This window comes from Triticum aestivum, chromosome 5B (genome assembly GCF_018294505.1).
Source record: "Triticum aestivum cultivar Chinese Spring chromosome 5B, IWGSC CS RefSeq v2.1, whole genome shotgun sequence".
NCBI classification, from domain to species: Eukaryota; Viridiplantae; Streptophyta; class Magnoliopsida; order Poales; family Poaceae; genus Triticum; species Triticum aestivum.
Window position 1 is genome coordinate 163,108,352 of NC_057807.1, and position 72,089 is coordinate 163,180,440.

Genomic DNA, 72,089 nt, shown 5'->3' on the forward strand with positions numbered 1-72,089 from the left:
CCATCGTCCTAAGTAAACAAGATGCATAAACATAATAAACATCACATGCAATTATATAGTTGTGACATGATATGGCCAATATCATATAGCTCCACTGATCTTCATCTTCGGGGCTCCATGATCATCTTGTCACCGGCTTGACACCGTGATCTCCATCATCATGATCTCCATCATCGTGTCTTCATGAAGTTGTCATGCCAACGACTACTTCTACTTCTATGACTAACGTTTAGCAATAAAGTAAAGTAGTTTACATGGCGTTATTTAATGACACGCAGGTCATACAAAAAATAAAGACAACTCCTATGGCTCCTGTCGGTTGTCATACTCATCGACATGCAAGTCGTGAATCCTATTACAAAGAACATGATCTCATACATCACAATTCATCATTCATCACAACTTCTGGCCATATCACATCACATGATCAATCGCTGCAAAAACAAGTTAGACGTCCTCTAATTGTTGTTGCATCTTTTACGTGGCTGCAATTGGGTTCTAGCAAGAACGTTTTCTTACCTACGAATCACCACAACGTGATTTTGTCAACTTCTATTTACCCTTCATAAGGGCCCTGTTCATCGATTCCGCTCCAACTAAAGTGGGAGAGACAGACACCCGCCAGCCACCTTATGCAACTAGTGCATGTCAGTCGGTGGAACCGGTCTCACGTAAGCGTACGTGTAAGGTTGGTTCGGGCTGCTTCATCCCACAATACTGTTGAGCAAGAAAAGACTAGTAGAGGCAAGTAAGATGACAAAATCCACGCCCACAACAAAATTGTGTTCTACTCGTGCAAAGAGAACTACGCATAGACCTAACTCATGATGCCACTGTTGGGGAACGTTGCAGAAAATTAAAATTTTTCCTACGGTTTCACCAAGATCCATCTATGAGTTCATCTAAGCAACGAGTCAAGGGAGAGAGTTTGCATCTACATACCACTTGTAGATCACGAGCGGAAGCTTGCAAGGTGATGATGTAGTCGTACTCGACGTGATTCGAATCACCGATGACCAAGTGCTGAACGGACAGCACCTCCGCGTTCAACAAACGTACGGGACGGGAGACGTCTCCTCCTTCTTGATCCAGCAAGGGGGAAGGAGAGGTTGAGGAAGACAGCTCCACCGGCAGCACGACGGCGTGGTGATGGTGGAGAGGCAGTACTCCGACAGGGCTTCGCCAAGCACACAATGGAGGAGGAGAGGTGTTGGGGAGGGGAGGGCTGCGCCTTGGAGGGTGGTCCGGCTGCCCTCCCCTCACCCCTCTATTTATAGGGGGGAGGGAGAAGGGGGCCGGCCCCCTAGAACCCATCTAGGGGGGGTGCGGCGGCCAAGGGGAGAGGGGGAGAGGGTGGCTTGCCCCCCAAGCCAAGGGGGGCGCCCCCTCTAGGGTTCCCCCCTCAACCCTAGGCGCATCGGCCCAAGGGAGGGGGTGCGGCCAGCCCACCAGGGGCTGGCTCCCTGCCCTACGCAGCCCATGTGCCCCCCGGGAGGGGTGGCCCCTCCCGGTGGACCCCCGGAACCCTTCCGGTGGCCCCGGTACAATACCGGTGTGACCCCGAAACTTCCCGGTGTCCGTTTGACAACTTCCCATATATAAATCTTTACCTCCGGATCCTTCCGGAGCTCCTCGTGACGTCCAGGATCCCATCCGGGACTCCGAACAACATTCGGTAGTCACATACTAGTCTTCCTAATAACCCTAGCGTCACCGAACCTTAAGTGTGTAGACCCTATGGGTTCGGGAGACATGCAGACATGACCGAGACGCTCTTAGGTCAATAACCAACAGCGAGATATGGATACCCATGATGGCTCCCACATGCTCCTCGATGTTGTCAACGGATGAACCACGATGTCGAGGATTCGATCAAACCCTGTATACAATTCCCTTTGTCAATCAGTACGTTACTTGCCCGAGACTTGATTGTCGGTATCCCAATACCTTGTTTAGTCTCGTTACCGGCAAGTCACTTTACTCGTACCGTAATGCATGATCCCGTGTCCAACACCTTGGTCACATTGAGCTCATTATGATGATACATTACCGAGTGGGTCCAGAGATACCTGTCCGTCATACGGAGTGACAAATCCCAGTCTCGATCCGTGTCAACCCAACAGCTACTTTCGGAGATACCTGTAATGCACCTTTATAGTCACCCAGTTACGTTGTGACGTTTGATACACCCAAGGCACTCCTACGGTATCCGGGAGTTACACGATCTCATGGTCTAAGGAAGAGATACTTGACATTGGCAAAGCTCTAGCAAACGAACTAAACGACCTTTGTGCTATGCTTAGGATTGGGTCTTGTCCATCACATCATTCTCCTAATGATGTGATCCCGTTATCAACGACATCTAATGTCCATAGCCAGGAAATCATGACTATCTGTTGATCACAACGAGCTAGTCAACTAGAGGCTCACTAGGGACATATTGAGGTCTATTTATTCACACGTGTATTACGATTTCCGGATAACACAGTTATAGCATGAATAAAAGACAATTATCATGAACAATGAAATATAATAATACTTTTATTATTGCCTCTAGGGCATATTTCCAACATGGCGGACGTGGCGAGCGATGTCGGGCCTGTGGGGGCTTATGAGGATATGGAGAGTTGGGTCACGGTGCCACTGGAGAAGGCCGGGAAACAGTACTTATAGGCGGAAGGTAGCGCGACGGTCATCGGAATTCAATGAATAAGCAGGCATGGCTTAGCGCGCTAGCTTGCTGTGGAAAACTAGAGAAACTGAAATTATGACTGTGTCGTCCCGTCCCGTCTGGGTCGCACGCCGGCATGACGGTCAAACGAATGTACTCGAATCATCTCCCTCCTTGTCAATAATGATTCCACGGATTTAAAAAGCCCGCAATAATTAAGGCACATCTTTTTTCGCATCAGTTAGCTGCCTTAATTACGGCCGGCTGCATGCAGGCACTCAGAATCGCTCGCAGCTAGTACGCGGAGCAGCATGCAACGAGTCGCGGCCGAGGGCACGCATGCAGCCACTTAAATTGCTGGAATTAATTAGGCTTAAACTTCTGCATGCTGTTAATTATTGCCATGCCTTGGTCTTGCTGCTTTGGTCACATGACTAATAAACCCGGACGGAGGGAGTACCTTGGTTGGTGAGAGGTTTGAATTAAGCCCTGCAAACCGGAAAGGAGGTACTAGTACGTGTGTGATCCGCTATTTATTTGTGTAGGATTGAGTAGGTCGTTTCTTGAATTGAGCCCTGCAAATCGGAAAGGAGGTAGTACGTGCGTGATCCGCTATTTATCCGTGTAGGATCGAGTAGGTAGGATAGTGTAGCTTGTCAGTTTCTTCAGAGGTGGGCATTTTTATTCAAAAAACTGCCACTTTGGATCTTGCGTCGCAAATAAAACTGCCAGGAGCGCATTAGTAGGCTAGCTAGTGATCGATCAGTAACTTGTAAACACTGAGCGAACAGAAATAAGTAACTGTTATTGCATCTCAATGATTCACAGATCAAATACAAATATGTAGCTCCAAAAGCAAAGACCAGCCATTTCGGATCTTGCGTCGCAACTAAAACCAACTAGTACGATTCCCATACATAAGATCAACATGTTAATGCATCTCAATGATTCACAGATCATATACAAATATGTAGCTCCAAAAGCAAAGATCTAGAAAAAAATCTGTTCTTCCTACTAACATGGATGCTTCTCTTGGCCAACATTCAGTACAGACTGAAAGACAAATTTGTTTGTGAAGTCTACAATTCCTCTTACAAACGATGTCGGATTTCGGGTTCCGGCAGACCCTTGAGGTTCGAACAATGGGGTGCGCACAGAGATTCAACCCTCTACCGGCTCGCTCCTCGCCGAATCGCTAGGACCTAAACTACCAAACTGAACATCACAAGAGACACAAGATTTATACTGGTTCAGGCCACCATTGTGGTGCAATACCCTACTCCAGTGTGTGTGTGGTGGATTGCCTCTTGGGCTTGATGATGAACAATACAAGGTAGGATAGCCTCGCGAGGGTCTGTTCTTGGCTGGTGCGACGAACTGCTGGGAGGAGTTCAATCGCCCTATCTACTGGTTTCTCGGTCAGGATCAAGATGCCTGGTCAGGTCCAGATTCAGGTGCCTCTACCCTGGGGGTGGCTAGTCCTACTTATAGGCGAAGGCCCTGGGCCTCTCCCCAAATATTGAGCGGGAAGGGCGCCAACAACTGGCCATTTTGAAGGGAACAACGGGTACACTTATCCTGACTAAAGTTGGTCCTCGCCTGTCAAAGGATCTGGTGGTGACACCGGCTTGGGCTCCACAATGACTTCCTTCCGGCCGTTGGGCTGGTCTTGGTCTTGTTGCACCGAAATGGACGCCTTTGCTTGATGCTCTCGCCTGCGCTTGCCCCCTTTGCACCAAAGAGGAAAGGAGGACACTGCACGGGCTGGTGCCCGACTGGCGCCCTTGGTCGTCATGGCTTGCGTCATGGGCTCCTCGCAAGGTACCCCGCCTTGAACTCTCCGCCTCCTCATGAGCCAGCCTGACGAGGCCGTGCCTGAGGAAGCTCCTTGTCGTCCGCCCCGCGAGGCTTGGCCCCTCGCGAGGGTCTTGAGCTTGCGTTGATGAAGATGGGCTGTGCTGGGCCTCCTTTGAGCCACGCCGCAGGCCGCAGGCAGGCAAGTCTGGGGACCCCCGTTCCCAGAACACCGACAGTAGCCCCCGGGCCCACGGCGCGCCCGAACTTGGCCAAGCAGAGAGGCGAAAGGGCAAGTGCGAAGCGTCTTGGGCCCTAACAGCCTACGGCCTTGGGCGCCGCGTGGCGGTTGATTGGACGTGGGTGGCACTGTTCTCCCACGCCTCCTTATTTTGTGCCTTGCTAGGCGGACTCGCTGCCGCACACAGCCACTCCCCTTTCTGCTGCTTGAGCGCTCCCTGTCCTTTCTCCTCTCGAAGTCTAGCTTTCGTATCCAATCCAATCTCGGACCTTGCCCCATCCCTTCCTGTCGTCATGGCTCCGCCGAGGAAGGGAAAAGGGAAGAAGCCCGTGCCGCCGCCTCGCTCGTCGTCGACGGTGGCCCCCGCTGTCGATTGGCCGGTCATAATCAATCAAGAAGGCCTAGGCAAGGTCCGCTCAGCCCTGGCCACCATCTTCAACAAGTGCGGGAGGACGACGGCCTGGCCAGCGTCTCGCTTCTCTGTTGACAGGATTCCCACCGAGGTCCAGTATTTCGCCGACGCCCTGTGGGCGGGACTAGTTCCCCCCTTCTCTGATTTCTTCAAGGCCGTGCTTTCCCATTATCAGATCCATATGATGCACCTGGGTCCTGAATCCATCACCCTTCTCGCGGTATTTGCCTTCGTTTGTGAGGCAATGATGGGCATCCTTCCTTCGGTTGCCTTGCTGCGCCACTTCTTCTCTCTGTGCCTTGTCGACCCCACCCAATGCTCGGGGTGCGTGAGCTTCATTGCTGTGCCTGAGACAGCGGCTTCTGGAATCGACTTCAGTCTTCCTCCGCCCGCGCCTGGGTTTCGCGAGCGGTGGCTGTATGTGGATGTAGGGGTGCACAACCCCCTGCTAACGGATCCATCTTCGCCTGCTGTCCCTAACTCGGGTTGGGGCCAGGAGACTCTTGCGAGCCCCCGGCTCGCCTTCGTCTGGCACCGCTTCAAGTTCCTGAGGAAGCTTGGCGTGACGGCACCCAAGGTGGTGAAGGAGTTCTTGCTGTGCCACGTCGCCCCTCTCCAGCGCCACTCTCATCGAATGTGGGCCTTCAGCGGTCATGGGGACCGTATGCGGCTCCAGGAAGAGGACCTGATGCCTGAAGCTCTGAGGAAGGTGCTCTTGGTCTTGACTGGGGATCCTTCCCCCGGCGACATTCGTCAAGGGGGGGCCTTGCTGTACCTCTGCTTGAACAGAGGCGACTTTGTGAGCCAGATGCCCATCTTCGACGAATGGGGGCCGCGCCCTGCTGGCCTAGAGGGGCCTCGCGAGAACCCAGTGGTGGTGGTCGCCCTCGCAGCCGCCCGGGGCGACTCTTCCTCAAGTGGTAGGGCTGGGAGGCATGAGCCTCTAGAGGCCGAGGGTGCCCTCGCCGAGGCGACAACACTGGGCGGCGCTCATGAGGGAGTGGCTCCCGAGGCCCGTGCTACCGCAGTTGAGGGTGGCGAGCGGCCGCTCGCAGTGCCTGCGGCTGAGGCCCCCGAGGCCCCAGCCGCTCTTCTTGGTGAGGCAACCGGCATCGTGCATCAGGCGGACGCCCCCGACGCAAGTCGCCTCGATGCTTCCTCCTCGTCGCAAGCTGACCCCTGCGCTCAACTCTTGGGTCGTTTCCGCGTGGACTTTAAGGCCCTACGGAAGAGGAGGGAGGCCCTGGGCGATGACTACCCTTGTCGCCTGCTGAAGCGTAGGAAGTACTACGCCATCGATGAGTAAGCCTTCCCCCTTCCTTGTTCCTGACTCTTTCATTGCTTGTTCTGATCCTTGCCCTGCAGGGCCCTTCCTTCCGAGCTCACGGGGGTGGATGAGGAGCCATCCCCCTTGCCTCCACCTCCTCCATCATCTTCGATCATCCTGAGCAGCCGGGCCCTTGTGGTGAGGCCGGTTGGTGAGGAGAACCTTCCCGAGGCGCAGCGCGGCCCTGTGCTCCCCGCGGCCTTCCCTCGCAGGCTTCCTCGTGGCATAGCTAGCCTGCTGTGGGCTTCTTGTCTGGCCGTGGACCGTGATTGGCTGGGGTACTCCCGGTGCTCTTCACTTGGAGATGGACTGGCTTTAGGTCGGGCCTTTGGCAGGGTGCGCCCGGTCATCTCGAGGGCGCCAGCCCCCAGCTCCCTGCCCGAGAGGGGAGTGCTGATCCGAGCCCCACGGCGCTCGCTTGGGGTGGATGATTGTGTGGAGGACGTACTTGAGCGCGCCCGGGAGCGTCGTGCTCTTCGCCAAGGGTTCCTCCGGAGGGCGGCTGACGCGGTGAGCCTGCTTGGTGAGGAACTCGCTGATGAGGACGCGCGCCTCGAGGCCGATGGCCTTTGGCTGGTTGCGGAGAGGCGCGAGCTGGAGGTGGCTGCCGCCCTCACGCACCGTCGGTGCGATCTTGATGATGAGGAGGCCAAGGCGTCGTTGGCGGCCTCTCGGGAGGCCCGTTCCCAGGCCATCGAAGAAGCCCGGGAAGCTGACCGGCGGCGAGAGGCCACGGAGGAGTGGGCACAGGAACTCTTGGCCCGGTGCCACTCACTGGAGGAGTAGGTGGAGCTGCGCGAGGTGGCCCTTGTGTCGATGAAGGTGGCCTCCGGCGACCCAGCGGAGCTCGAGAAGCGTGAGGAGGCGTTGACGCCGGAGGCCACCGAACGCGCGCGTGAGCACGAGCGCCTGGAGACGAGGGAGCACTGGGTGACACGGGCGGAGGACGATGTCGCTGCGCGGGAAGCCCGTGTCCCGGAGGAGGTCGGACGTCGGGTGGCGACGGCGTGCCTGAACCTCGAGCGCGAGCTCTCGAAGAGGCTGGAGTTGGTCCGGACCGAGGCCGAAGGTAGGACCACCGCCCTGAGGACCAAGCTGGAGGAAGCGACGCGGCGGGTTGATGCCTTACAAGCCGCACTCGAGGCGGCGCAGGGGGAGTTAACTACTTCCCGTGCCGAGGTGCTTCTTCTTCGCCAATAGGTGGTTGAGGCTGAGGCCGTCGCCCGTCAGAATGCGGACGAGATGCGTCAGCGGCGGCTCTTGGAACACGAGCACGCCCCCATGCTCACCATGCTTTGGGAGAGGGCCAACACGGCCTTAGGTAACATCTGCGAGGCGGCCGTCAGCGAGCCGCGTGCCATTAACTACGCCGGCAACCTTCAGTTCTTCACCGACATCGTGACGCAGCTGGAGGCATGGTCGGTTCGTGCCAACAGGTTGGTGGAGGAGAGGAGCCGAGCCCTGCTCGGGCGCGCCTTTTCCCGTGTCTTCAGCCATCTCCGGAATATGGATCCTCATTTTGACTTCGACGCTGCCATCGCCCCAGTCCCCCAGGCCGTCCGAGACGACCTGGCGTATTGGGTGGAAGACAACGTGGACGCCCTTGTCAGGGCCTTCGCTTCAGACAACGACGGCGTGATTGTGGCCGCCGATGAGGGCGGTGTGGTGAACGGCCCTGACGCCGCTGGCGGCAACGCGGAGGGCGATGGCGAGGCCAGCGACGCCAGCGACAGCTCGGTCGGCGCTCCTGAGGATGCATTGGGGGATTTATCTGACTGACAGCACGCCGTCCCTGTTTCCTTATCCTGCATGAATAGAACTCAGGCTTTTGTCCCAATGGTTGTGAGAGCATTTTGGGAGGGGGTGCCCCTCATGTAAAACCAATGTTTTAGCACACTAGTCAATGCTACATTGCTCATAGGCCCGTGCCAAGTGGTTAGCTAGGCGTCGAGCCGGCTGGTTAGTTTAATTTCGTCCTGCGCAGGTCCTGAGATAATTTGCGGGAGGCTGTGGTGCCTCGAACGCCTCCTGATCGAATCCGTAGGATCTGCAGTGAAAAAACCTCTCAAGGGGGTATGACGGCGGCAATCTAGGCTGCACGCAAGCTAGGCCAGACCCGGCTCGCGAGGGGCTCACGAGGGGAGGCAGCTGAGGCGAGATTGTAACCGAAACGCGAGAGATTGCTCGAACGAGACTAAGCACCCCTTCCCAAACACACGCAAATCTCAAATTCGATTTCAACTTAAATCCAACGGGGGAAAGCAGCAACCAAGGGAAAAGCAATGAAAGCAAACAAAGGCCACGTCCGGCACCTAGTCTAGTCTTGGACGTCTTCTCACCAGCGCGGAGCTAAGTGCTACCACTAGGCGTGGGAGGGAGCCCCAGGGCCTGAGGCCGGCACCCCTGAGACTCCGGGGCGTGTACATCCCCACTCATTATTCCGTGAGAGTGTCACGGGGCGGCGAGCTTCACAAGCACTGGGCCTTCTTCACAGGTACCGGCCTTGCTTCATATCGCCAGATGAGGGCCCCGCCTTGCGCCACACTCTAGTGCCATCAACGACGACCGGAAACCAGGACGCCGCCGATGGGGTAGATGTGGGGGCCCCGACTCATAAGTCGAGATCACCGAATGCACGTGTACAGTGATCCCAGAGATCAATGCTCACTGAACACACAGAAGCTGAATAACAAGAGTCTTACATCCATACATACCGTCTTACACAAATTGTGACCATTATGGTCAAGTCTTACATTGATAAAGCCTTAAGGGCTGAACTTCAAATGAAACACAAGCAGCGGAAATCTTCATCGATAAGTAGAACCCATGCCATCTGCCTTAACCCTACAGGCATTCTGACTGGGGAACGTCCTAGATCGCATGTTCGTCTCCAAAGAACACTTCTTCGAACTCCGGTTCTTCCATGCCTGGTCAATTAAATAACCAGTGGCAAGCCAATGAGTACTTTGAATGTACTCACAAGCAACCCATGTTTTGGTTCAAGATACAACAATGCATGGTATAGGTAAATTTTGGCAGAAAGCTAGTTTTGAGTGCAGTGACATGTTCAACAACTTTGCAAGGCATGCATCAAGAGAGCTCAGGTAACCATGAGGACAGGTTACAGATATCAACATAAATAGAGTGGGCACCAACCCAACTCAATCATGTCAAGTCCTTTGACTTGACCCAAGTAGTTTTTATCAGCTCACACACATGGTTGCAAAACTCTGGACATAGTTTAAGCAGCACCGCCCAACTGTCCTTGATCGTGGACACGGCTATTCGAATAGTTTTACACTCTGCAGAGGTTGCACACTGTACCCACAAGATCCGGGGAACTTCCGTGTTAGCCACGACCCGCGGTACCTCAAGTACCCGGGGTAAGCACCCGATCACTACCTTTCCCTAGACGACACTAACATGGAGTCCACTCGATTGGCAGTAACCCCCGTGCCCAACATTTCACATAACACTTTCTTGGAGCCTCGCTCCCATAATTATCACATACCACTGGCACGGGGTACCAACGGTGTGTCCGGTGCCCTGTGAAAACAGTCATGGCCGCCCTACCTGGCACGACCCCGTCCCGAGAGAGAGCACCAACTCTCCCCCGTCACTAGAAATGCGGGCTCCAAGCTAGTATCGGTCTAGGTAATCAATAATGCCCTTTCCCATATAAGGGTAGAGTGGTTGCGCATGTAAGGTTGGGACAGTCATCAAATCTTAAATCTATCCGTTTTCGAAAACAACACACCCACTTGCCTCGGTACACCACTTCGTCATCAAGTGGCTACCCATCTCATCATCTCCCTCGGGCATAAGTGGCACCCGATGAGGTTTTTGAAAAGTCTTTTGAAAATACTTTGTCTCGTTCACCATGCATAAACCCGTCCCTTTTTGCGTAGCCACTACTTTAGCATCCTATCTATTCCCACCGGCATAACCCTCATAAGAAGGTAGGGTCGTGCACAATGCAAGTATCAACGAGGAAGTAACGGAGGCAACCATCCCACGTGGGTCACCATCTCATCATGAATCCGATGCAACAATAATAAAGTGCTATATGACATGCATAAAAAGGGTTCCATAGACATGGTCAAAGGGCTGCTTGCCTTGGTTGGCTTGGTCTTCAAAGTCTTCAGGCCCTTCCGCTCCTTCTTCTCCAACTACTTCGTCAAACACAGGATCTAATCGTCGCAATAAAACAACGGATAAATGAGACAATAATAAAAATAGAAAAGTCAAAGTGCTCAAAAAATGTCAACTTATTTTTGTAAAATACTAGGAGGAAAACTAGGAAGGGGAAAATTCTTGGTTTTGGATTTGGAGCTAGGGAGACAGAGTTGTGGATTTTCAAACAGAGGTTTTATTGTTCAAATTTGAATTTAAATTTGAACAGAGCAGAAAGGTGTAATGGATGTGCATGAAAGTTATATCAATAAATAGGTGGTATTATTCTGGGATTTTAGGAGTTGGAAATATTTCATTTGGATAAATATTTTGCCCTGTGGAATTTTTGTAAAACAGGAAGACAATGAAAAAAAAGAAAAACGACACTGTGCTACTGGGCCAGAGAGGCCACGGGCAGCAGGCTCAGGGGGGAAACCAGCCCACGCAGGCTGCCACGTCGAAGGCGTAAAGGCGAAATACGCCTTTAGCCGACGGGCGAACCAGTGCGCGCGCGTGCGCGTTTAAACCTAACGGGTGGATCCCACCCGTCAGGGCGTGAGGCTGATGGGCTGGCCCCACGGCCGTCGTCGTCTACCTCCGTCCAGAGGCAACGACGAGCTCGCCGATGGCGATACAGAGCACGGGGAGGTGCGCGGGTGGTACCGTTGGACCCGGGGAGGTGTCGCCGTTCGGGTGGTGGTGGAGACGGTCGCTGGAGTAGCCTGGTTCGCCGGCGACGAGGTCACGTGGCGGAGGTGCTTCGGGCGTCGATGGTTCCGGCTGTTCCCGGCTGCAAAACGAGTGGGGAAGAGAGGGGAAAAGGTCAGCGACGCCGTGCGGTTCCAGATCGAGAGAGAACAGGGGCGAAGGAGGCCTGTACCGCATGGACGTCGACGACCCGAGGCGGCGGAGCTCGAGCTCGATTTCGAGCTCGGGCCTCTCTGGGGTTAAATGGATGGGTCGGGAGGTAGATTAGGAGTGTGGGGGAGCGACAGGGAGGGAGAGAGAAGCTCGGGGTCGCCTTATATAGGCTGGCCGAGGTCCATCGTGGGCGTGGCCTACGGGTGCCCGCGGGATCGGCTCGGGTGGCCATTAAAAAGGGAACGGAGGGCTCGGGGGTGTTCGTGGGAGTGGTGTAGGGTGCCAGGGAGAGAGAGGAGGGCGCGGGACGAGCTGCACGCGGGCCACAAGGTTGGCGCGGGCATTGGCCGAGCGGGGCGGCGCTCTGGCGCGAGCTGCAGGAGAGAGAGGAGGGCGCGGGAGCAAGTGGGTGGCCTGCTGGCGTGGAGCGGACGTCGAGGGGCATCGACTGGCGCGCGGGGGAAGCTCGAGGTGGTCGGGAGACGCGGTGTCAACGGTCGGGTGCCCTGCCAGGCGCTCCAGAGCGCGACTTTGGCCGGCATTCGCGGCTTTCCCGCGTCCGCGCGCGTCCACTAGTGTCTGGAGGCTGCAGGGGGTGTGGGCAAAAGTGGGGGTGAGCCTTGGATGCGCTGGAGGGCTGAGGGGAGAGAAGGAGGCTGAGAGAGAGGGGAGAAGCTGCTATCCAGAGAAGAAAAATGGGGTTTCCCCCTCCCTCATCATTGCTTCCTCGGGCAGAAAAGCATCCAAGTGACAGAGGGGAACGAGGAGGGGTTGTGGTAAAAAGATGGGCTCAAGGAGATTAGTGGAAGAGGCTGGAATTGGCATTTCAACATTCTGCCAGAAGGTGTTTGATGATGGTTTGGGCAAGTTAATGACTTCCACTTGCCACGAGACTCCATAGGGTGAGATGTCCCATATAATTAGGGCCTTCCACCCATTTTGAGCTTATTTGGGCAAAGTTGCCAATGCAACTTTTGTAAACCCTAAAAATTGGCAGGAATGGACTTGTGTAGATCCAGTTGAGTAGATCACTTCTCCTTGATGCACCACTTGGTGTGGTGGCCTCATTTAGTCATGTGATCAGGCTCACAAAAGTTGGGGTCATGGGGAGAAAGTTGGTAGTACAAAGTAGTTCAAATTTGATTCTGGTCAGAGAGGGTTTTGAGGCACTTTGATCAAGATATCTTTTTCTCCAACCTGTGCCATTTGGTCTAGATGCATTTTTAGACCATTGGAGCATGTGCACCAAGGTTGAGAACATTTGGACATGTTTGGCAATGTAAAGTTGCTCAAACTTCAAAATGGACAGAAATGGTTTTGAGGGGATTTCATGGGGTTATATTATTCTCCATGACATGATACTTGTCAAGATCATCAAGTATGTCATATGTGAGGTGATAGAATTTTCTTGGAATTTTTGGAGAATATTTCCTTTGTGAATATTTCAAAAGCTTGAAATATCCATAAAGGGTTTTTGGAGGGGTTTGACCAATATTTTGAACATGACCATGTGTTGAAACTCTTATATATGGAAAATATATGTCCACTGAGTTTCCCTAATTTTTGTCAAATATTTTTGAAACAATATAATAATTTTGCCCTATTAAAGACCATTTCTGGCCTTAAAGAAAAGCTTTTAAACGAAATAGGAAGATAGCTTTTAAAATTATATTTTTGTGGTTTATGGAAGTCCTATACATAATAGGTTTCAAATATACTCTTTGAGATAATTTTCATACCCCAAATCAAGTACTTGCAGTGCAAACCTCAATTCAGGGCTTTTTGAAAAACTAATTTTAGAAAATACTTCTTGGCCAAATTATTTTTGTAAGAAAATACTATATTGCTCTATACACATGGCATGATCATTGGGCAGAAGTTGGGGCAAGGAGATGAAGTACAGAAGGTGGAGTAGTTGACTTTAAAGAGCACTTGAAGACAATCACAGAGAGAAAACCAACTCCAAATAAAAGCCAAATAATGCAAAAGTTTTTGTTGGTCCCAATTTTCATGCTTTAATAATGCAAGTGAAATGTTACAAAATGCAGGGTGTGACAGTAGAGCGGTCGCCAGCGGTTCCCCCGACGACCACGGGTCCTCCGCCAGGGGCAGGCCCTGAGGCACGTCCCTAGCGGAGGGCCTACCTCCTGGGAACGCCTTGCTCCGAAAGCCGCAGTGGTGATGTCGGATCTCGGCCCCTCTCCTGCAGCCCCCGACGCCCTCCTCCTGAGGGGTAAGAGACTGCTGGAGCGGGGCAGCTGCTCGCTGTGGCGACCTGCACCTCCTGCGACCCATGATTAGTGTATGCCTGCTCCTGAGGGATTAGTGGTACCCGATAATCGTCGCTCCCAACGTGGCCGGCGGGGCTGTCCCGGGGTTCCTGGAAGAGCTCAGCTTTTGGCGCCTCGTCCCCCCAGCTTGGGCTGAGGAGCGAGCCTTGTTCGCCCTCGCGCGGGTGCCCTTGATCCATCACGTGGGGCACGTACTCTTCCGTGGCCATTATCCCGAAGGCTGCGCTGTAGGGCTCCGCGTGCCACGCATCTTTGCTTGACGTGCCAGCCTGGTGATGGTAACGCGGTGGCCCACGGGGGCCGTGGGTCGCGACGAGTCCTTCTTCGCTGGCGGGGAGCGGAGTCGGTGCTGCCGCCGACCCTGTGCTGACGGCTTCGCTGGTGTTGGAGTAGCTTTGGAGCCCGCGGTTGCACGCGTGGCCCCCGCGCAGGCCGCCCTGGGCCTGAGGCGAGAGCGGAGTGCAAAAGGGGTGAGCCCCCGAGGCGGCGAAGCCCAGGAGCTCCGCCACCCGCTCTAGCAGCACGTCACGGCCGCCTTCCATCAGTGTGCACTGCAGCAGCTCTCGGGCCACCGTGAGCACGACCCTTGAGTTCGCCTACTCCCGGCGGGTGTACGACGTCGTGGCCGTGGCGTGGTTGGAGGCCCTTGATACCGACCGCGTCTGCCGCGGTGTTAGAGCCGTCGAGGCCTGTCCGCGTCGCCCACGGCCCGCAGCGCCCTGCGGACCGCAAACTGCCTGGGGCATGGGGTCGCCCGGGGCGAGCGGCTCTGCGCGGGCGGGCCAAGCCGCCCAAGGATCAGGGTTGCCCGCCTGGTCGCCGGACATGGTGATGACGATGCGACGGGGCATGGAGCGGCGGAAGGTGGATCCCGACGCACCCCTACCTGGCGCGCCAAATGTTGGATTTCGGGTTCCAGCAGACCCTTGAGGTTCGAACACTGGGGTGCGCGCGGAGATTCAACCCTCTATCGGCTCGCTCCTCGCCGAATCACTAGGACCTAAACTACCAAACTTAACAGCACAAGAGACACAAGATTTATACTGGTTCAGGCCACCATTGTGGTGTAATACCCTATTCCAGTGTGTGTGTGTGGTGGATTGCCTCTTGGGCTTGATGATGAACAATACAAGGCAGAACAGCCTCGCGAGGGTCTGTTCTTGGCTGGTGCGACGAACTACTGGGAGGAGTTCAATCGCCCTATCTACTGGTTTCTCGGTCAGGATCAAGATGCCTGGTCAGGTCCAGATTCAGGTGCCTCTACCCTGGGGGTGGCTAGTCCTACTTATAGGCGAAGGCCCTGGGCCTCTCCCCAAATATTGAGCGGGAAGGGCGCCAACAACTGGCCATTTTGAAGGGGAACAACGGGTACACTTATCCTGACTAAAGTTGGTCCTCGCCTGTCAAAGGCTCTGGTGGTGACGCCGTCTTGGGCTCCACAATGACTTCCTTCCGGCCGTTGGGCTGGTCTTGGTCTTGTTGCACCAAAATGGACGCCTTTGCTTGATGCTCTCGCCTGCGCTTGCCCCCTTTGCACCAAAGAGGAAAGGAGGACACTGCGCGGGCTGGCGCCCGACTGGCGCCCGACTGGCGCCCTTGTACGTCATGGCTTGCGTCATGGGCACCTCGCGAGGTACCCCGCCTTGAACTCACTGCCTCCTCATGAGCCAGCCTGACGAGGCCGTGCCTGAGGAAGCTCCTTGTCGTCCGCCCCGCGAGGCTTGGCCCCTCGCGAGGGTCTTGAGCTTGCGTTGATGAAGATGGGCTGTGTTGGGCCTCCTTTGAGCCACGCCGTAGGCCACAGGCAGGCAAGTCTGGGGACCCCCGTTCCCAGAACACCGACAAACGTAAGTGATATACCAACAGAATGAACCACACATGATGGACCACACATGAGAATTTGTTTGTGAAGTCTACAATTCCTCTTACAATTCCTCTTGCAAACCATGAGAATGAACCACACATGATGGAGGAACATCCATTGCAATATGATTTGGTGTTCTCTCGATCACACGGCGAGACTATTTTCGGAATACAAACTTTAACTTAGGAAAAATGATGCCCATTGTATAATCACACCAATGCAATGAAGCACCTAGTGTTGGCCAATAAATAGTATAGTACTACTTTTCTGCAGTCCATGAAGTGACTATCCAATCTTTCTATGTCTATTTTCAAATGGCACTGCAAGCAGTGACTATACTATTCTCTTGTGCAGTTCAACCAAAATTGCGGTCACTTTGTTTGTTTGCCAAATAGCAATGGGCAGACATCTGTGTCTGCGCAAATATCAAGCAGCTAGTAAACATATACCACACCTTGTATTTTTGGTTTAAACATGTCTCTTCCGCTTAGCATCTGTCATGTTCTGGACTGGACAATTTGATACAGTTATGTTTTGCCCTGGACAATTTCGTACTGAATTGATTTGCTGGTTCAGAGCAGAAATATAGCGCCTATTCTTCATCAGACCAAGGATATCCATGTTCGCAGTGATGGAAGAGGTGAAATCGATACAACCGAAATTGAGCATCCAATCATTGAATCATGTCCTGCACCTCCAATGTAGGTCCACCCTGCCAATAAATTCACATGCAAACCACTAGTATTACTATCTAATGATAGTACAAAAAGAGTAGCAAGATAGTAGCAAACCATGTACCTTCGTAATGAACAGCTCATAGTGCCACCAATTGGATATAAAGGTTTGGAAGAAAACATGCTCCTAATGTTGAACTAGTTGGACTTTTTGTGCAGTTCCACTAAAATCGAGCATCCCTGTTTGCATAGATATTGAAAGTGTGATTACTGTAAAAACGACACTAGTTGAAGCATAGACTCACAAATATAAGCATTCCAATTTCTTAATGGAAAAGGTAGCAAGACTGTTTCTAACCACCTGTTTGAAGGAATAAATAAGGCAACAACGGCTGATGTCAGAAAGGCATATATAGTTCTTTTTGAAAGAATGATCGACTCCTGACCTTTCCTCTTCTTTTAAGCATAATTTGTGTAGTTCAACTAAAATAAAATGCCATCACCGCCTTGACAATTTAGTGACACTGTATGAAAGGAAATGACTTAACATTACATCATGATGCCAGGTATGTAGTCGACAGGCATTAGAGACAAACATACAGACCTCCTCCGATAACATAATGAACATTAATTTTAACAAAGGTGTGACTAGCTTTACCAGGATAATTTGAGTGAACTCTACACCCTTTGTTCCTTAATATTAGACGTTTTCGTGGTTCAATTTAAAGTACCCAAACATCTAGTATTTAGAAAAACAGGTAGTAGTTTCTTGAGCACATATCTGGGAAAGCTTGCCACACTTTATTTATGTCCATACGTTAATGCAACACCATTCGAATACTACAAATATACACTAATCCAGTGGCTAGGGCAGCAGCAGAGTAGTTAGTTTATTACAGGGTACAGTACAATGGTTTTATTGAACATATTTAAATAAACTCTAGCACTCGAAGACTTCTATAAGAATTAACAATACAAAATGTAAAGGTAACAAGTTTCAGCATTGGTATACTAGCTGTGCATGAGCATTAAACCAAATACAAAAGTCTGAAGGTAACTAGCATTATTAACTAATGACAGTATAAAAAATTTGCAAACCATGTACCTCCAAGGTAAATATCATTTCGAACTCATGGGGACCTTAAAAATTGCTATCCCAATCTTGATAATCGATCAAACATAAAAACTTGATCGAACGAATCAAGAGAACATCCGGAGGAGGAGGTGCCCACTCTTGACCTTTCCTCTTGTCTTCATAATTTTTTGTGCAGTTTAACCAAAATAAAATGACATCAGCGCCTTGGCATTTTGGTGACATTCTACAAAAGAATTAACTTATCTCATGAAAGTGAGGTATGTAATCCATAAGCATTAACAATGCAAAAATCCGAAGGTAGTAACAAGTTTCATCGTTGGTATACTGGCTGTGCAATAGCATCAGAATGCCTTAGTTGAAAAGTCTTTAATATATCCACAATCAATAGCTAACCCTGAAATAATCCAGTGACATTAAATGGCATTGCTTAAATTTATTGGTGGCATTAGACTGAGTGCGGCATTAGTTAAATGTGGCATCACTTTAGCAGTAGCATTGCTTGACTTGACTATTGGCGTAATACTAACAGCAAAAAGTGGCAATAAGAGCATGGGAGGCCCATTCGGACAGTGGGCGTACCAGTTCGATGTACCTCCATGGACGCAGAGTGGTGAGGGAGGTATGGTTGCCCAGAGCAACAAATATCCAGGCAGCATATGTCGATTACGTCCCATTTTTGTTCTCTTTAGCCACCTTTTTCCTATGTGAGGACAACAAACCGATCGACCTGGTCATTTTCTATTGCGTTGTCATGCCTTTCTACCCTTTTTCACCTTTTTCAACCAAGAGACACGAGACTCATTCTTTAGCTACTGATTTTCCCCTTTTCAACCTAGATGCGGGTTCAATGCCTAGTCTCTTGGACAGTACTTTCTCCCTTCCTTTCCTTATTCATCCCAAACATGGATTAGTCTACATGAAGTAGGGTTTCCTTTAATAGTGCAAATTAAGGTTTTCGACCTGGTCATTCTCTATTGCGTTGTCATGCCTTTCTACACTTCTTCAACCAAGAGACACAAGACTCGTTCCTTAGCTACTGATTTCCCCCTTTTCAACCTAGATGCGGGTTCGATGCCTACTCTCTTGGACATTATAGTCTCCCTTCCTTTCCTTATTCAACCCAGACATGGATTAGTCTGCATGAAGTAGGGTTTCCTTTAATAGTGAAAATTAAGGTTTTCGTCTACGTGGCCAGCAGAGCAGAGGATAGCAAATTGGGAAGATGGTGGAGTGGAAAAAGATCCACATGCAACGACGTGGCAGATGGGGCAATTGAACAAGGGTATGGTTCGAAAAGAGGTAGCATACCCGAGGGTCGGTGGGAAGTGGCTTCGCTCGTGGTCGTCGTCCTCCACACACACTACGACAGCGAGCTTGGGGACAGAGGCCATCCCGCGCGGGCGCTAGGTCTGAGAGGACGGCCTTGCCGTCAGTGCGTGACCTCGCTCGCTGACGACGAGTGTGTCAACGCTGCGCATCCTTTTCTTCCCCGGTGGATTTGTTACCACCGGTGAGGAGGGAGAGAGAGGCTGTCTTTTTAGATCTAGAGAGAGGGTGATAGTGTGAGAAGCAAGTGGGCAGCCCTTAGCAAGAAAGCGCTGAAGCTCCAGCCTATATATCTTTTTTATACTACTAGTACTGGAGGTGGAGTAGTGGTAGAGTAGTTTATATTTTCTCTGCGTACAGTACTAGCTAGTCGTGCTTCAAAACTGAACGGCATGCCATTAAAAAATAAAGGTCGATAACTAATGCGGCACCTCGGGCCAATGCGGCCAACTCGCATTTTGCACGAGAAACTAAAAACCATGTTTCGTTGACATGTGGTCCCGTTCCAACATATCAGTGAGACGACGGCGAGTCCTTTTCTACTAGTATTTCCGAACGGACGTGTAGGCCGGGGCACCTCTTTGTGTACCGTGGCAAACTGGCAACCGTCCACCGACTCTTCGCCTTTCCCTCTCGATTTGGAACTGCGGTCGCACGCACTTCCCCCCTCCTCCATTTGCCTTCAATCATCCTTCTTCCATTGTTTGATCGTCTTCTCCATGGAGGGAACAGGCCGGAAACGACCCCGTTATTCTTGCCCCGATCTGAAAGATGACGTGGTGGAGGAACTCATTGATCTGTGCGACGTCATCACCTTGGCTAGCATGGCAGGTTTGTTCAAGACCATTCTCGACTCAACTAATAACATCATTACAAGGAACCTAAGGGTCAAGGAGAGGTTTGATCTCCCCTATCTTCTTCACCGTGACCCTGATGACTGGTGCGGGGACGATGGAGGCCTTGCCTTGTGCAAGTTGATGCCACTTGATAATGATATGTATGATGTTAAGATGCCTTCGCTTGAGGGTAAGGCTTGGCAGGCGCAAATGGAGATTGGGTTGTTTATATTGGGTCCAACTGCGAGTGGGAACTTGTGAATGTGTACACTCGTCACCGGATTCCACTTCCAAAAATCTCAGCAGATTGCCCAGAGGTTGAACACACCGGTATTCTATGCACGTTCAAATACGATCATGGTGACTGTCTTCTACGGGAGATAGCAATTTGTTGAGTTCCCAACCGCTCTTGGAACTACAAGAACTATGTAGTTGTTGCTATCTTCACCAAGCTTGTTGCCGTCCTTCGTGGTTCGACTGGATGGATATTGCTCAAAAATCAGTTTCTGTACACGGATGAGTACTATGATGCAATTCAATACGAGGGCCTTGTGTTTGCTTCCACCACTCATTGTTTTTACAAGGGATCCTCGTAGTTTCGGTACGTTTGTCTTCCACCGTAATTATAGTTGTTTCAACCACATGCATGCGGGTTAGCAAATTTCCCTTTACTAATTAACCTTCTTATTGTGTTTCCAAGGTCCTGTGAACATTCCACCACCTATACTTGAAAATTTTTATAACCAAGGGGGAGATGACGATGGTGATGATCACGAGCATGAGGACGAGCAGCGCCCATATACTCTGTGGTGCCTGTCAACTAATTCCAATGGATCACCTCTTCTTTTATGTATACAACCCACTTCTGATGTTACTACTAAGGAAGCAGGTGTAGTCTCCCATGGTCGCACTCTTCGGACCTATTCCAACACCCGTTGCATGGTATTCAGGATGGATACTAGTGTGCTAGCGCCAACACCTTCTCCCTGGTACAGAATTGATAGTCTTGGAGAAAACTCGCTCTTCCTTGGACAAAACTATCCAATGATGGTGAAAGGCGATCCAACTACCGTTGACACAACGTTACTACCATTTATGAGAAGCAATTGTATCTATACCTCGGACATTTCGGTGGTTCCCTACCCTAGTACTGATATAGTGGGCCGCTTCAACCTGGATGATCAGTCCTGCATTGGTCTCGAGATCGACAATGGATGGCCCTTCCTAGAAAATCACTTGTGGTTCAAAGCAAGCATTTCCAACACCGAGGATTGGTTGAGTTGAAGTTCATTATTTGTTGTGTGATGAGAACTTTAGTATTTATAATGTATCCTTGTTGTCCATGTGGGTTGATGACCTGTTGTATGTAATAAAATGATATGCCTGTGATAATCTTACTAAATTTATGAATGGCTTTCGAGTCGCTTCTCTGAGTGAATGGTGCAACGAGGCAAATTTTTTTTTCCGAATACATAATTGTACGTGCATTGCAACAAGTTATCGGATGAGGCCAATCAACAATAGTAGTACACTATTTGTACTAGCTTCACATGCTTCGCGCATCGGGCGGGTGTTTTTACTGTAGCCATATGTTAATGTGTTCGCTGTATGTAGCCAGCACCTCGGATCCTCAATACTACTAGTACTATATAAGTAGTAGGAGTAGTACGGTGGCATGGGCCAGAACAAGCATTCACGTCCAGGAGTACGGCACACGCCACCAGCACTACATCCATCTGACACCATATTTCTTGGAGTCCGTGCTAGAGCAATCTCTTCAACCTCATCGTTTCTCTAACTCAGCCATCACGCGGCGGGCGAGGTGGGGGTTTGCCTATAGTCGGTTTCCTCAATTGCGGTCCCACTTGTAAGGCCAACTCCAACGCACGACCCCAAACGGACCTCCGTTTTGCACGAACTCCAATGATAATTTTGACTAGACAAGCAAGACCAAAGAAAACAAGAACCATAAGAATACATTTTAGAAGATATCCAACTTCCATAACTGCTCCTGTAAGTTGGATTAGTGCCTTGTCGATGCATTCGTTGTTGATCTGCGGAGGCTCGATCTTGCGTGCTTCTTTCTTCTTCGAGTGTAAAGAAGTAGACGTTGCTTCCTCGCATCTAGTCTCATGTCTAGCCTCTATTCTAGTAGGAGTATCAACAAGTGCACTAGTCTCATGTCTAGCCTCTATTCTAGTAGGAATATCAACAAGTGCACTAGTCTCATCTCTAGCCTCCATGCTAGCTAAAAGTGCTAGAACATCTACTAAATTGCGCTCTATCAATATATCGATGTACTCTTCTTCCCAATACCAAAACTTGCATCCATTCTACACAATAAAATTTTTAAGTTAGCACAACTAGTCTAATCCGAGATCACAACCAAAGATTTGGTCGGGTTCTTCCTCCTTTTGTCGACACATGGGACATCCAGCATCCAGGTCATGTCATGCAAGAAAATAGAGTGGTAGTTGAAGCCACGTGATGTGCATCTTGGGTTAAACTATAAATAGAATCTTACTACTCTTGAGTAACTCCAAAAGCGGCCACCGAAGATCTTTATTGGATTTGTTTTTCATCACCAGCATGTCGAGGTGAAAGATGTGCAGGTTCAGTGGGTCCTCTTGTGTTTTCACTGACATGTGGGCCCGCATATGAGAAAACAGAAGATGGGCTCCGCACGTCCGCTGGCTGGCTGAGAAGAGAGATAGAGGAGGGATGAGCACGGACTCCAGGAAATTTGTTCTACGTAACCAGCACCTTGATATAGGCTCGATATAGTGGGGTGGCATAGGCCATAACTAGCATTCACGTCTAGCAGTACGGCACACGCCACCCACATGAGTCCCATCCGACACCAATTTTCTTGGAGTCCATGCTACAACCATCTCTTCTCCCTCCTGTTTTCTCAGCCATCGGGCGGTGCGCGGGGTGGGGGTTTGCCTATAGTCGGTTTGCTCAACTGCGGTCCCACCTGTAAGTGAAAATGCAACACTGCACACATTCCCCCTTGAGCGGCATGCCGGACCAACCATGTGGGGGTGCGACGCGAACGCGGCAGGCTTTTCCTTTTGAACTTGTAACTTGTAAAATTTGGTTCTGCTCCATGGCGCGACCGATAGATAGAAAATAACGATTTTACCTAGAGTAATGAGAAGTTTGGTTCTGGCGCCATTCATGCATGGAGTATGTACGAAAATTATGAAGTTGAGTCGAAAGGTAAGATAATTACTAGTAGTACCATATACTACTACATGGATTTGATGGAAAGATAAAAATACATACGGATCCATCAATGACATCCTCACGCCCTAGTGCGCCGGGTCACCAACCGACGTGTGAGGAGCAGCAGCGTTGGCGGCGAGATCAGCGTGCTTCTGAACAATGCCGTCCAAGGATGCCCTACAGTCCAAGAAGGCCAGCGTCCTATCGTCTTCCTCTTCCATGTAGTAGTCCTTGTGGGCGATTTGCGCGTACACGTGGGTGATTATGTTGATGGTGTCTTGCTGCGCTCGAGGTGGACATTCTCCGGCGCGACGGCGGGAAGTCGCAGGGCCACCAATGTGTAGAAGAGGTTGTCACCATAGTGGCCGTTGCAGGTGGCGGGAATCGCAGAGCCTGGGTGCGTCGGCTGGAGGCGTATGTCAAAGTCGTCCGCGAGCTTCTTGACGATGGTGAACTTGTCGAGGAAACCGACGAGGACCTCGTCGAACAAGGAGACGAAGTTGTCGTCCAAGCGGCCCCTCGTCCTGGCGGCCTCAAGCAATACCTAGAGACATTCCTCGGTGCCGGGCCACAGGCCGGTGTCGTGGAGCATCTAGCACAGCCGGTTGATGCTCGCGCTTATCGCCTCCATGGGTCTAGCTTAGCTTCTAGTCAACTGATCTTGCGATTCGAGTGATCACTCTTGCCCTTGGTTAGCATACATAGGTGCATAGGATTACGTACTACTCCTAGGCCCTCTACTGAACCGGCCTTTGGCTGTATGATAGCTGGGCCAGCCACCCGTTGGGCCCACGTGTCATTCACCAAAAGTCAGTTGCAGTAAGTCAATGAAGTTGCATCCCCCTCCGTGCTGGTGCAGTGTAGTTGTCGGCGTTCTGGGAACGGGGGTCCCCATACTTGCCTGCCTGCGTCCTGCGGCGTGGCTCAAAGGAGGCCCAGCAGAACCCATCTTCATCAACACAGGCTCAAGACCCTCGCGAGGGGCCAAGCCTCGCGGGGCGGACGACAAGAAGCTTCCTCAGGCACGGCCTCGTCAGGCTGGCTCATGAGGAGGCGGAGAGTTCAAGGCGGGGTACCTCGCGGGGTGCCCATGACGCAAGCCATGATGACCAAGGGCGCCAGTTGGGCGCCAGCCCACGCAGTGTCCTCCTTTCCTCTTTGGTGCAAAGGGAGCAAGCGCAGGCGAGAGCATCAAGCAAAGGCGTCCATTTCGGTGCAACAAGACCAAGACCAGCCCAACGGCCAGAAGGAAGTCATCGTGGAGCCCGAGCCGGCGTCACCACCAGAGCCTTTGACAGGCGAGGACCAACTTTAGTCAGGATAAGTGTACCCGCTGTTCCCCTTCAAAATGGCCAATTATTGGCGCCCTTCCCGCTCAATATTTGGGAAGTGGCCCAGGGCCTTTCCCTATAAATAGGACTAGCCACCCGCAAGGTAGGGCATCGAGAGAACAAGGATAAGAAGACACACACACAGAGAGAGAGAGAGAGAGAGGCGACTGAACTCCCCCTAGCAGTTCATCGCGCCAGCCAAGAACAGACCCTCGCGAGGCTGTTCTCCCTTTGTATTGTTCATCAACAAGCCCAAGAGGCAATCCACCAGACCACACACTGGAGTAGGGTATTACACCACAATGGTGGCCTGAACCAGTATAAATCTTGTGTCTCTTGTGCTGTTCAGGTTGGTAGTTTAGGTCCTAGCGATTCGGCGAGGAGCGAGCCGGTAGAGGGTTGAATCTCCGCGCGCACCCCAGTGTTCGAACCTCAAGGGTCTGCCGGAACCCGAAATCTGACATTTGGCGCGCCAGGTAGGGGTGCGCCGGAATCTGCCTTCCGTCGTCTCGTTCTTCCCCGACCACCGCAACCATGTCTGACGCTCGTCGGGCTCGCGCCGAGCGCTGAGCCGCCCTCGCCTCCCATGTCGCCCAGACGGCTCCCATCGGCGGGCGCCCTCGTCGTTCCCCGTCACCTGCCGTCAATGCCGCCACCGGCCCGGTGGGGAACGAGCAGCAAGCATCATCCCTGCATTCCCCAGTGACCTCTAGGGAGGAGCTGCACAGCTTCTTCCCCACCCACCCCGTCGCGCCGGCTCCTTTGGTCGTTGCGGCCCTCCTGGGCGGTTCGCAGGCGCCTCCCTCCAGCCGCCACGTCAAGACATTCGTCCGCTGGGTCGGCACCGCCTCCATGCGGCAGGGGGCTCCCTTGGGCCGGACGGAGCCGTCGGCTGGGCTGACCTTCCACTCCGAGGACCACCCCACCAACTCGGCCTGCTCGGGTGCGCTCCCCATGCTCTGCACACCTACCATCTGCCAGGTGGCCGTCACCAGGACCCTCATCGACGGTGGCGCGGGACTAAACGTGCTCTCGGTTGAGGCCTTCAACCTCCTCCGCATACCCCGGGAGCGGCTGCAACCCAGCCGGCCTTTCTCGGGCGTCGGAGGCGGGTCGGCCAGCTCCTTGGGGCAGATCCGACTTCCGGTAACCTTTGGCACCCACGACAATTTCCGCACAGAGCTGGTTGATTTCGACATCGCCCCCATCGGCCTCCCCTACAATGCCATTCTCGGCTATCCAACACTGGCCAAATTCATGGCCGCGACTCACCCGGGGTACAACCTCATGAAGATGCCCGGGAGCAACGGCGTCCTCACCGTGCCCGGGGACACCGAAGGTGCGCTACGAGTACTCAAGCTCGCCCTCAAGACGGCGGCGGTGGCGCGGCCCGTCGACGCGGAAACCTCCAAGCCCAAGGGGGCTGCGCCGACCAAGAAGAAGCAGTTGTTCACCCAAGACAAGGCGGAAACCAAGCAGGTACCTGTCGATGAGGACGGGTCCACTGACGCCACTTTCACCATAGGCACCAACCTCGAGCCAGAGCAGGAGGAAGCCCTGGTCAAGTTCCTGTGTGCAAACAAGAAGGTGTTCGCCTGGGAGCCCGATCAGCTGGCAGGGATCCCACGGGGCGTAATAGAGCACCACCTCAACGTGTGCCCCAACATGCGTCCCGTGAAGCAGAAGGCGAGGAGGCAGTCCACTGAAAAGCAGGCCTTCATCGTCCAAGAGACCCGCAAGCTAGAGGCCGCAGGGGTTATTCGCGAGGTCCGATACCCGGATTGGTTGGCCAACCCCATGGTTGTGCCAAAGAAGGGAGGAAAGGAATGCATGTGTGTTGACTTCACCAACCTCAACAAAGCATGCCCGCAAGATCCGTTCCCGCTCCCTCGCATCGACCAGATCATCGATTCCACTGTTGAGTGTGACCTGTTGTGCTTCTTGGATGCCTTCTCCGGGTATCACCAGATCAAGATGGTGGTGGAAGATGTGGAGAAGACGGCCTTCCTAACCCCATGTGGGGTGTACTGCTATACATGCATGCCATTCGGACTGCGCAACGCAGGGGCAACCTTTCAGAGGCTCATGCACATCACGTTGGGCCCGCAGCTCGGGAAGAATGTGGAAGCTTACGTCGACGACATTGTAGTGAAGTCTCGCGAGGCCAAGACCCTGATACAAGACCTGGAGGAAACCTTCGCGAGCCTCAATGCAGTGAGCCTGTGACTCAACCCGGAGAAGTGTGTGTTTGGGGTCCCCTCGGGCAAGCTCTTGGGTTTCCTCGTATCACACCGAGGCATCGAGGCCAACCCAGAAAAGGTCAAGGCAGTTGAGGACATGAGCCCACCAAAGACCCTCAGGGAAATGCAGAAGCTCACAGGGCGCGTGACGGTGCTGGGGCGCTTCATCTCCCGATTGGGGGAGCGGGCGCTGCCTTTCTTCCAGCAGATGAAGAAAAAGGGGCCCTTTGAATGGACTGAGGAGGCTGACAAGGCGTTCCAAGATCTCAAGAGATACCTAACCAGCCCTCCAGTGATGGTGGCCCCGCACCCTCAAGAGCCCTTGGTACTCTACCTCGCCGCCACTCCCTACTCCGCTAGCGCAGCCCTGGTGGCAGTTAGAAAGGAGCGTCGGGCCAGGACCGCGACAGCCACCCGAGCCAAGGCAAAGCTAGATCAAAGGGAACTCGCGGAAGTCACCACCATGACGGAGGAAGATCAGCCGCTGCAGCGGAACGCACCAGGGGCGGGGGAGGCCCTCTCTCCAGGCAACCAGCTTCTGGGGGCTCCACCACCTCAGGAGGCACTGCAGCTTCCGGAGGATGCCACCAGCACCGACGCCCCAAGCCTCGTCGAGCACCGGGTGTACTTCGTCAGCACGATGTTGCGGGATGCGAGGGCACGGTACCCCATGCCGCAGAAGCTCCTCCTCGCGCTGCTGGTGGCTTCGCGCAAGCTGCGGCACTACTTCCAGGGTCATCCAATCAAGGTTGTCTTGGCATACCCCTTGGAAAGGGTGCTCAGGAGCCCTAACTCAGCCGGAAGGGTCGCCGAGTGGAACATTGAACTGCAAGCATTCCAGCTCGAATTCAGCACGACCAGAGTCATCAAGGGGGCCGCGCTAGCAGATTTCGTGGCCGAATGGACAGAGGCACCGGGCCTCAGGGCCAGCGAGGATCGATCCCTCTCCCCAGGAAGCGAGGCGCCAGAAGGCTGGGTCATGTACTTCGACGGAGCGTTCTCCAGGCAGGGCGCTGGGGCTGGGGCAGTGCTCATATCTCCCACTCAGGACAAGCTCTACTACGCCGTGCAGCTCTGTTTCCAGCAAGGCGAGAAGGTCTCCAACAATATAGTAGAGTACGAGGGACTGATAGCTGGCCTGAAGGCTGTCGCTGCCCTGGGAGTGAAGCGTCTTACTATCAAGGGCGATTCGCAACTCCTTGTCAATTTCTCGAATAAGGTATACGAACCGAGAGATGAGCACATGGAGGCCTACCTTGCGGAGGTCCGCAGGATGGAGAAGCAGTTCTAGGGGCTGGAGCTACAGCATGTGCCCCGCGGCACTAATCAAGAGGCCGACGACATCTCCAAACGAGCCTCCAGGAGGTTGCCCCAGGAGCCGGGCGTCTTTGAGGAACGGCTCTTCAAGCCTTCAGCCCTGCCACCATTGTCGAGCGCGGCACAGCCTCGGGTGGAGCTTCCTCAGCCACTGCCTCGGGAGCCCCAGCCTGTGGCCCGGCCTCAGGAGCACGCCTTATCCTGACGATGGAACCCCGGGAGGGGTGCTAGATCACAGAGCTCAGGAGCTACTTAACGCAAGGGACCTTGCCGGAGAAGGAGGAGGAGGCAGAGCGTGTGGCGCGGCAAGCCACAGGGTACTGCATCATGGATGGAGAGCTCTACCGGAAACGACCGAACGATGTGTCCCTGCGCTGCATCACCAGGGAACAAGGGAAGGAACTGCTGGCAAACATACACGGTGGAGACTGTGGGCATCATTCGTCGTCACAGACCCTCGTCGGCAAGGAGTTCCGCAGCGGTTTCTATTGGCCCACTGCGCTCAATGACACTGTTGAGCTTGTGAAGACTTGCGAGGCCTGCCAATTCCATGCCAAGCAGATCCATCAGCCGGCAGGAGGTCTGCAAACCATACCCCTCATGTGGCCATTCGCGGTCTGGGGGCTGGATATCCTGGGCCCTTTTCCTCGGGCGCTAGGGGGTTATCGCTACCTCTATGTCGCCGTAGACAAGTTCACCAAGTGGGCCGAAGTCGAGGCCGTCCGCACCATCCCTGCGGGTTCTGCGGTCAAGTTCATCAAGGGCATCATGAGCCAGTTCGGAGTGCCGAACCGCATCATCACTGACAATGGTTCGCAGTTCACCAGTAACCTCTTCAAAACATATTGTGCTAACCTTGGGACGCAGATATGCTACGCTTTGGTGGCGCACCCCCGAAGCAACGGCCAGGCCGAGCGGGCCAACGCAGAGGTCCTGAGGGGCCTCAAGACCAGGATTCTCAAGAAGAAACTGGAGGCTTGCGGCAGAGGCTGGTATGACGAGCTTCAGTCCATGCTGTGGTCCATCCGCACAACCGTGACCAAGTCGACTGGAGAGGCCCCCTTCTTCCTGGTCTACGGAGCCGAAGCGGTCCTCCCTCACGAGGTCAAGCGTCGATCCGCGCGGGTCCTAGCGCTCGATGAGACGCTGCAGGACGCCATGCGGGAGACACACCTTGTGCTGGGGGAGGAGCGTCGTCGAGAAGCTGCGCTGCGAGCGGCAAGGTACCAGCAGGCACTCCGGCGATACCACTGCCGCAACATCCGCCCCAGAACCCTCGAGGTAGGGGACCTCGTGCTCCGGCAGGTCCTCTCCAGGGAGGGACTACATAAGCTCTCTCCCATGTGGGAGGGCCCGTTCAAGGTTGTTCATGTTTCCAGGCCCGGCTCCGTGCACTTGGAGACTCAGGAGGGAGTACCTATATAGAATGCGTGGAACATCCAGCACCTCCTGAGGTTTTACCCCTGAAAAGGCCCAGAGCCTGTGAAGAAGGCGAATGCCTATGAAGCTTATCTTTTTGGAAAAGGCCCAGAGCCTGTGAAGAAGGCGAATGCCTGTGAAGCTTATCTTTTTGGAAAAGGCCCAGAGCCTGTGAAGAAGGCGAATGCCTGTGAAGCTTATCTTTTTGGAAAAGGCCCAGAGCCTGTGAAGACGGCAAATGCCTGTGAAGCTTATCTTTTTGGAAAAGGCCCAGAGCCTATGAAGAAGGCGAATGCCTGTGAAGCTTATCTTTTGGGAAAAGGCCCGGAGCCTGTGAAGAAGGCGAATGCCTGTGAAGCTTATCTTTTTGAGAAAGGCCCAGAGCCTGTGAAGAAGGCGAATGCCTGTGAAGCTGTCACGTTTTGGAAAGGGCCCGGAGCCCGTGAAGAGGGCCAACACCCGTGAAGCTTGCTTCCCCGAAGAAAGGCCCGGAGCCTGTGAAGAAGGCCAACGCCTGTGAAGCTCGCCGCCCGTGACACTCTCACGTAATAATGAGTTGGGGTTGTACACGCCCTGGAGTCTCAGGGGTGCCGGCCTCAGGCCCTGGGGCTCCCTCCCACGCCCAGTGGCAGCACTTAGCTCCGCGCTGGTGAAGACGTCGAAGACTAGACTAGGTGCCGGACGCGGCTTTTTCATTTGCTTTCTGCAGTTGACTAGTTATTCCCATTTGGAGTTTTTATCGAAACTATCGCCATCTTTTGGTCCGTGGTTCTTCGTCCTTTTTCACTCTCCTGCCTCGATTTCTCTTGCACGGGGGCTCGCGGGGCAGAAGCCCCAGAAGCCCTCGCGAGCGTTCCTACCCCTATCGCTCAAGTTTTTACGACCCGGGTCCATAGCCGGAGCACCCCTCTGGACCATGCCTCACGGGCACCACGACGTGAACACGGGGCCTGGGTCGGTCGCCCGTGCGGCCGAGGCCAGGGATTACTTGCGAATGGGCGTACAACAGAAAAGAACAGTATTGGGGTAACAAAAGCAGTACAATGATTAACGGTGTTAACCCAAACGCGCCCCCACGGGGCCACACATTGTTGTCTTTTTTTTGCGCAGGAGAAAAGAAAGGAAAAGAACAAAAGCAGGCGAAGCACGTCCCGTGCCGGCCCTCTTGGAAGACTCAAGCCGCCTCCGGAGCTCAGGCGGACTCCCTCTCACGCTTCACCGGGGCGCGGCGGCGAGCAGACCTGCTGCCACCCTCCAAGCAGGCGTGGCGGCGTGGGGGCTGGCCGCGGCCGCTGCTAGAAGAGTCACCACCCGAAGAAGAGCTGGTGAAGCTTGAGGAGTCGCGGGCGTCGCCAGCCGCCCGCGCGCTGCCCTCTCCGTCCACGCCGGGGCTGAGTCCCCGGCCGCGGTCGTCGTCTTCAGGGCAGCACCCCATGCAGCGACCATCTTCCCCAGACACCCTCACATAGAGGGTGGCGTCGCCGTCGTACTTGAAGTGCAGGGAGCACCGGCGGCAGAGACCACGCGGGCGAGCAAACGTCTGCCAGCCGCGGGTCAGGAACAGGTTCCCTGTAGCAGAGACCTCCAGAGAAGCCCACGAAGCCCGGCTGCAGCAGCCATCCGCCTGGAGCCAGAGGCCACCCAGGGCGCTAGCTGGGAGCTCACCCAGGAGGAAGCGAGGGAGCTGAAGTCGGGTACCGGACGGCTCTACCGCCCACACCATGAACTCCGGCAGCACCTCCGCAGCATGGAGGCGTGGCCTCAAGGGTCGCACGGCCGGGGCACGCCCGCCGACCATGGCCAGCCGCTCGTCGCCGCGCTGAGAGCCACCTCCACGACCACAGGGGACCGCCGGTGAGGCCACAGGATGCTTGCGAGGGTGACCTCGACCACGCTTGGGCGGGGGAGAGGAAGACTCGGCCTGGCGGGCCTTCCCTTTCTCTGCGGCTGAAAACTTCCTTGGTGGAGCCATGGAGAAGAAGGAGAAGCAAGAGGGGATAGGCTGGAAGGGCGCATGCCGTTCCATACTTATAGCCGGCGAAGGCCAACCGTCGACCTCCACGATCACAGGTAATCATGACCCGCTTTGCATGCAGGGACTTGTCGAATCCGTGCGGTTACCAAGGCGTCATGGGGAACCGGAGTCACCCCCGACTGATCGACCGCCACGCGGCGCCCAAGGCCGCAGGCTGTTAGGGCCCACGACGCTTCGCACTTGCCCTTTCACCTCTCCGCCCGGCCAAGTTCGGGCGCGCCGTGGGCCCGGGGGCTACTGTCGGCGTTCTGGGAACGGGGGTCCCCAGACTTGCCTACCTGCGGCCTGCGGTGTGGCTCAAAGGAGGCCCAGCACATCCCATCTTCATCAACACAGTCTCAAGACCCTCGCGAGGGGCCAAGCCTCGCAGGGCGGACGACAAGAAGCTTCCTCAGGCACGGCCTCATCAGGCTGGCTCATGAGGAGGCTGAGAGTTCAAGGCAGGGTACCTCGCGAGGTGCCCATGAAGCAAGCCATGACGACCAGGGGCGCCAGTCGGGCGCCAGCCCGCGCAGTGTCCTCCTTTCCTCTTTGGTGCAAAGGGAGCAAGCGCAGGCGAGAGCATCAAGCAAAGGCGTCCATTTCGGTACAACAAGACCAAGACCAGCCCAACGGCCAGAAGGAAGTCATCGTGGAGTCCGAGCCGGCGTCACCACCAGAGCCTTTGACAGGCGAGGACCAACTTTAGTCAGGATAAGTGTACCCGTTGTTCCCCTTCAAAATGGCCAATTGTTGGCGCCCTTCCCGCTCAATATTTGTGAAGAGGCCCAGGGCCTTTGCCTATAAATAGGACTAGCCACCCGCAAGGTAGGGCATCGAGAGAACAAGGATAGGAAGACACACACAGAGAGAGAGAGAGGCGACTGAACTCCCCCTAGCAGTTCATCGCACCAGCCAAGAACACACCCTCGCGAGGATGTTCTCCCTTTGTATTGTTCATCATCAAGCCCAAGAGGCAATCCACCACACCACACACTGGAGTAGGGTATTACACCACAATGGTGGCCTGAACCAGTAGAAATCTTGTGTCTCTTGTGCTGTTCAGTTTGGTAGTTTAGGTCCTAGCGATTTTGCGAGGAGCGAGCCGGTAGAGGGTTGAATCTCCGCACGCACCCCAGTGTTTGAACCTCAAGGGTCTGCCGGAACCCGAAATCCGACAGTAGTCATCTCAACGGACCTCTAGTTGGGGCCAAACAAGAGAAGTTTGATGTTTACTGGTTTATTGGTCCCCTTTGCATTTCGCGCCAAGTTTTGACCTTTGATTTAACTAATAAAATGTTAATGCTTGTAAACTAAAATGTCGTGTAAGTCACCTTACGAAAACCAAATAATCCCAAAACACTTCGGCATGGTACATTAACTCCCTCCTCATTTCTTATTTCGTGACATATCAACCAATGAGAGATGTGGGCCGTGCATGCTTTCAATGACTTGAGACTACCAAACATGACATGCAGTGTTTAGTTCATTGCATGTAATCCTATTAATTAGGAAAAAGACATTAAGTTCTCTCGCTGATAGGAATAAAAGAATACATCATGTATTTATTTACAAAGGGAGTAGTACATTTCTTGTGACATGCATTACTAGATATTGCTAGTCAAATACTAAAATCCAGATGGACGTGGTAGTACACCTAAATCCAGACGGTGGTGCTACTAGTACTAGTAGTAGTACTACCAATGTAGTAGGAGTACTAGCACTGTACTACCCGTTGGTCAAATTATTACGTGCTGCTCCTCACAGTGAAGTGACAAGACCCTGTGCCTGTCGGCGTTCTGGGAACGGGGGTCCCCAGACTTGCCTGCCTGCGGCCTGCTGCGTGGCTCAATCGGTGGCCCAGTACGACCCGTCATCATCAACCAAACACTCAAGACCCTCGTGGGGCGGATGACACAAGGCCTCCTCAGGAGTGGCCTCACCAGGCAGGCTCGCGAGGAGGCGGAGAGATCAAGGCAAGGGGTACCTCGCGAAGTCCTCGTGACGCAAGCCATGACAATCAAGACTAGGGGGGCGCCAGGCGGGCGCCAGCCCGCGCAGTGTCCTCGTTTCCTCTTTGGTGCAAAGGGGGTAAGTGCAGGCACAGAGTACCGAGGCATCAGGCAAAGGTATCCATATCAGTGCAACAAGACCAAGACCAGTAGAACGGCATGACGGAGGTCATCATGGAGCCCAAGACAGCGTCATCACCAACACCTTTGGCAGGCGAAGACCACCTTTAGTTAGGATAGCTTGTACTAGTTGTCCCCCTTTGAAATGGCCGTTGTTGGATCCCTTCCCACACAATATTTGGGAAGAGGACCAGGGCCTCTATAAATAGAGCTAGCCACCATAGTAGAAGAAAGGAGATCCTTCCGAAGCAGAGCATCACACCACCACAAGAACAACTCTCCTCGCGAGGCTGTTCTTCCCCTGTACTGTTCACCATCAGCCCAAGAGGCAATCCACCACCACACACGGGAGTAGAGTATTACACCACAACGGTGGCCCGAACCGGTATAAATCTTGTGTCTCTAGTGTTGTTCATCGACCTAGCTGAGATATCACGACAAGGCTAGGGGCGTGTTTCGGTATGGAGAAGATCTTCATGCGCACCCTAGTGTTCGAACCTTAAGGATTTTGCCGAAACCCGATATCCGACATTTGGCGTGCTAGGTAGGGGTGCGTCAGAGCTCTTCCTTCTATCAACCCACTCTCCACCAACACCGCGCTTCACCCTCATGTCGGGCATCGCGCCTCCGGCTCCGGCGGCCGGCGCCAGCATCGGGGCCAGGGGCGCCGAGCCTTGGCCCACGCCTTGCGGCAGGTGCAGTGGCCGCACAAGTTCAAGCCAGAGATGCCGCCGCGCTATGACGGTGCGGTGGACCCGCTGGCATTCCTTCTGGCGTACGAGGAGGCCGTCCTCAAGGCCGGGGGCGATGACAAGATCATGGCCAACTGGTTTACCATGGCCCTCACTGGCGTCCCGTGCGCTTGGCTGCTCAACCTGCCGACATCTTTTGTGGCCTCTTGGGAGGAACTGCACGACCTCTTCCTCACCCACTACGCGGCACCGGCAACCCCGGTCGTCGTAGCTCTCGTGGGCGGTTCGTAGGCACCACCCTTAGACCGCCATGCCAAGCCGTTCTTTCGCCAGATCGGCGCCACCCTCACGCGGCAAGGAGCTCCCCCGGGTTGGGCGGCACCCAAGGCCGACCTGATCTTCAACTTGGACGATCACCCCATCAACCCCGCCTGCTCGGGCACGTTCCCGATGCTCTGCACGCCCCCATCTGCTGGGTGGCATCAACGGCGGCACCGGCCTCAACGTGCTCTCGGTGGAGGCCTTAAGCCGCCTCCATGTAACACTTGAACAACTCCGATCCAGCAAGCCCTTCTCGGGTGTCGGAGGCGGTTCCTCCAGCTCCCTGTGGCAAATTCTCCTTCCTGTGACCTTCGGCACCCACGACAACTACCGTACCGAGCTCATCGACTTCGACATCGCCCACATCGGCCTGCCGTATAATGTCATCCTCGGATACCCTCCCTTGGCTCAAATCATGGCAGCAACCCATCTGGCCTACAACCTCATGAAGATGCCGGGGAGCAGCGGCGTCCTCACAGTAGCTGCAGATACCAAGGAGGCTCTGCAGGTGCTCAAGATCACCCTCAAGACCGCCGCGGCGGCGCAGCCTGCCGGCACGGACACCTCCAAGGCCAAGGGGGCTGCACCAACTAGGAAGAAGCAGCTATTCACTCAGGAGAAGGCAGAGACCAAGCAGGTGCCAGTTGAGGAAGACGGGTCCTCAAGAGCCACCTTCACCATAGGTACCAACCTCGACCCCGACCAAGAGGAGGCGTTGGTGAAGTTTTTGTGCTCGAACAAGGAGGTGTTCGCGTGGGAACCCATGCAGCTAGCAGGGGTCCCAAGGGAGGTGATTGAGCATCACCTAAATGTGTGCCCCAATGTACGCCCCGTGAAGCAGAAAGCGAGGCGGCAGTCCACCGAGAAGCAGGCCTTCATTGTCCAAGAGACCCGCAAGCTGGAGGCAGCAGGTGTTATTCGTGAGGTTCACTACCCCGAATGGCTGGAAAACCCCGTTGTCATGCCAAAAAAGGGAGGAAAGGAGTGCATGTGTGTCGACTTCACCAAGCTCAACAAGGCCTGCCCTCAAGATCCATTCCCGCTCCCCCGCATCGATCAGATTGTTGACTCCACAGCCGAGTGTGACCTCCTGTGTTTCCTGGATGCGTTTTTGGGTTATCACCAAATCAAGATGGCGGTGGAAGACGTGGACAAGAAAACTTTCCTGCCCCGTGTGGAGTGTACTACTACACATGCATGTCGTTCGAGCTGCGCAACGTGGGCGCGACCTTCCAGCGGCTGATGCACATTGCCTTGGGCCGGCAGCTCGGGAAAAACGTCGAGGCTTACGTCAACGACATTGTGGTGAAATCACGGGAGGCAAGGACCTTGATCCAGGATCTGGAGGGGACCTTTGCGAGCCTCCGCTAGGTGGACCTGCGACTCAACCCGGAGAAGTGCGTGTTTGGCGTCCCTTCCAGCAAGCTACTGGGCTTCCTTGTGTCCCATAGGGGGATTGAGGCCAACCTGGAGAAGGTCAAGGCAATCAAAGACATGAGTCCACTGCAAACCCTCAGAGAAATGCAGAAGCTCGCCGGTCGCATGACTGCGTTAGAACGCTTCATCTCCAAGCTGGGGGAGCGTGCCCTGCCATTCTTCAAGCTGATGAAGAAGAAAGGCCCGTTTGAGTGGACACATGAGGCCGACCAAGCGTTTCAAGACCTCAAGAAGCATCTGACCAGCCCTCCGGTGATGGTGGCACCGCGCCCTCTCGAGTCCTTGGTGCTCTACCATGCCGCCACTCCCTACTCCGCCAGCATAGCCCTGGTGGCGGTTCCGGAGGAACGCCAGGCTAAGGCCGCATCACGCCCAGCCACGACCTCAGCCGTGGCGACACAAGACCAAGAAGGCCTCACGAGGACCACGACCTCGGCAGCCGGAGACCAACCTCAGCAGGAAGACACCCCCAGGGCTGAAGAGGCCGCACCAAGCGACCGGGCGCTGGGGGCTCCATCGTCTCAGGAGGTGCCTCAACCTCCGGAGGACACAGGCTTCGTTAGGGCACCCACCCTCGTCAAGCATCCGGTGTACTTCATCAGCACGGTGTTGCAGGATGCAAGGGCACGATACCCCATGCCTCAGAAGCTCTTACTCGCGCTCTTGGTTGCCTCGCATAAGCTGCGACACTACTTTCAGGGTCACCGCATCAAGGTCGTCTCGGCCTACCCATTGGAAAGGGTACTCAGGAGCCCCAACTCCACTGGAAGGGTCGCCGAATGGAACATTGAGCTACAAGAGTTTCAATTGGAGTTCAACACAACTAGGGTCGTCAAGGGAGTCGCACTTGCTGATTTTGTGGCAGAATGGACAGAGGCGCCAGGGCTCAAGGCGGGCGAGGATCGGTCTCTCTCCCTAGGAAGTGAGGCACCAGATGGCTGGGTCATGTACTTCAACGGAGCGTTCTCGCGGCAGGGCGTGGGGGCTGGTGCAGTGCTTATATCCTCCACTCAGGACAAGCTTTATTACACCGTACAACTCTGCTTCTAGCAGGGCGAAAAGGTCTCCAACAACATAGCAGAGTATGAGGGCCTCATAGCAGGCCTAAAGGCTGCAATAGCACTGGGAATGAAGCGCCTCATCATCAAGGGCAACTCACAACTCCTCGTCAACTTCTCCAACAAGATGTATGAGCCAAAGGACGAGCACATGGAAATATGTCTCACGGAAGTGCGCAAGATGGAGAAGCAATTCTGGGGGCTGGAGCTATAGCACGTACCTCGCGGCACCAACCAAGAGGATGATGACATCGCCAAGAGGGCGTCCAAGCGACTGCCTCAGGAACCTGGCATTTTCGAGGAGCGACTCTTCAAGCCATCGGCGGTACCATCACTTACAAGCACAGTGCAGCCTCGGGAAGAGCTCCCCCAACCACCTGCCACAGGAACCCCAGCCTGTGGCCCAACCTCAGGGGCACGCCTACTCTTGGCACTAGAGCCTCAGGAGGGATGCTGGACCGCGGAATTCAAGGACTACCTGATACAAGGGACGTTGCCAGAGAAAGAGGAGGACGCGGAACGCGTGGCCCGGCAGGCCACGGCCTACTGCATCCAAGACGGTGAGTTATATAGGAGGCGGCCAAATGACATTTCCCTACGCTGCATCTCAAGGGAACAGGGAAAGGAGCTGCTGGCCGACATACACGGTGGAGATGGTGGACACCACTCATTGTCATGGACCCTCGTCGGCAAGGTGTTTCGTAGTGGGTTCTACTGGCCTACGGCACTCAACGATGCGATCGAGCTGGTGAGGTCCTGCGAAGCCTGCCAATTCCACGCCAAGCATATCCATCAGCTAGCTCAGGGCCTGCAGACCATCCCGCTCTCGTGGCCATTCGCAGTCTGGGGCTGGATATCTTGGGCCCGTTTCCTCGAATGCATGGGGGCTATCGCTACCTCTATGTTGCCATTGACAAGTTCACCAAGTGGGCAGAGGTGGAAGCCGTTCGCACCATCCCAGCTGGTTCTACGATCAAGTTCATCAAGAGCCTCGTGAGCTGTTTTGGGGTACCCAACCGCATCATCACCGATAATGGTTCGCAGTTCACCAGCAATCTCTTCAAAACGTATTGTGCTAAGCTTGGAACGTAGATATGTTACGCTTCGGTGGTGCATCCCCGGAGTAACGGCCAGGCCAAGCGCGCCAACACGGAGGTCCTGATGGGCCTCAAGACCAGGACCTTCAAGAAGAAGCTGGAGCCCTGCGGCCGGGGCTGGTACGACGAGCTCCAGTCCGTGCTGTGGTCTATCCGCACCACTGCCACCAAGCCAACTGGCAAGACCCCGTTCTTCCTCGTCTATGGAGCAGAAGCGGTTCTCCCTCACAAGGTCAGGCATCGTTCCGCGTGGGTCCTAGCGTTTGATGAGGCGCAGCAGGATGCCATGCGGGGGATGGACCTCGTGCTGGGGGAGGAATGCCGCCGTGAAGCCGCGCTGCGGGCAACAAGATACCAGCAGGCGCTGCGGCGGTATCACTGTCGCAACATCCACCCCAGGACTCTCGAGGTAGGCGACCTCGTACTCAAGCGGGTGCTCTCCAGGGAAGGGCTACATAAGATCTCACCCATGTGGGAGGGGCCATTCAAGGTTGTCCACGTCTCTAGGACTGGCGTCGTGTGCCTGGAGACTCAGGATGGGTTGCCCATCCCGAACGCCTGGAACATTCAGCACCTCCAGAAGTTCTACCCCTGAAGAAAGGCCCACTGCCTGTAAAGAGGCCCGGTGCCTATGAAGCTCGCCTCCTGAAGAAAGGCCCAGTTCCTGTGAAGAAGGCCCAGTGCTTGTGAAGCTCGCCACCCGTGACACTCTCACGTAATAATGAGTTGGGGCTGTACACGCCCCGGAGTCTCCGGAGTGCCGCCCTTGAGCCTCGGGGGCTCCCGCCCACGCCCAGTGGTAGCACTTAGCTCCGCGTTGGTGAGAAGACGTCCAAGACTAGACTAGGTGCCGGACGCGACTCTTTATTTGCTTTCTGCAGTTGGCTCGCTTTTCTTTGTTTGAACCTTGAGTGAAGTTGCTTCTGATGTTATTTGCTGGTTCTGCCCGTCGTCTTTTGCCCCTGTCATCTGTTTTCAGCTCTTTTGTCTGACTCGTTCTCTCTCTCACAAACCTTGCGAGGGGGCTGCGCGGGTGCCCTCGTGAGCCCTTCCTCTCCTAATTTTCGCGAGGCTCTCTCGTTCGAGTTCGCAGCGGGAGCACCACTCCCAGTACATGCCCCTCGGGCATCGCGACACCAAGCACCGGGCCATGGCTGGAAACCCTCGCGACCAAGGTTCGGAAATGATTCTCCCAAACAGATTTTTTGCAACTCTTAAGGCACCCGGCGAGGCCTAAAGCAGGCACCTCGCGAGGCAGAAACTACTCCAAACGCCCCAAGCTAAGTTGTTCCTACGCGCAGACGCATAACAACGACACCATAATGCAGCACAGGGACGATAAATGCAGTACGATAATTAGGGAATCATAGTCTGTTGCACGCCCCCATGGGGCCCCATACTTCTCTCTCTCGATGTTGGAAAAGGAGGAAAGCAAAATAAAAGCAGCATGCACCTTGCGACAGCTCGTGAGGAGGAATCTGCATCATCCTCCTAAGCTCAGTCAGACTCCGCCTCGCGCTTCACCGGAGGGCGGCGACGGGACGACCTGCTGCCGCCCTCAAAGTGGGCGCGGCGACGTGGTGGATGATCGCAACCACCACTGGAGGAGCTGCCACCAGAGGAGGAGCCACTGAAGCTCAATGAGCTGCGGTCGCCGCTGGGAGCGGGTTCGCCTTCTCCCTCGTCACGACAATCACCAAGGCCGAGCACCTCGTCGCCATCATCGTCTTCAGGACAGCACCCAACACGGCGGCCATCTTCTACGAACACCTTGATGTATAGGGTCGTGTCACCATCATACTTGAAGTGGAGGGTGCACCGCCTGCCCAGGCCACATGCGCGGGCAAACGTCTGCCAGCCCCGGGCCAGGGCAATGTTGCCGGCGATGGAGATCTCCACCGCGACCCCGGAGGCCTTGTTGTAGCAGCCATCTGCGTGCAACCAGAGACCGCCTGGGCCAGTGGCCGGCAGTTTGCCAACGAAGGAACGAGGGAGCTGAAGCCAGTTGCCGGCCGGGTTATCCGACCACACAACAAACTCCGGCAGCACCTCCGCCAAATGGAAGCGCGACCGAGGAGGCCATGTAGCCACGACACGCCTTCCTCCACCAACTGGGCTACCTCGACATGGGCGGCCACCACCGCGTGAAGGGCCACCACCGCGACCACGGGAAACCACGGCAGGTGTCGCGAGATGCTTGCGAGGATGACCGCGGCCACGCTTGGGCGGAGGAGAGCCAGGCCCTTGCTGGCGAGGCTTCCCCTTCTCCGCGGCCGAAAACCTTTTCACATGCGCCATGGGGGCGCTGCAAGCAATAGGAGCAAGGAGGGAGAAGAAGCAGGCGGAGCAAGAGGAGATGGGAAACCGGGGCTATCGCCCCTCCTCATTTATAGCCCAGGGGAGGCCAACCGTCAACCTCCATGATCGCAGGTAATGATGGCTCTTTTTGCATGCAGCAGGGACTCGTCAAATCGGGCAGTTACCGAGGCAGCATGGGGAAGTGGAGATGCCCACGTCCAATCAGTCGCCACGCGTCGCCAAGGCCGCAAGCTGTTGGGGCCCGCGGCGCTCCGCCCTTGCCCTTTGGATTTGCTGCGAAGCCAAGTCCGAGCGCGCCTTGGGCACGGGGGCTACTATCGATGTTCTGGGAACGGGGGTCCCCAGACTTGCCTGCCCGCGGCCTGCTACGTGGCTTAATAAGTGGCCCAGTACGGCCCGTCTTCATCAACCAAACACTTAAGACCCTCGCGAGGGGCCAAGCCTCGTGGGGTGGACGACACAAGGCCTCCTCAGGAGTGGCCTCACCAGGCAGGCTCGCAAGGAGGTGGAGAGATCAAGGCAAGGGGTACCTCGTGAGGTCCTTGTGAACTCAAGACCCTCGCGAGGGGCCAAGCCTCGTGGGGCGGACGACACAAGGCCTCCTCAGGAGTGGCCTCACCAGGCAGGCTCGCAAGGAGGTGGAGAGATCACGGCAAGGGGTACCTCGCGAGGTCCTTGTGATGCAAACCATGATGATCAAGACTAGGCGGGGGCCAACACGCGCAGTGTCCTTGTTTCCTCTTTGGTGCAAAGGGGGTAAGCGCAGGCACGGAGTACCGGGGCATCATGCAATGGTTTCCATATCAGTGCAACGAGACCAAGACTAGCTGAACGGCAGGACGGAGGTCATCATGGAGCCCAAGACGGCGTCATCACCAGCACCTTTGGCAGGAGAAGACCACCTTTAGTCAGGATATCTTGTACTAGTTGTCCCCCTTCAAAATGGCCATTGTTGGATCCCTTCCCGCTCAATATTTGGGAAGAGGACTATGGCCTCTAGAAATAGAGCTAGCCACCACAGTAGAAGAGAGGAGATCCTTCCAAAGCAGAGCATCATACCACGACAAGAACACCTCTCCTCGCGAGGCTGTTCTTCCCCTTACTGTTCACCATCAGACCAAGAGGCAATCCACCACCACACACAGGAGTAGAGTATTACACCACAACGGTGGCCCGAACCTGTATAAATCTTGTGACTCTTGTGTTGTTCATCGATCTAGCTGAGATATCCCAGCGAGGCTAGGGGTGTGTTTCGGTAGGGAGAAGATCTTCGTGTGCACCCCAGTGTTCGAACCTTAAGGGTTTTGCCGGAACCCGATATCCGACAGCACCGAAGATGACACCTAAGTATAGGTGCCATGTTCGGCATACCATAGTCAGCCTCACCTTCTGCAGTCACTATCATCATGGCAGTAGAGCTAGCCTGCTTACAACTAGCCCTGTTCGACATAATTTCCCGTGCGCAGATGCCCATGCATTGCACGAAACACCAAGATTGGGGGTGGACGGCAGCGGCCATCACGCCTGATTTTTCCATGGCCTTCTAGATGTGGTGGGGAGGAGATAAGGCTGATTGTGAGAGATAAGGAGTTGTTTGTAAATAGGGAACAAGTGCGGGCATCTTTTTGCAAAAATGGAGAAGTTTGGTTTGTATGCGTCATATCGAGATCCGACGGCTATTGGTGAAAGAAAGGAGGCACAACATCATCACCAACTCAGGACTTGTTTGATTCGCAGGGTTTTGAAAACGCAGGAATAGGACACGGCAATATTACAAGTTTCAAACTCATATTACAAATGTTAGGAGTAATGCTGCAGCTACGAAGAGGGAATTACTAGGAGGTTTACTAAGAACTTCCGTTACTTTCGGTGGATGCAGCATTATCGTACAAACTAAAATCCACCGCCCTGACAAGTCACTAATGGGCAAATAAGTTTTCGAGTCTCTGGCCACTTGATGATTCAAAAACAAATTCAGCTTCTGCGGAGACTTTTTCATTTAGGCTTAGATGCTTGCGGTGATCAGCACGCCATTCATTGTTGCGCCAGAGAACGCCAAACCTCATTACCTTGAGCACACTTGCGTCCAGAACAAAAAACCTGGCCAATTTAATCTCAGATGTGCTGCCTCGGTAGTCAATCAAATCAATTTCTGTAAGATGGAGATCAAGGCATTCGATGAGATTGTTATAGTGCAGCACATTTTTCACTTTTGGGTCTTTTTTATCTGCAAAAGAAGAGAACATATTAGAGCAGCTGGCTGTATAAGATTGCCGTGTCGTCAAGAGGTACCAATATCATTGGCTCATATGATAGGGTTGGCTGGCTAATGATATTTTTTCACTCTATCTCTATCTCTCTCTCTCTCTCTCTCTCTCTCTCTCTTTCTGTTTCCTCTCATTTAACTAGGAGCACGTGAAGAGCTTGGGCATTTGTTGCCTTCCACTATGTGGCCGATGCCATATTTCGCAAAAGTATGCCACATAATACACATCGATGTCAAATCAAAAGATTTTGGCACCGCTCTCGCGATGTGAGAGAGTTGGCACCGTTGTGCACACAGACCCACATGTACAAACAAATCAATCAAACCAACTACACTAGCCTCTCACTCTCCCAAACAAGTGTTTTTTTATTGCCTCAATCCTCTCTCTCTCCCACGCAGTGTTTTTTTTGCGTGAGTTAATTTGGCACCCGGAGCAAAGTAGGTGATCCAGATTGGAGCACCAGGTGAGCAATGGAGGGGCATCGATGCCAAATGCATCACAAGTGAATTTGGCACATGTTTTGGCCTACATAGCCCACTTTTGTACTCCCTCCTCCCAAAAATATTGTCTTAAATTTGTCTAAATACGGATGTATCTAGTTACATTTTAGTGTTAGATACATCTGTATCTAAACAAATGTAAGACAAGAATTTTGGGACGGAGGGAATACTACCTCGTATTTAGTATAAAATTTTGACCATAGATTTACCTAAGAAAATGCCAATGCATGTCACTAAAAATACACCATTTGAAATTATGTCAAATACCAATTCCAAACGATATAGTTCTTAGTGACATGCATTAACATTTTGTTAGTTAAAATCTATGGTCAAATTTTTGATACTTACAAAATCGGAAGAGTAAACCAGGACGAAGGTAGTACTTGCTCATAGGGTAACCATAGAGTTACTGGAGTAGTATAAGTTACTTTCCACTTTTACTAGCCTAGGCTACTATAGTAGTACAGCATAAAACGATGCAGGTGATCACGTGAGAAAAAATACTAAAAACATTTCTTTCGGTGCAGTGCGTAGATGCAGTTTTGAACACTACACTTGTCCTCGTAATTTGGGAAAATTACTAAAAAATTGAGCTACATTGTGATTACCATTTACAAATAGGAAAGCAGTTTCACCTTGATGAGTAGGTTGTCCGTCCACAGAAAGCAAGTAAGGAATCCAACAACTTGATCCAGATTGGGGCCGATAGATTTTAGTGCCAAGATCTTCACTGTGCGCATGGCCTGGGTCAAGCTTGTGGGAATCATTTTCTGGAAGACGGTCGTAAATACATCAAGAAGAAATTTAAAAATGTGAGTTTCAAGAAGACTAAGAAGATGAGTGATGTACCTGAACGTTTACGGATCCAATAAAGAGTTCGGAGAATTTGGCAGACGAGTACACCAACGCTGTCAATTTCGGCGCGTCAATGACCCTGATTTTTGTTGGACCTTCTAGATCCGATACAAGCAATCTCTCAAGGAAAGGCGCGTTCTCAATGACCATAACGTGGAACAGCTGTAGTGATCACTTCCCAATTGATGTCTTGTTGCGGGGCCAACAAGACACATAAATCCATCAGAGATTCATCGAGGCGATGTGGAGGCTAATGAACCCGTGGATCTGCTCAAGACGAAGGTACTCGAGCACAGTACAGTTGCAGAGAAGGTGCTCCATAGCCTTCTTCGAGATGACAATGTCGAAGAGGTCGAGCTGCTTGAGTTAAGGGAGAAGAAGGGCGGGCGCGACATTAATCTAGGGAAGTAGCAGGAGCTGAAGCTGGTGCGGTGCAGCGTTGGCGTGAGGCGGAGCGTGGACGGCGGCAGAGAGCGACATCGTCCAGCTTCAAAGCTGAGCTCCTCGAGCTGATCTATGGCGGGGGATAAGAACCACTCGTCGAACTTGGGTTGGGCCTTGCAGTTGGTACTGAACATGCGGATGTCAAGGCGTCTGGCTGGCCCAGGGTGCGACAAAAGGATCTTGGAGACTGCGGCCATGCGTTTGCAATCCTCGTCGCAGAGGCAGCTATCGACGGTGAGGTTGAGGGGGACACGACGCAAGAGCGGGCGCCACTGCTGGGAGGGCAGGGCGGTCCGCATGACAGATTTGGTGGGGAGGAGGCCGATGATGATGAGCAGCATGTCATCGGGGAGGCTGCTGATGCAGTCCAGGCTCGCCGGATGCGGTTTTGGCTCGAGCTGCCTCCGCTTGTTGGCTGCCTTGCCATCCATCTCAACCGGCGGCCTCGCCAGTGTACACGTGTGCTGGTGTGTGTTGTGTGCTGGGTGTGCGCGAGTGCGTCCTTCTATGCATGCCGCCGCGCAGTGGTGAATTATGCGCGAGTGCGTCCTTCACGCGCAAGAAGTGTGTCCTCAATGCGCCCTCAATTTACTAGCGTGTGGGGTGCTACCCCGAGTGGTTTCAACTTTGTTTACTTCACCGCGTGTGAGGGAGTCCTGGACTAGGGGGTGTCCGGATAGCCGAACTATCATCATTGGCCGGACTCCAAGACTATGAAGATACAAGATTGAAGACTTTGTCCCATGTCGGGATGGGACTTTCCTTGGCATGGAAGGCAAGCTTGGCAATACGGATATGTAGATCTCCTACCATTGTAACCGACTCTGTGTAACCCTAGCCCTCTCCGGTGTCTATATAAACCGGAGGGTTTTAGTCCATAGGACGAACAACAATCATACCATAGGCTAGCTTCTAGGGTTTAGCCTCCTTGATCTCGTGGTAGATCCACTCTTGTACTACCCATATCATCAATATCAATCAAGAGGAGTAGGGTTTTACCTCCATCGAGAGGGCCCGAACCTGGGTAAAAACATCGTGTCCCTTGTCTCCTGTTACCATCCGCCTAGACGCACATTTCGGGACCCCCTACCCGAGATCCGCCGGTTTTGACACCGACATTGGTGCTTTCATTGAGAGTTCCTCTATGCCGTCGCAATCAGGAAGGATGCCTCTTCCCATCTTTAAAGACGGCGCTGTTGCCAAGGGAGCTTTGGCCACCGGCCAAACTATCCGGCTAGGTGGTTTTCTTATGACCGCCTGTTCGGCCGCCGCTCCGACAATGACCTCTCGGGTCATCAAAAGCGATCTTCACGTCAACTCGGAATTTGCCGAGCAGCTAGATCCGATGGAGCTCTCCTCTGTAAACGAGCTCTTGGATCGCATCGCCGCCCTGGGAGTCGCTACAGACTACGATCAGATTGGGCTTAAAACCAATCTGAGAGAAATTAACTCTCCCCAGGCTACCCACCACGTTGTTGTGGTAGAGGAACAACGCGGCGACTCTTCTTCTATATTAAAGACCAGTTATGTCAGGATTCCTGATCCCTCCATGCCGGATTCGCGCGGAGGGACGGACGTCAATCAAGTGCTGAACCTAAAGTCAGGCAGCGGACCAGATTCGTTGGACAACATCCAGCAATCCAAGCTTCCGAATTCAGAAACTTTTTGGCCCATGAGCCTCAGATTGGGCGGGGTTCTGAACTTAATTCCACCTGCCCACCCAAACACAAGCGATCTATCTCAAATCTGGCAAGAGCCCACTGAAACAGTACATCATTACTGGGCCAGATTCCTCCTGGTTATGGACAAGATAAAGGACTGCCGTGAGGAAAGCACAATCTCAATTTTCTGCAATAATTGCACGGACAAGGGAATCATGAACTCCATAAGTCATCGTGAAATCACACGCTTCGCCGACCTGGCGTCCATAGTACGAAAGTACTGTGCGATGGAGAGTGCCTGGAAAACCGAAACTAAGTTTTGGGATAATCCGGCTCCGAACACAACCCTAGTCCGAAATAAAAGGGTGCATCATGCTCAGGCACTTAGGACAAAAACCAAAAAGAAAAAACCCCCTAAAGGGCACGGAACCATACTGGAGGGATGGCTCAGCGGACCCTGTAAAATCCATAGTACAGAGGGCGCCACTCCAACACATAGCCTTTGAGCATGTTGGATACTACGGTAGGTGGCCAAAAGTGGCGAAGAGCTTCTAGCCCCCGAGAACCAGCCCAACAGTACCAGTACGGTATTAACAGTCTTCGAGACTTTCGCTTCAAATAATATGCGGAAATGAACAATCCACAGCCTCGCCGAAGTCTACCAAGTAGCAACAACAAATCCATGGAGCGACACGGCTATGACCTTCAATGCCGGTGACGAACCTAAATTCCGAACAGCCCGAGCACCAGCCGCATTGGTCCTCAGTCCAATAGTGGACGGCTTTCGTCTTACGAAGGTACTCATGGATGGCGGCAGCGGATTAAACCTCATCTACGAGGAAACCCTTCGAAAAATGGAAATAGACTGGAGCCGCATTGAGCGAAGCAGCACAACCTTTAGAGGACTAATCCCTAGTCAGGAAGCACGCTGCACAGGAAAAATTACACTAGATGTGGTGTTCGGCTCGCCGGACAATTACAGGTCCGAGGAGGTCACGTTCCAAGTGGCCCCATTCAGCAGCGGATATCACGCTTTATTAGGGCGAGAGGCATTCACAATTTTTCAAGCTATACCCCATTATGGGTACATGAAGCTTAAAATGCCAGGGCCCAATGGAATCATCACTCTTGTCAGTGATCCAGACATAGCGCTCCACGCCGAAAACAAGACAGCCGCACTAGCCCTAGAGGCACTATCCGAAGCCCTAGCGGCAGAGGAACTCACTGCGCTGCGCTCCACGGTGAACAGGGACGATGTGATACTCGATAAGAGATCCAAGTCCACCTATTTTAAACCAGCGGACGAAATAGTCAAATTCCAAGTCCATCCAACGGACCGCACAAAGACGGCCTCCATTGGGGCACAATTAAACCCTGATGTAGACGCCGCACTACGAGAATTCCTTCGGGAAAATTGGGACATCTTTGCCTGGCACCCTTCAGATATGCCAGGAATCCCACGCAGGCTGGCAGAGCACAGCCTAAACATCCTAAAAGTATTCAAGCCAGTCAAACAGGCTCTTCGGCGATTTTCCGAACCCAAAAGACAAGCAATGGGAGAGGAGCTAGCCAAACTATTAGAAGCCAGATTCATCAGAGACATAAAACATCCGGACTGGCTAGCGAACCTGGTAATGGTACCAAAAAAGGACAAATCCTGGCGCCTGTGTGTCGATTTTGAAGACCTTAACAAGGCTTGTCCAAAGGATCCTTTCCCCCTTCCCCGCATCGATCAAATCATCGATGCTACCACAGGGCACGATTCATTATGCTTCCTCGACGCATACTCCGGATACCATCAAATCAAGATGGCGGAGACAGACCAAGCCGCAACGGCATTCATTACTCCATATGGACCATTCTTCTTCAACACAATGCCCTTCGGGCTCAAGAACGCCGGCGCAACATATCAGCGCATGATTCAGACATGTCTGGCAACCCAGATCGGCAAAACAGTGGAGGCATACGTAGACGATGTGGTCGTCAAGACCAAACACATCGAAACTCTAGTAGACGATTTGAGGCTCACATTCGACAACCTCTGAGCATATGACATTAAGCTCAACCCGAAAAAATGTGTTTTCGGTGTACCAGCCAGAAAGCTCTTGGGCTTCATTGTATCCGGTAGAGGAATTGAAGCAAACCCAGCCAAGATCCGAGCTCTGTCATAGTTGGATATCCCAAAAGACCTCAAACAAATACAAAAATTGACTGGATGTGTGGCGGCTCTAAGCCGCTTCATCTCCCTCTTGGGAGAAAAGGCATTGCCCCTCTATCGCCTCCTCCGGCGCACCGAACACTTCGAATGGACGGATGCTGCCACGGCCGGACTCGAAGAAATAAAGGCCATATTGGAAACAAATCCGGTCCTGGCCGCGCCCAACTTGGGCAAACCAATGTTATTATATATCGCGGCAACACATCAAGTTGTAAGCGCAGTGCTTGTCGTCGAACGAGAAACAGAAGGACACAAATTCCCTCTTCAAAAACCAGTGTACTACGTATCCACTGTCTTAACTCCATGCAAGTCCCGGTATCCACATTATCAAAAGATAGCGTACGCGGTGTTCATGGCATCCCGGAAGCTGCGACACTACTTTCAAGAGTGTTCGATAACAGTGGCCTCCGAAGTACCTCTCAATGACATTATAAACAACCGCGACGCGACGGGCAGGATTGCAAAATGGGCCATTGAGCTCTTACCATTCGACATAACCTACAAACCACGACGAGCTATAAAGTCGCAAGGTTTGGCCGACTTCATCGCTGAATGGACCAAAGCCGAACTCCCTAAAGAGTACGGCGCATACTCCAATTGGATCATGCATTTCGACGGCTCTAAAATGTTGGCCGGCTTGGGGGCTGGGGTCGTCTTGACGTCCCCAACCAGAGACACGGTCCAATACGTACTCCAGATAATGTACCCGGTCTCCAACAATGCAGCCGAATACGAGGCCCTTTTACATGGTCTCCGGATGGCAATCTCCATGGGCATTCAACGCCTAGAGGTCCGCGGGGATTCAAACCTTGCAATATCCCAAGTAAATGGAGACTTTGACGCCAAGGATCCGAAAATGGCAGCCTACCGTAACGCCGTCGTAAAAATGTCAGCTCGGTTCGAAGGACTCGAATTCCACCATGTAGCCCGGGATAATAACCAGGCGGCCGACATGTTGGCACGCATTGGTGCAAAGCGCGACGCAGTCCCTCCAAACATCTTCCTGGAGAGGCTTTTTAAGCCATCTGTACTATGGGAAGAGGAGTCCAGAAACAACAAACTGGAACAACCGCACCGCCCAATGCTGACCATTCTGACACAATCGGTGGCTCAGCCAATGAAATAACACCTTCAGCCCACGAAATAATGGCAGTCATTGCCCCATGGACAGAACCATTCCTAGCCTACTTAATTAGGCAGGAACTTCCCAAAGACCAAAACGAGGCCCGCTGCATAGTATGGTGATCTAAAGCCTACAAGGTCCATGAGGGAGAGCTTTATAAGAAAAGCACTACCGGAGTCCTTCAAAGGTGCATCTCCGAAGAAGAAGGGCAAAATCTTCTGGCTGAAATTCACGCCGGACTCGGCGGGCACTACGCCGCAGCCCGGGCCCTTGTAGGCAAGGCCTTCCGTACATGATTTTATTGGCCTACGGCCTGGGCAGATGCTCAGTGTTTAGTCCAACGACGCGTCGGTTGCCAGCTCTTTGCTAATCAAAGCCACATGCCACCCACCGCCCTCAAAACTATACCCATCACATGGCCGTTCGCGGTCTGGGGGCTTGACATGGTTGGACCCCTTAAAGGGGGAACCCAGAAGCAAAAATACCTATTGGTCATGGTGGACAAATTCACCAAATGGATAGAGGCCAAGCCAGTTAAAATGGCCGAATCCGGACCTGTGATAGACTTTATATCTGGGGTAGTACACCATTATGGCGTCCCCCATAGCATCATCACCGATAACGGCACGAACTTCACGGTCGACGAGGTTAAACTCTGGTGCAAAAATATGGGCATCAAGCTCGACTACGCTTCAGTCTGTCACCCTCAAACTAACGGTCAAGTCGAACGAGCAAATGGTCTAATCATGAGCAGCATCAAACCCAGGTTAGTGCGGTCCCTCACGGAATCTAACACGCACTGGGTGGAGGAGCTCGACTACGTACTCTGGGGGCTGCGGACCACGCCAAACCGCACTACCGGATTCACACCATTTTTTATGGTATACGGCGCAGAGGCAGTTTTGCCCTGCGATATAATTCATGACTCACCTCACGTGCGCATGTACGAGGAAAGAGAGGACGAGTTAGATCGGTAGGACAGTTTGGATGCCTTAGAAGAGGAGTGCGACGTGGCAAAAGCTCGTTCCGCATTCTATCAGCAGCAGGCTCGAAGATATCAAAGCAGAGAAGTACAGGCCAAAACTTACAATATTGGCGAACTAGTTCTACGCCTGCCGGACAAGAAAAAGGACAAGCTCAAGCCCAAATGGGAAGGTCCCTTCATCATCGACCAAGTCCTGACCGGCGGAGCATACCGTCTACGAAACGCATCGGACAACCGACTCGAGCCGAACCCATGGAACGCAGCCCGTATCCGAAGATTCTATGCTTAGCGCCGGACTCAGAGTTCGTCTCCTTCCTCCGTCCACATTTTATACTTTAGCTGTCTTCTGTTTCTCTCTTTTTTCCTCCCTTTTTTGTAAAGCCTTTGAGGGCTGATCTGCGCATTGTTCGCACACACTTGAGGTGCTACTCGCACTCATTATACCTGGGGGCTTCTTTAATAGAAGCTTATTTATACGGGCTTCATGCCCACCACATGTGTCAAACTTCCGCATGTACCTTTTATTCACCATTATATGCATCGATATGACTTAAGTTTTGGCCAAGCTGGGCTGCCTGGCTCCTGTGCTTACCCCTACGTTCCCGATTGTTCGGCTAGGAGGTAAAGGGAGCACCTCTGCGATTGTTACTACCGGGTCAGCCGGATGTGTACCTCAGACTGGGTGAAGCCGAAAGCTAGCGTTCTTAAGGGAATATTCGGTCGGTGACTTGAAAGATGATTTCTTACTTATTTATTTATCTGCCCCCAGATGGTTTTCTGCTCTTTTCGCAGTCCGGACATGCACTTTAGGGCATGCCTCCCAGGGAAACGAACCCCTAACGAAACTATTCTCCCTGGAAGATGTTTCTTACTAACCATGTAATATAACATAACTAGTTGGGCACTTGTCTGATAAAGCACTAATGACCCCTACGCCTGGTCTCCATGCATGCCCCGGTTTTTATATAACCGTGAGGGTATTCGGACACACTCCGGACTGTTGGGTCCCGAGGTTGAAGCGAAAAGGTCCGCAAAGACAAACGATCTACAATCCGGCTAGAAGGCATTTTTACATGTCATTTTAAATTACATCGTCAAATTGACTGATTGTACTCCTCTTCATCCCATCTAACAGGCTGTCTAGTTTATAGTCCCGTTGGGAATATTTCACGGCCAACTCTACTTGGCCGTACATTAGGCTCACAGGGATCTCCTTCCCATCGGGCCCCACAGGTCCGACCTCGGCCATGTGGTTTGGATCAGCCTTCGTGTACCGCGTCTTCACCATGGCCCAGGCCTCCCTGGTGCCTTGACGGCAGGCCGATATCTTCCACAGACGGAAGTGCTGCCGTACTCCCTGAAGCTTCTCAGCAAGCCCTCCAAGACCCTCGGGTAGGGAGACGGATGGCCATAAGGCCTGAACGACGCCGCTCATCGCCTGCCGAACACGTTCGTGCAGTTGCAGCAGCTCAGGAAGAAGGTCACCCATGGAACCAGGCATTTCCTCCGCCGGATGACCTGTGAGCACACCTACAGACACATTTCTGTCAATCGACTTCCTCGCCGTACTCTTCTTTTCAAAAGAGTTTGCTCAAGCACTTACTGTAAATGCCGCGACGAAGCCGCCGATTCTCCTTTACGGAGTCAGACAGCTGGACCCGAACAACTTTTAGTTCTTCGCCCAGCTGGGTGTTGGCATCTTGGAGTTTGTTCCTCTCCTACTGCACCCTCATAAGCACCTTCTCGCCGGCCTTCAGCTGGCGCAGCAGATGTTGCTTGTCCGGATCTAGTCCGGCACCCTCTGCAATATTATTGTCAGACTTACGCACACGCCGCACTTCATAAACTATTTATCTTTTCGAAGTATGTATTACCAGAGGGGGTCTTTGTGGCTCCCCCTGCGGCGGCTAGTACGGCCTCAAGTTGGGCCTTGCACTCTTGAAGCTCCTGGGACAGGTGGGCATTCTTCTCTGTAAGATCCTGCATAAACAAATGATCCTTAAATCAATTATTCTAACTATTTTAAGTCTCGGGGGCTACTGGCATATATAACAATTAAAATTTCTCACCCATATGTCTTTCACATACTGCTCCGCGGCCCTGGTTAAACCATCTCGAGCGGCACGGAGGTGCGCGTCTCCCGCATTAAAGGCATTCAACGCCTCCGGGGAGAAACACGCGTCACGAAGAACTGTCCGACGACGCCTGTGCTTCATGGCGCTTTCCACCTCAGACCTGGTGGCGGACAGCCTGTCGGCATCCTCCGTTGGAGGAGCATCCGGCTCATGCCTTGTGTTCGCCTCCCCCTCCAGACCAGGCGTTGGAGCCTGGCTGGCGGAGGCATGATTGGCAACCTCTCCGGGCACAGTCCGGCGAGCGCTCTCTCTCCTGGAAAAATCATGAGCGTTAATATACCTCCCAGGAATCTCTCCCTTAAAAACGGTGGTGCACCATACCGTTGCGGCGATGTTTCGATTCGCGCCGCACTCCTCTTCCGCCTGCTGGGCCGTACTGACCCTTGTTGGTCAGCCTCCGCGGGTTCGGCTTCCCGCCTTAAAGGCACCTCCTGCAAGGCACCGTTGGTATACGGTGGTCAGAAATGAGCATGGATGAAGTAATGATGTTAGGACTCCGGTCACAGTTACCTGGGAAGCCGGAGATAAACTGGGGTAGTCGGCCGTAATGGCGACCAAAGCATTGTCCATGCTAAGTTGGTGGAACACCCCATCGATCAGCTCCACCTCTTTGTCGGGATCCTCTTTGGAGGCCGGATCAAGGGATCGTCCCGGATCCTCGGGTTGTGGAGTCAGGCTATGTATGCCCTCCACGTCCCGGCGCAGTTCCTGCGTCGAAATCACAAAGTAAGACACTTAACTTTGGAAATATGGATCAGATAGATAAACGTCCGCTTACCCGGCTCCGAGGGTTGTTCATGGAGAATCCATTCAATGGACTCGTGCGGAGGAAGTCCTCTTTCTCCCCCTTGTACAAGCCGGACAGGATCTTCACCAGATCGGCAACCGATCCCGGCCCCTTGCGGCCATGACGGGTGGCGTCATCCTCCCTGTTGAAATCCCACATGGGGTGGCCCCTATATTGGAGCGGCTGCACCCCTCGCATCATGCACGTGGCCATGACTCCAATCATGGTCAATCCGGAATGAGCCAGTAACCTTATCCGGCCAATCAGATATTGGACGCCCCTATCATTCTCCCGTTGAGGGCTCCGCGGGCGCCAACTCAGGCGTTTCTTCAGAGGAGCGTTGCTGAACTGCGGGAGGCCGATCCGAACTGGGTCCGGCAGTGGGGCGTCTTCCATATAAAACCATTCCGAAGGCCAGTCTTCGGACGCCTTCTTAGGGGTTCCGGATAGGTATCCGGTCCCGGCGATGCGCCATATTTCGGCTCCGCCCACTTGATATATCGACCCCTCGTGAGAACGGGGTACGAGGTAGAACAATCTCTTCCACAGCGCAAAATGGGCCTCGATGCCCAAGAACAGCTCGCAAAGGGCTACAAAACCCGTGATGTGCAAGATGGAAGCAGGGGTAAGGTGGTGAAGCTGGAGCCCATAGAACTCCAGGAGCCCCCGGAGAAACGGATGTATGGGAAATCCGAGCCCCCTTATTAGATAAGGGACGAAGCACACCCGCTCTCCTTTAGAGGGATTAGGGATGCTCTCCGCCTGCTTTCCACCCTTGTAGGTGGCCAGTCCGGCTCGAACCGGAACCATGAAGGCTGGGGGAAGGTATCCCTCTGCTTGGAGCGTCACTAGCTCGCTGTGCGGGACTGAACATCTCCTCCAATCTCCTGGCTGAGGGCTGGGAGCGCGAGAGCAGGAGCCGCATCGACTGTCCATGATGGAGTGGATTTTTGTCAGAGGCGCTTCGATGAGTACTCGCGGAAGGAGGATGGTGTGATTCGGATCTAGATCCTTGCCCCTCTTATAGGCAGCTTATTCGCGCAGCTATGGGGTAAAACATAAAAATACCCTGGTTTTCGCATTCATACGACACATGCAAGAGGGCCATTATTGGACGTGGAAGCCAAGGAGCACAACATTTATAAGGAAGCCGGACACTATTCGGCAAGCACATGGAATTTGGAGGAGAACCCGCCTTGCAAAGCCGAAGACAATATACGCGCCGGACTCATCATCATTGAAGCCTGGTTCGGGGGCTACTGAGGGAGTCCTGGACTAGGGGGTGTCCGGATAGCCGAACTGTCATCATTGGCCAGACTCCAAGACTATGAAGATACAAGATTGAAGACTTCGTCCCGTGTCCGGATGGGACTTTCCTTGGCGTGGAAGGCAAGCTTGGCAATACGGATATGTAGATCTCCTACCATTGTAACTGACTCTTTGTAACCCTAGCCCTCTTCGGTGTCTATATAAACCGGAGGGTTTTAGTCCATAGGACGAACAACAATCATACCATAGGCTAGCTTCTAGGGTTTAGCCTCCTTGATCTCGTGGTAGATCCACTCTTGTACTACCCATATCATCAATATCAATCAAGCAGGAGTAGGGTTTTACTTCCATCGAGAGGGCCCAAACCTGGGTAAAAACATCGTGTCCCTTGTCTCCTGTTACCATCCGCCTAGACGCACAGTTCGGGACCCCCTACCCGAGATCCGCCGGTTTTGACACCGACAACGTGTCAGATGGGCCTCTAGTTTACTTATTTTCACCCACTGCAACATGGGCCAGCACATGAAGATACAGAACACGAGATGACAAGGCAACATGTGGACTTGTTGACCGGTCAACTAAACAATATACGGAGCTATATGCTGACACAGTGAGCATATAATCCGTCGGTATAGAGAGTTTGAGTGAGAGGGGAGGCCCGTGAGAGATAGTAGAGAGAGAGAGAGAGAGAGAGAAAGAGCTACTCCCTCTGTTTGATAATGTAGTTCCAACTTTTTATTTAAAGTCAAACTTTTGAAACTTTGACTAAGTTTGCAAAGAAATTACTTATATCTACAATACCAAAGATAAATGATAGTATGAAGTAAGTACATGTTGTGATGAATCTAATGATTGTTCCAGATGTAAATGTTTTTCTCCACATATACCTGGTCAAACTTTTCTGAGTTATGACTTTTCAAAACATCCATATGCTTATGGACGTGACAGAGTCCCTAACAAGAGAGAGAGCGAGAGAGAGAGAGAGAGAAATAGAAAGAGTGAGTGAAAAAACTGTCTGTGCGTGTGTGAAAGAGACATGGACAACACATGATAAAAGTAGAGATAAAGTGTGTGTGTCTTATGCAAACATATCACACATGCATCTTCGACAACGGAGGCAAGGTGAGGAGATAGTGTGTGGTTGTTTGGAACCGAGAGAGCAAGACCCCTAGCACCTGGCCAAGAGGGGTCTGACAAACAAGGGAGAGAGGTCGAGAGAGACGTACGGAGAAAATGCAGACACGGGGAGGAAAGAGTGTATGTTTGTCATAGAGAGATCCCATGGAGATCGTGATGGGACTACATGGGTGGGAGATCGAGTGACAAGGTGTGTGCGCGATAGAAGATGCCTCGAGAGATATCGAGATAAACGTATGGATGGAAGGAGACAATACGTGTCACGCCCAATATGCGATACTATCCTAAAGAGACTCGAAGGTCCCACCAAGGATAGAACCGCATATTGATACGCTTTTGCAAGGTGGATATCATTACATCAACATTACATAATAGATGGGGATACATACAAGAGGCATACAATGCCACACGAATACAACATCATCATACATAAGAGCAACACCCGGCTACGGATGAAACACAAACAGAAACTCAAACGACATCCGCCCTGCTAGCCCAGGCTGCCGACCTGGAACCTATCCCCTGATCGAAGAAGAAGCAGAAGAAGAACTCCAAAACAAAACTTCACGCTCACGTCATGATCATCGCAAAAACCTGCACCTGCAACTGTTGTTGTAGTAATCTGTGATCCACGAGGACTCAGCAATCCCATTACCATGGGTATCAAGACTATCAAAGCTTAATGGGAAAGGAAGGGGTAAAGTGGTCAGGTTGCCGCAGCGAATAAGCATATATGGTGGCTAACATACGCAAATAAGAGCGAGAAGAGAAGCAAAGGAACGGTCGTGACGCTATCAATGATCAAGAGGTGATCCTGAACTCCTACTTACGTCAAACATAACCCAAAACCGTGTTCACTTCCCGGACTCCGCCGAAAAGAGACCATCACAGCTACACACACGGTTTATGCGTTTTAATTCAGATCTGGTGTCAAGTTATCTACAACCAGACATTAACAAATTCCCATCTGCCACATAACCGCGGGCACGGCTCTCGAAAGTTTAATACCCCGCAGGGGTGTCCCAACTTAGCCCATGATAAGCTCTCGCGATCAACGAAGGATATACCTTCTCCCAGGAAGACCCGATCAGTCTCGGAATCCCGGTTTACAAGACATTTCGACAATGGTAAAACATGACCAGCAAGACCACCCGTTGTGCCGACAAATCCCGATAGGAGCTGCACATATCTTGTTCTTAGGGAACACCGGATAAGCTAAGCGTACAGGTACCGATGAATCCAAGTTGCCAAGGAATGGTCCCGCACGGTGCTCTAGTTTGGACCAACACTCGGAGGAGCACTGGCCCGGGGGGGTAAAATAAAGATGACCCTCGGGCTCCAGAAACCCAAGGGAAAAAGGGCTAGGTGAGGCAAATGGTAAAACCAAGGTTGGGCCTTGCTGGAGGAGTTTTATTCAAAGTGAACTGTCAAGGGGGTCCCATAAATCACCCAACCGCGTAAGGAAAGCAAAATCCGGGAACATAACACCGGTATGATGGAAACTAGGGCGGCAAGAGTGGAACAAAACACCAGGCATAAGGCCGAGTCTTCCACCCTTTACCAAGTATATAGATGCATTAATTAAATAAGAGATATTGTGATATCCCAACATAATCCTGTCCACCATGGAGCAATCATCAACTTCACCTGCAACTGACAATGCTATAAGAGGGGCTGAGCAAAGCGGTAACATAGCCAAGCAACGGTTTGCTAGGAAGGGTGAAAAGGTTAGTGGCTGACATGGAAATTGGGAGGCTTGAAGAGCAAGCGATAGGTAGCGCAGCAAATCGATAGAACGAAGCAACTAGCATAGCAATGATAGTAGTGAGATCCAAGGTAGCGGTCATCTTGCCTGAAATCCCGCTAGGAAGAAGAACGAGTCCATGAAGAAGACGAACGAGAGTAGTCGAATGAATCCTCACAATCGCAACATTACCGGAACTAAGAAGCAACACCGGAAAGAAACAAACAACATGGTAAACACACAAGCATAAACATGGCATTATGCACAAACAAGTATGATGCATGACCGGTTTAATGAGGCATGGCATGGCAAAGTACAACAAACAATACTACAAGTTAAGTGGAGCTCAATATGCAATGAGTTGCATATTGACAAAACACCACATGCAATTATTTAGTTTGATCTCGTTATAAGCTACTCAACAATATTAACTGTTGTAAAACATGGCAAGAGGTGAGGCATAATTAAACTAACTATTTAGGCAAGTTTAAATGAGGCCGGAACAACAAACAACAATTCCAAAAAATCCTCATGTCCATATTTTGAATTTGGTACTGTTCTGCCCCAAATCATATTTTAATGTTATTAAGCAGTAAAACAAAGTGCACCAAGTTAATCTATTCATTTTTCCATCCCATTTACATATAAAGTTTATTAAATTTGGAGCTATGATTATTTAGTTATGAAATAAATCATTTTAACATGGCATTTGAGCAAATTTAATCAAACAAGATTTTAAACATTTTGAACATGGATGAAAACAACATATTGTGAAGCTAGATAAAATTATAAGCATATTACATATATAGTTTGTTTAATTTGGATGCATGCATATTTAGTTATTAACAATTCAAAATAGGGGCATTTTCTGTAAATAAGAATGCATTGGAAAAATGCTAAAATACACAGACTGGTAAAAATAATATGCACGGGCCAGAAGCACTAGAGTGCAGCGGCCCAGAGGTGGGGATCGGGCCCAAGTGGCTGCGGGTGTGTGTTCTTGATGTAAAACAGAGAAGCAAGGGAAAATGAAAACGGGAGAACCTAGGATCGAACCCAGGACCTCTCAGATGGATAGTGGCTGCACTAGCCACTGGGCTAGCTACATGTTCGTGATGCAAAGGGAGATCGGCAGAACATAACCATATACGCATCGCGACCAGGACCAAACTGAAGCATGAGCACGGGGACTCGCCGGCAATGGGAACCAGCAGCAACCCCTGCTGTGGTTGCAGAGGACCGACGGGGGTGAGAAAACGTGACATGGTGACTGTGGTGGAGCAATGACGCGAGGGTGTGGTTGCTTGTGCGAGGCCAAGCCTGGCTAGCCATGGTTTCCGGCTGGAATAATGACGCCGTGTGCGGGTGTGCGGCGAGGCACGACGAACAGTGGCTAGGCAGGGGCTGGACAAGTCCCTGAGGGTGTGCAAGCGGAGCAGCTGTGGGAGCGTGGGTCGCATGCTGCATGTGTGCGGGTGTCCAGGCATGAGCAGGAGCCCGTCTCGGACATGGAGAAGACGACGACCGAAGCCGCGCGGGTGGTGTTCCGTGGCGGCTGCGCGTGCAGCGCTTAGGTCTTGCATGTGCGAGCGCGAACAGAGAGGGTCGAGCAGGGAGTGGCACGACGAGGCAGCGTGTGCGAGAGAGAGGATCCAGAGCGGGGCGGAGCGCAAGGAACCACGGCGACTACTGCAACTATGCAACAAAATTCAGAACTCGTTGGAGCACCAAGAACACGAAGATGGCATGGATCTAGCGACGACTCCGGCGATCGAATCACGATGGAAAAGAGCAGGGTTGGAGTTGGGTATACCTAGTATACCTGTGACATGAGGATGCGGTTGGGGACGCAGAATATAGACGGAGAGGAGGCGAGGAACTCCGGTGGACTTGCTGTCCGTGAAGAAGACGAAGCAGAGGACGAAGAGGACGTCGGGGAAGGCGTCCTCGGGCTCGGATCGGTGTCAGAACGGACTCGAGGAGGTTTTGCGGTGCTCGGGGTTGAGGGAGGGGAGGCTGGCGATGCTCCTACACTGGTTTTGAGCTCTTGCTTGAGCCGGCCATGGTGGCTGCAGGGAGGAGATGGAGCAGGGAGGAGCTGCCATCCTGGGTGGCGGCGGCGAAGGAAAACGAGAGGGAGAAGGGGAAACCCTAGGGTGTGGCTGCTGGCTTAAAAGAAGGGGAGAAGACGGCGTGACCTCGGCGTCCGTGAAGCTCACGGCGCGAGCGAGAGTGCTCTGTCTCTGGAATAGAGACGGCGACGCAATGGGGCAGGTAGCCGTGAACAGAGCTGGCCCAGGTGGGCTGCATGGGAGGTGAGCTGGGCTGCGGCTGCTGGGTTGCTGCTGCTCCTACTGCTCCTGCCTTCTTTTATTTCTTCAAACAGAATAAAAGAGCAAAAAGCACAGAGGAAAACGAGAGGTATGAGGAAGAAATGAATATACCCCTAGAGTATAGGAATTATGTAGTATCTGATAAAATTGAGTTGGACATTTTTAGAGGTAGAAAAATAATCCAAGTTTGAATTGAATTCAAACTTGAGCCATTTTTGAACCCAACCAAAGCAACTCCAAATGGGATCAGATTGAAAAAGAGGTATAAGGGCATTGAGTGAGATTATTAGGAAATAAATGAACATTAATGGAAGCATGAACAATGTCACTTGACATGAAGGCCAGAATTTGAAATAAAGGAAGAAGTGGATAGGTTGTGCAATTGTGTGGAAAAGTTGATGGGGAAAATTAAGATGGATAGCACACCAACAATACACCAATATGAAGAATGCAACCCACATGATGATCATGATGCAATAAATGACAAGAGGCACAATGCAATGTAAACCATGATGATCATGAAGCAAGAAGCAAATATGACAAGGCACTCAATATGATCAAACATGCAAAACAATCATGACAATGCCACACACAATAAACACACGGCAACAACTAAAATAAATGGGAGGCAACTCGAGCATTGGTCTCGGGGCGTTGCAACTCTCCTCCACTAACAAAAGATCTTGTCCCGAGATCTAGGATGGCACCGGAGAGGAACGGAAGAGGAAGAGAGGAGGTAAAATTAAGTTGCTTCTTTGACGAACGAGTGAAACCATGAACCTTGAGAGGTTGAGCAATTAAAAGAAAGAGCACAATAGTGATGAACGAGATTGCAAACAATCTGTTAAAAAGAGGAACAATGAACATTACGAGAACTTGAAGGTTGCAAAGACATGAATCAAGAGTTTAATGGACAAGATAGAATTCAAAACCACTTCGGTTAAAACAAGATGAGAGAGGAAGAATTCGGGCAGCACTCCAGTTGAACATGGAAGGAATAGAACATGAACTTGATAAGATGGGAAGATACTTGATGAAATCAACAACACACTGCCTCCGAAACTATTGAAAGAATGGCACTATGGGTAAGAAGGATTTCAGACAGCACTCAGGTTGAAAAGAGAGGCAAAACTTGATAACATGAAAGAACTTGAATGAGAACACAACACTCCGGTTAAACGAATAAGTAAGGAAAAGAACATGATCTTGACAAAACGAGGTGATGGGTGAAGAGAGCAACATCACAATGCCTCCGGAAGAAAGAATAGAAGATAGATCATTGGAATAACAGAATGTAGGAGAAAATGCCAACTTCTGCCACAAATGAGCTTGGAAAGCACCCTTCCAAGAAGGTTATAACGGAGTTGTTGCAAAACCAACAACGAAAAGAATAAGCTTGTAGTGGGCTTATGGAAAACATCTCAAGACTATGAGGTGACAACCGGCCACTAATGGAAACCATTGATTTGATTGAGAGCACCAAATATATGAAAACTTCTTCCACCAAGAGGATAAAGAGCAAGCTTGGGTCATGCATAATCACCACAAATAGCAATAACCCTTAAGGATAAGCTTTAGGTGAAATCTAACACAAGATAACTCCAACGAAGAAGTTGATTGGTCGAAAATATCTATTGAACAAAGAGAAAATTATGGATTTAAAATACCTCATTCTTGACAACATATGAATCATGAAACATGAAGGAAATTGTCAAGAGTGACATAACACCACCTCAAAAGATAAGGTAGAAAGAATTGCACTTTGGAATGCAAGATGAAGAATGCTTGAGCTCCTCAAAATAAAACATGTGTTGAGAACCATGTTTAATTTTGAGTATAGGCTGGCAGATCTTAGCTTCAAGAGAAATCTTGAAGAACAAATCGAGAATGAAAGGAATGCTTGACGAACCATCATGTAGAGCCTCCATCAAGAACTCCGATAATAAAAGGATGATAAAAAGGAAGAGAAGTTGAAAACACAAGGTAAAGCCTTGCAAAAATTTAGGTGGAGCTTCGTGATGAGATAATGCGAAAAAACTTGGAACTCCGGAAAAGGAAAAAAGACGAAGCATCTCAAACCGAGAAATGTGACATGATGAACAATGATGGAAAGAAGAAACTAGATTACTTGGATGAAACAATAATAAGAATTACGTTATGCGTATCCTTCACCAATTTAAATTGATGAGAAACAATGGATTTGCATACTACTTATTAGTCTTGAAAAATATTAAAGGGGGAATAGCCTACACTTGAGAAGGTATTGATGGAACCACCAGTGGGATTTGGGAACAACGAATGAATTGATATGATAACGAAGGAAGTGAAATCTTGAACGAACCACCGTAAGAATTGAAAATGAAAGTAGCAAAGGTACAATTCACCGGGAAGAATTGGAAAACGAATGAAGATACTTGAGGGGATGTAGAAACCTGAGAACGAAGAGATCATGAACTGATAAGAGGATATTTGAACGATTCACCGATAAGATTTCGAGAACGATAGCTACACGCTGAGAATGAAGAATTATGACATGATGGCCTTTGGAGGAAAGAAATGGAAACAACTCATGAAATGCCCTGGGTGGGTGAAAAGAATTCCCACGATCGAAAACAATTATGAGAGGATGACATCAAACTTGAACTACACATCTTTGGAAGAACGGGTAAGGATTTAAAAGGAACTCTTCTTCGGCCTTCAAAATCCGAGAATGACAAGGAGAAACACCACCAAATTGTCGAGGCACTCTGGAAGGATTAAAAGAGGAAAGGTTGAGCCAAAGATGAAAATGATATGAAAGCGATCTTCGAGACGACATCTAACTGATGAAATTCATTCTTACGTCAAACTCGAAAAGAATTAGGAATGGCTTCGGAGTAATTAGAAGAGTCAAGTAAGATCTTGGGAAAAGACCTGTGGGTTAGGGCCCACTCAAAAGGAAACACCGTTGAACGATTGATTGAAAGGGGGGATTGCACCAGTTGAATTAAATGACTTGAATGAGATAATAATCTCCAAATAGCTTGAACAGATTAAGAATGGAAAACACGAATCTTATGAGATATCTTGAGCATTTCAGGAAAAATGAATAGCGAGAAGTGAAAGATTAAGAGGTGCATCGGCATGGGATTGCATTTGAAACAAGGAAAGGGATATGATCAACACCGAAAGCTTGAGTTAAATCCACCAGAAAAAAAATACGAGAATGAAGAATGGTGAACTTGAAACTGTTGAGCATATTCATGGGTAATCACCGGATAAGAACATTGACGAAAGAGAATGGAAAGACTTCCCATCAATAAAAAGGATACTTGATTAAGAAATCTGAGTCCTTGAAGAAAAAGGGTGGGAGGGTGGGAAAACAAAGGCAACTTGGGGATGCATGAAACGGATACCGTTGAGAAAACTTAGAATTGATCTCACAAATGTTGAAATGATCGGATCCACTTGAAGAGAAGCACACCGGTTGGAAAGAATTGACATGAAAATCTCGATGATCAAAAGGATTAGTACTCCCATAGAAATATAAGAACACCGCTTGAAAGGTATGGAATCAACACTTGACATTGAAGCAACTCAAATACCACAACTCAAAACAAAACAAAGATTGGCTTGCAGAAATAAGCCGGAACAAATACATATGATAGAGATTTACCCAATCTCATATCATGCATCTGTCTGAAAGATATCCTAGGAGCTACTTGAATTCCCACCTATGAACTCCCAAAACTTTCTGGTTATGCAATCTGGTGTTGGGGATACAGGGGAAGCAATATATTTCACCCAAACTAACAATCCCTACATCCAGCTGTATCCATCCGTCAACACATAACCAAGAAAAACTCCGGAAATCGTGTACCTCAACCTTTGAAAAGCCTCCGTTATAAGAGCTATGGAAATACTCCCGAACTCCCCAGTACTGGGTGGCGTCGAGGTTATCTCACAAATAACTGCATAAAAGAGATTTTCGATGTTGGCAAAACTCAGGTATTCTAGAACTGCAACGATAAAATTGTGATGACAACACCTCGGAGCTCAACTCCTCGGGACACTGCCACAACCCCTAAATGTTAGGAGGCACCAAGAACAATGCTCTCATCACAAGAATATCGGAACGATTCCAAGATACACGCGTGATCCTAAAAAGATTGTGAAAAATTGAGGAGAGGAAAGAAAAAACATCTACGTCGAGAGTCCTCACCAGAGCGACGAAGGGGGCTGAGGAGTGAAAAGAATCCTACTCTCCGACATATATAATCCTAAGACTCAAAATAGTTTTCTTCTAGACTCAACAACGGCCAACAATCAAGGGGGCTCCTATGGTCGGTTGAGGCTCTGATACCAACTTGTCACACCCAATATGCGATACTATCCTAAAGAGACTCGAAGGTCCCACCAAGGATAGAACCGCATATTGATACGCTTTTGCAAGGTGGATATCATTACATCAACATTACATAATAGATGGGGATACATACAAGAGGCATACAATGCCACACGAATACAACATCATCATACATAAAAGAGCAACATCCGTCTATGGATGAAACACAAACAGAAACTCAAACGACATCCACCCTGCTAGCCCAGGCTGCCGACCTGGAACCTATCCCCTGATCGAAGAAGAAGCAGAAGAAGAACTCCAAAACAAGTAACTTCACGCTCATGTCATGATCATCGCAAAAACCTGCACCTGCAACTGTTGTTGTAGTAATCTATGAGCCAAGAGGACTCAGCAATCCTATTACCATGGGTATCAAGACTAGCAAAGCTTAATGGGAAAGGAAGGGGTAAAGTGGTGAGGTTGCCGCAGCGACTAAGCATATATGGTGGCTAACATACGCAAATAAGAGCGAGAAGAGAAGCAAAGGAACGATCGTGAAGCTATCAATGATCAAGAGGTGATCCTAAACTCCTACTTACGTCAAACATAACCCAAAACCGTGTTCACTTCCCGGACTCCGCCGAAAAGAGACCATCACAGCTACACACACGGTTGATGCGTTTTAATTCGGATCTGGTGTCAAGTTATCTACAACCGGACATTAACAAATTCCCATCTGCCACATAACCGCGGGCATGACTCTTGAAAGTTTAATACCCTACAGGGGTGTCCCAACTTAGCCCATGATAAGCTCTCACAATCAACGAAGGATATACCTTCTCCCAGGAAGACCCGATCAGTCTCGGAATCCCGGTTTATAAGACATTTCGACAATGGTAAAACAAGACCAGCAAGACCACCTGCTGTGCCGACAAATCCCGATAGGAGCTGCACATATCTCATTCTCAGGGCACACCGGATAAGCTAAGCGTACAGGTACCGACGAATACAAGTTGCCAAGGAATGGTCCCGCACGGTGCTCTAGTTTGCACCAACACTCGGAGGAGCACTGGCCCGGGGGGTAAAATAAAGATGACCCTCGGGCTCGGGAAACCCAAGGGAAAAAGGGCTAGGTGAGGCAAATGGTAAAACCAAGGTTGGGCCTTGCTGGAGGAGTTTTATTCAAAGCGAATTGTCAAGGGGGTCCCATAAATCACCCAATCGTGTAAGGAACGCAAAGTCCGGGAATATAACACCGGTATGACGGAAACTAGGGCGGCAAGAGTGGAACAAAACACCAGGCATAAGGCCGAGTCTTCCACCCTTTACCAAGTATATAGATGCATTAATTAAATAAGAGATATTGTGATATCCCAACATAATCCTGTCCACCATGGAGCAATCTTCAACTTCACCTGTGTCGGTGTACTAGAGTAGGGGTACCCTAGTATCCCGAACTTGTGCACGGGCAGTTGCAGCACCCCGCGGCAGGGCCCGCCAGGTCAACGCCAAGACCCTCTGTGGCTCTTCAGAAAACAAGACCCCGGCAAGAGGAGCTTGCCGGGAAGCCATTCAAGAACAAAGTATCCAAGATGAGGAGACAAGACCCCGGCAAAAGGAGCTTGCCGGGAAGGACAGCCACGGCACCTCAAGAAACTTGCCACGACGCACCGCCCGTCCCGGCAAGGTCCGGCGAGCGACAAGCTTCCGGACGCGACAAGATGATGACCCCGACAAGGTACTTTCCGGGGGCCAGCTGCCACTCTGTGCCCGCGCTCCAGCGCATCCGCCCGCGTGTCGCCCTGAAGCTTTCTTAGGGACGCGTGGCGGGAGCCTGTGCAGCCAGGGGTACACGGTGGCCAGCGCGGATGAAGAGGAGGCCATCGTGGCGAACGGTGGCGCTCCTAATGGTCACTTTTTGCACTGTTTTAGCGACTCAGACGGGCATTCAATGCCCTTGTCTCCTGCCGTCAGAGTTAGGTAGGATACACTGTGTCCATAGTAGCGGTAGTTGTACCTACCGCACTCTTTTTCCATTTTTACCCCTCTAGCCTATGTTGCCACCTGTTGGTGACCCCTTGAGCGTATAAAAGGAGGCCCATGCGCAACGTAGAAGGGGTTGGACTCATTCGAAGCTAGCACACTCCCACGCTCGGTCTTGTAGCTCATCTCGCTCCCGAGCAAGAACACCCAATACAATCAAGCAGCAGTAGGAGTGTTATCTCTCCAGAGAGCTCCGAAGCTGGGTAAACTGCTCGTGTGTACTGCCTCGATCCGCTCTTCGTCTGGCTCGGTCCCCATAGGTGCTCGTGGATCAGTTTCCCCGACATCTTTGGCGCGCCAGGTAGGGGGCGTCGAGTTCGTGTGAACCCGATCCGGAGTGCGCACGAGCTAGATCTTCATCGTCTTCATCATCCTAGTCAACATGCCACCGAAGAAGAAGGCTTCGGGGGCAACAGCCCCGTCTACGTCGCTTCCACCGCCTCCGGAGCAGGTAGACGGTGGAGTGGACGCCGGCGGAAGAATGGACATCGACGAGGGTGCACACAGCGCTGCCAAGTCCAAGGACAAGGCCGCGCAGACCTCGGCGTCCATACGCGCACCGCGCCCATCCCAGGAAATGCGGGACAAGCAACGTCATGGCATTCGCAGCGCCATACGTCCGCATGCCCAAGATCAAGCTGGTGGTTCGCGTGACGTTCAAGACCAGCATGCACGCCAGCATGCTGGCCCCAGCGAGGTATGGTCGCCTGGACGGGACGCTGCTCCTTCTAACTTGGTTAGGAGTCCGAGCATGTCCCGCTCCTCGCACCGCTCACCTCTGCCGCCCACCACGCCGGTGGAAGCCTTGGAGCGAGCCCAGCTACTCCTAGATTACCCTCCGACGGCGGACAAAACCGACGAGTGGAGGGCCACTATCCAGAGTCTCATCGGCTTCGCCAACGGCGACACTGCGCGGCAACCAAGCAATTCGCTGCCGCGGCAAGACTGCCGGTGGCGACAAGAACGATGGAGGTGCAACTTCCATGCACTCTCCGCCAAAAAGGCCAAGATCGCCAACTCGCCGGATCCACCCTGACAGCGGCTCCACCGCGTCGTCGGATCCACGAGCTCGTCGCGACCAGCGCCAAGTTCTCCACGAACGGCAACAAGAGGACGCTCGTACTCGCATCGAGCGCCGAAGAGAAGCGCGGCGTCAATCTGACCAGCGCGTTGGGCCCTTTGTCGACATGCGCGCGCCGGGGGAACCAGGCGACTTGCCGTACGCGGTAGGTTGCCCTGCGTTCACCCATGAGCTGCGGCAAGTCCAGTGGCCCAGCAAGAAAAACTTCAAACCAGACATACCAGAGAAGTACGATGGCAAGTCGCATCCGTCGGAGTTCCTCAGCATCTACACCATCACGGTGCAGGCTGTCGGGGGACGGGACGACAAGATCCTTGCCAACTACTTCCCGCTGGTGCTCAAGTGTCACAGCCCTAGAATTTGCTTGTCATTAGTTGCATTAAGGCATTCATGCATCATGTTTAAAATTCATGAAACTTGAAATGGGGATGACAAACCCTAGCACTAGATAAAATGCAATTAGGATCAAAATAAAAATATTTTCAATAAACCCAGAATGCCCTTTAGAAAAGTTCATTATTTTTGTTAAAGGTGAAAACCCCTGCCATCAATGATGCACATATTTCTAGGCCATTCTGGATTTTTGAATTAAATCCTATTGTATTTAACCTTGGGCATTTAAATACTATAAATAATTTAAATGTTCAAATAAATGTTGGAAATTGTTAAGGGTCACTGAAATAATTCAGAAAGCACCCATAATTGTTTCCAGGATTTTATAAAATGATTTGATATTTTAAATCAAATCAAAACAAACTACAGAAAATAGAAAACAGAATTAAATAGAAATAAGAGAGAGAGAGCAGAAGATCTTACCTGGCGCTCACCTGGTAGCCCACCTGGCCCAGCACGGCCCAGCCCATCTCCACTCTCCCCCTGTCGCCTTCCTCCTCGCGCCAGTAGGCACAGGCGCGTGGCCGACGCACGCCGGCGCACGCCCCGGCCACCTCCTGCTTGCCGCTCCACCTCGACACCCCGGACGCCTCCATGCGTGCCACGCCACCCCCTGGAACTCCCTCACTCTCCCGAACTCTTTCCCCCCTCCTCTGCTTCCTCTCTCTCTCACTCGCCGAACGGAGCCGCCGCCACCGACGAGCTCCCTCGCGGCCACCGCCACCCCCTCTCCTCTCCGACGCGCTCCCGAGCTCCGCCGGTCCTCCCTCGTCCTCCTCGTCGTCTCACGCGACCAGAAGAGCCCCTGGATGCCGCTAGCCTCGCCGTTCCCCTCCTCGGCCACCGAGGATCGCCGTCGTCAAATTCGTCGCCGTTCGGCCTTCCCCGAGCCCGACGTCCACCTCTACGGGATCCATGTGAGCTCCTCCGTCGTTTCCCCCTCTCCCCTAACTCATTTTCTTCCTCTAACACCGACAACCGTCGGAGCCGAGGGCTCTTCGCCACCGGCCATGTCGCCGCCGTAGCCACGGTTGCCTAAGAGCTGCAACCGAGCACGCAGCCGTGCTCGGTGAACCCCCAGGAGCACGTAGCCCTCCTCGTTTTCTCCTCTAGTGCGTCGTAGCATCGCCACCGTTCGTGCCGAACTCCGGCCGCCGCGGAAGCGGACGCCGCCGTCGATCTGAGTCGTCTCCGACGACCCCACTAGCACCAGAAGACACGGACGAGGCTCGGGGTTCCAACGGTGCCATCCCCGCCTCGAACCATGGCCTGTGCTGCGATTCCGCGCATCGCCGCCGTCTCGGACCTCGCCGGCGGTTAGTCGCCGGCAGGTTTGACCTGATCGACCTGGGGTTTGACCCCCCAGGGTCGCTGACTAGTGGGGCCAGGCCCTGCTAACTTTAGTTAAACATTTACTAAACCTAATTAGCCAGTAACACTGACCAGTGGGCCCCGACCCCCCTAATCCTTTAATTAAGCAGATAACCCCCTGTTAACTAACTGTGACGCTGACATATGGGTCCCACAGGTCAGGTTTGACCTGGTCGACGCCTTTGACCTGCTGACGTCACCCCGGCGTCATGCTGACGCAGTATATGCTTCCGGGATTTTAAATAAGTCAGAAATGATTTATTTATTTTTAGAATATGCCCTAAACTTCTAAAAATCATAGAAATTCAGCCGTAACTCCAAATGAAATAATTTATATATGAAAAATTATCAGAAAAAATCAAGGAATCCATCTGTACCATTTTCATGCATGTTAGAACAACTTATAGCTGCTGTTTAGCACAAATCAATTAAATGGCATTTGAATAATCACATATGGAGTTTGAATTTGAATCTTGTATTCAAACCAACTTCATTTAATCTGTTGCTAGTTGCATTAGCTCAAAACACATTCATATTGCCATGTCATGAGCATGCATCATATTGTGCATTGCATTGATTGTATTTCTTCCTTGTTGCCGGTATCTGTTCCCTCCCGGTAGACGATGTTCCGACGTTGTGATCGTTGACACTGATGAAGACTCAATGTTATCTTCAGAAGTGCCAGGCAAGCAAAACCCCCTTGTTCATTCCGATACAATCCTAATCTCTCACTCCTGCTCTCTTTTAATGCATTAGGACAACGCTGATTCATCTGTTACTTGCTGCGGTAGCTGAACCCCTTTATCCTTTGCATGACCTGTCATTGCCACAGTAAATAGATGAAACCCACTAGCATGAGTAGGAGTTGTTTGAGCCCTGTTGTGCCTACTCATTCATGCTTGTTTGTCATGCCTGCTACTGCTTAGAGTTGAGTCAGGTCTGATTCATCGGGGATGAATCAGAGGTGTGTGAACATGTCCTACTGTGTGTGAGCTAAGTGTGTGAACACGATTTGGTAAAGGTAGCGGTGAGAGGCCATGTAGGAGTACATGGTGGGTTGTCTCATTGCAGCCGTCCTCAGGAACTGAGTTCTGTGTTTGTGATGCATGATTCAGCTACCACCATACATTGGGCCCTGAAATATAACCCCGCTCGACTTCTTATTCACCCTTGTCCTCTGTCCAGGAGTTGCAAGTAGTTTCTGGTGTTTGTAGTATGCTGGAGGCCATGGACAGCGCTGACCGTAGGGGTGGGCTGTGATGCGGTAGGCACGTGGCCGGGTATACCGGGCGCCCATTTGGTGTCACGGAACCCTGTTCACATCGTTTGGGGTTGTCAGCGAAACTCCGGCCGGATCTCCTCATGGATGGAACCCGAATAGGCGATAAACCTGGACTAGAGACTTGAGTGTTTAGGTAGGTCGTGGTCTACACCCACGTCGGCTTTCGCTTGAAGTCTGCCGAGCACATGTCGTGTGCAGACGCTAAGTGGTGGAAACATGTATGAAGAAGTACACCCCTGCAGGGTTAACATCATCTATTCGAATAGCCGTGTCCGCGGTAAAGGACTTCTGGGTTGCTCATATCAGTTCATAGACAAGTGAAAGTGGATACTCTAAAATACGCAAGATAAGCGTGAGTGCTATGGATGGCGTTCTCGTAGGGAGACGAGAGTGGATCCATAGGGGTGTATTGATATGGTGAATATGTGGACTCGTGTGCGCCACTTCAAAGAGTTACATTGCAGTCATAGTTCAGGATAGCCACCGAGTCAAAGCTGGCTAGCTGCAGTTAAACCCCACCATCCCCTTTGTTGATAATGATGCATATGTAGTTAGTTCTGATGTAAGTCTTGCTGGGTACATTTGTACTCACGTTTGCCTATTTTATGTTTTTGCAGAGAGACTTCAGTCTCACTAGTAGTTCCGCTTGGACTTCGACGTTTAGCTTGTTACCTCAGCTACGATCTTGTGCCCTCGGCAGGATCTGATAGATAGTCAGGCTTCTAAGCCTTTTTCATTTATAGATGTCTGTACTCAGACATGATAGCTTCCGCTTGTGCTTTGATTTGTATGCTCTGAGTGTTGGGTCATGAGACCCTTGTTTGTAATATCTCGCTCCTCGGAGCCTATTGAATAAATTACTTGAGTTATAGAGTCATGTTGTGATGCCATGTTGTATTTGCACATATCAAGCATATTGTGTGTATGTTGTTGAAATGCTTGGCATGTGTGGGATCTGACCATCTAGTTGTTTATCTTTAGTAGCCTCTCTTACGGGGAAATGTCTCCTAGTGTTTCCACCGAGCCATGGTAGCTTCCTACTGCTCCGGAACACTTAGGCTGGCCGGCATGTGTCCTTCTTCGTTCCTGTGTCTGTCCCTTCAGGGCATTGTCACGCGATGAATACCGGAGTCCTGTTAGCCTGCTACAGCCCGGTTCACCGGAGTCCTGCTAGCCCAGTGCTATAGCCTGGATTCACTCGCTGATGACCGACACGTTCGGAGCTGGGTCATGGATGCCTGTCCCTGTAAGTCTGTGCCACTTTGGGTTTACGACTAGTCATGTCAACCCGGGCTCCTTATCATATGGATGCTAGCGACACTATCATATACGTGAGCCAAAAGGCGCAAACGGTCCCGGGAAAAGGTAAGGCGACACCCGTGGGGATACCGTGCGTGAGGCCGCAAAGTGATGTGAGGTGTTACAGGCTAGATCGATGTGACATCGAGTCGGGGTCCTGACAGCGTTGGTATCAGAGCTTGACTGCCTGTAGGACTACCAAGCCAAACTGGTCGAAGTTGAGTCTAGAAATTCTTTAGTTATATAAGGGAATTGATTGTGGGATGGAACGTAAGGCTCTTTTACTCCTTATACCTTATGCCCTTCTGATCTGAGTCATCTTATATTTCCTGCGGGGTTAAGGAACTAGGCCATCTCTTCTTTCTATCAGGATCACACGTTACTAATCCGTAGACTTATAAGATTGTTGGATTTAAGCTTGAGTTCAGTTCCTACGACTTATGTATGTTAACTGTTGATCTCGGAACCTTGATATTGTGCTTCTGAGTGGCTATGCCACCATTTTTGTAGCATGTCTCCAATCTTTTGAGCATTTACAGCCGTTATGTTGTCCGAGTCATCCCAGGTTTCTAAATAGTCGGATGCAATTGCAAATCCCTTCCTCCTGTTTCCGATGTGCCTTTCTTCAGATTAATCACACAAATCAGTGAGTTGAGGTACTTTATTG